The sequence below is a fragment of the Cibotium barometz genome, chromosome 62, assembly GCF_041138505.1.
Source record: "Cibotium barometz isolate CiBa-2024 chromosome 62, ASM4113850v1, whole genome shotgun sequence".
Lineage (NCBI taxonomy): Eukaryota > Viridiplantae > Streptophyta > Polypodiopsida > Cyatheales > Cibotiaceae > Cibotium > Cibotium barometz.
In genome coordinates, this window is record NC_141107.1 from 26,892,805 (window position 1) to 26,964,893 (window position 72,089).

General features: G+C 44.4%; 1 protein-coding gene across 4 annotated transcripts; it reads left to right on the plus strand.

Moving 5' to 3' along the window:
• Window positions 1-8,416: 8,416 nt before the first annotated feature.
• LOC147604306 (U11/U12 small nuclear ribonucleoprotein) lies at window positions 8,417-52,033 on the plus strand. 4 transcript variants are annotated; one of them, XM_086795247.1, is made up of 9 exons: window positions 8,417-8,557; window positions 8,952-9,333; window positions 9,880-9,963; window positions 10,172-10,237; window positions 10,340-10,412; window positions 10,549-10,937; window positions 51,349-51,389; window positions 51,490-51,671; window positions 51,794-52,033. In XM_086795247.1, exons 1-8 carry the CDS (start codon window positions 8,445-8,447, stop codon window positions 51,575-51,577), a joined length of 1,236 nt encoding a protein of 411 aa, XP_086651373.1. In that variant the 5' UTR covers window positions 8,417-8,444; the 3' UTR covers window positions 51,578-51,671; window positions 51,794-52,033. The 4 variants fall into 4 exon arrangements, with proteins under 4 accessions (XP_086651373.1, XP_086651374.1, XP_086651375.1 ...); XM_086795248.1 differs by having other exon boundaries at window positions 51,490-51,687; window positions 51,794-51,878; XM_086795249.1 differs by having other exon boundaries at window positions 8,433-8,557; window positions 8,990-9,333.
• The last annotated feature ends 20,056 nt before the right edge of the window (window positions 52,034-72,089 follow it).

Here is a 72,089-nt window from a genome sequence, read left to right on the forward strand (position 1 = left end):
TGCACTTTGGATCCTTCAGGTAAAGCTACCTTGTAAGCTACACTTCTAATCTTTTTAAGTATTGTATAAGGACCACAATACCTTGGACTTAACTTTGGAGCTTTTTCACTTTTTAACGTTTTTTACTTTTTAGAAACTTTTACATAGACTAAATCACCTTCCTCAAAATTAATTGTCTTCTTTTACCTTTCTCATAACTAATAAAACGATCTTGTGCTCTTTTAACATTGCTTCTTGCAACGTTTAACATGTCTTGCATGTCTTTGAGAAAGTCTTTGACACTGTAATTTTTCTTTTTGTAACCCAACAGTTATGGGTGCTCTAGGTTAAAATCCATACATTAGCATGAATGGACTAAAACCCGGTAGTAGCAGAATGTTTAGCACTATTATAAGCAAATTCTCATAATGGAAGATACTCATCCCAATTATTTTGCTTATGATTAACATATGCTCGAAGCATATCTTCTAGGAATTGATTAACCCTTCTGTCTATCCATCGCTTTGTGGATGTTCAGACATACTCATACTAAGTTTGGTGTCTAACTTTATAAACACTTCTTTGGAAAAATGGCTTGTAAACTTTGTATCTCAGTCGCTTACTATACCTACTGACAATCCATACAATCTATATAGATAATGGATAAACATTCTAGCTAATTCTAGTGTTTTTACTTCTTTTTCAGTTTGTATAAATTGTACCAACTTGGTTAACCTATCCATTACTACCCACACTGAATTATGCTCTCTACTTGTTCGAGGTAATCCTACTATGAAATCCATAGAAATACTTTCCCACGTACCCTCAAGTATTTGTAGTGGTTGTAATAATCCACCTACTTTTAGGCGCTCAGCTTTATTAACTTGGAACTTAGGGCATTAACATAATTTTAGATGTCCTTCTTTAAACCTGCCCATTAAAACCATCTTTTAACAAGTGCATAGGACTTGGAAATTCTCGGGTGCCTCGTACTTGGATTGTCATGACATTCTAGTAAAATATTCTCACGAATGTTTTCTTCTTTGGGTACACAAATGCGACCTTTATATAACAAGTACCCATTATCGATGGAAGAAATATTCTAGTAAAATATTCTCACGAATGTTTTCTTCTTTGGGTACACAAATGCGACCTTTATATAACAAGTACCCATTATCGATGGAAGAAATTTCTAATGATATTTTTCACTTTATTATTGACCCTTCTTTAAGTGATTCGTTTGAACCACTATCTTTTTTAAGTGACACTCTTTTATCACTAGCACCTGCATTTTCTTTACTCTCTATTTGAGAGTTACCTTTTTTAATCAAGTAATTCCAAACTACTTCATAGCTAGGGTCATGCACATTTCCCTTTTAAGTGAGTGAGCAACTCACTTTCTAGTTAAGTAAAACTCAACTCATTTATCATGGTTGCTCGACCTAGAGCACCTACCACGACATTAAATTTTCCTTTTCTATATCTGATTTGAAAATCAAACTCTTCAGGATTTTAACCCATCTAGCCTTTAGTGGGAGCATTAGTTAGACCAAAAGGCATAACTAAAAACTCATAGTGCCCAAAAGATGTCCTAAATGCTGTTTTTGGCACATCTTCAATTCTAATTCTTACTTGATGATATCTAGATCTTAAATCTATCTTACTAAAATATTTAACACCTTTGAGTCGATAAAATAACTCATCTATCTTAGAAATAGGAAATTTATTTTGTATTGTGATTACATTCAATCCACGATAATATATGCACAAGCGCATAGATCCATCTTTTTTCTTCACCAATAATATTGGTGAAGCCCAAGGAGACTTACTTGGCTTAATAAAGCCTTGATTTAAATATTCAACCAACTGCTTTTCAACTTCTTTTCTTTCAATTAAACTTACTATATAAGGTGGCTTACTAATTGGCTTTGAATCCTTTAAAACTTCTATGGAATGATCTATCCCTCTATCTGGAGGTAAACTTTTTGGCAATGTTTTCAAAAAAACATCTTTAAATTCTTCTAATAAATTGTTCAAACAAGAATTAACTACTTCATAAATACTTGAATCAAACTTTTCACAATGGTTTTTAAACTGAGGTATTGCATAACAGAAAAACATTTGTTCTATTCCATTCTCTTGATGAATCTTTTGGAGGTCAATATTACATATTAAAGGAAAAGATGGTACATTGTGCTCTCCTTGTTATGTAATAAAATTTCCTTTATGCTCAAATGTTAGTGTATTATACAAATTGCTTCTCGAAAGTGTTTCCCCCAATGAAAATAACCATTCTCTCCTAAGAATTACATCTGTGGTCAACATACGCATCACTTGAAAATCCAAAAGTGCTTCATACTCTTGAATCTTTATTCCAACTTGGTTTACCATAGTATCCCACACATTTATCTTAGCCATTGGCTAATGATGCTATATACTTATGAGAGCTTGGGACTTAAGGCAACTTATGAGAGCTTAGGACTTGAGGCAACTTAAGTTTCTTAACCAAGTTGTAATGTAAAAAGTTGTGTGTGGCCGTATAATCTATGAGGATTCTAACTTTTTTATCTTTATTATTTCCATGCACTCGATCCAAATCATGTGGTCCAAATGATGGTTCCCACATAGATTTTGCCACCATACAACAATGCTTTTCATCAGAATGACAAACCTCGACCGATTTATATTTAGGAGAATCCTTAAGTGGTAACACTTGAATAGTGTGCACTGATTTTTCTTTAGGTTTATCATTACCATTTCCAGTAAGTTCTTGTCCCTGGGAATTAGGACAATGCTTTTTATCATGTGCCGACTCAAGCAAAGAGAAACAAAGTTTTTCTTTAACCGCTATCTCAAAATCTTGCTTTTTTAGAAACATACTAGGATTGGATTTTTGCTTTTTTGAAGGTTCATCTTTTTTAATGAAAAAACCCTTTCTTTTTTGAGAGCCAAAATTTTCTCCATGAGGCTTATATTAAAAATTCTTATCTTTTTCTTTACGATTACCATTACCCATGGTATTGTCAAAAAAATTTACAAATCTTATAACCTCACCTAAGTTTTTTGGCTCTTTGGAGGAGTGAACTTCCTTCTTGTACTCCCTTTTTAAGCCTCTAATGAATCCTCTTACTTTTTGAAAATTATCTATGCCCCTAAGTTTTAAGATAATTTCTCTATAGCAAGCTATATATTGAGTTAGATTTAAATTCTTTTGTTCCATAGAACAATTATCCCACTCCTCCCAATTTCGGTCTTCTTCATTTTCAGGAAGATATTCCTTTAAGAACAATTCCTTGAGTGAATCCCAAGAATTGGGTTCTTGCCTAGCTTCCTAAACTCATCCACCACCACGTATAAGATTTCCCTTGCTAGGATAGGCTAACGTCAATGGGGAGGTTATGATCAGGCACATTTCTTAAAAGATGCAAATCTTGTCACTTTTGTAGAAAAATATGGACCGCATCTGTATTTCTCTCCTTCTCTTCTCCACTAAAAGTGGATGCCTATAAATCTTTGAATACCAAACCCTGGTCTCTAGTTTTGTGACCCTCTTCAACTATGGTTTCATTCAATCCTTTTTCTATAATTTTTTTCCTTCCCTCATCAATGTTATTTTTAGATATTTCTTTTACTCCCAATCCTTCTCCTCCCATCAAGGAGCTAAGAAGATCCATCATTGTCTCAAGTTTATTCTCTATATCATAGATTTTTTTTTCATTTCCTTCATTTCTATATCCTCATACTCATTAAGATCTAAATCTTGCATATCTATTTCATTTGGTTTTGTAATATCCTCTTCCATGTGGAAAGAGGACATTGCATTTTCCCCCTTCTCCCCATTTTCATCCTTCCCACCTTGAGAAGCCATTTACTCTAACAATAAGCAAAATGGAAAGTTTCTTACAAAGCAAAAAAGATGCAACACAAGGACCTTACTTGGTTGGGTAATTATGAACTGTCTCAAATGATGTGAAGAATAATTTCGTTGATTCCTCCTTGTTGATATTTGCTTCAATGATTCTTCAAGGTTGTCATGTACTCCACTTGCTTCATGTAGAATCTCCAAAGCATGCCCAATTTATTAGGCAACAGGTATGCTCAATCAATTAGGCAAGAGGTATGCCCAATCTATTCAACAAATAAGCATTTGTATGGAGAAGATTTGAGAAATATGAGGATTATGGAAATGAATAGAGAAGAGATTAAGGATTAGCTTATGGAAATGAATAGAGAAGAGATTAAGGAGTAGAGATTAGAGTTAGAAAATGAGTAGCTCAATGGAAACATGAAAGAGATAGAACTTAGCTCTGATACCAATGTAATACTCCTTGCATCAATATCTTGAGGACTTATAAGACCAGAACTTTGATTCTCCACCCAACCATATCCCAAATGGACCCTAAACACATGGTTATATAGGCCTAGGTGATGTATGACCTTCCAACTTCAGCCCCTTAACCTTTCAATAGCTAGGCATATCCCTTTCACTATCCAATGCCTTATCAACTCCCTCTAAAAGGGTGTGCCTACTTCTGTGGCCTTTGGGCTTCCCTTATACACCATCTACATCCCTTTTAAATTTGTTTTAGGTATTTCCAATTTGAAATCCCTTGAAGATTATTTATATGCAAACCTTTTACATATAAATAATCTTTTCTAGTCTTACCTTATAATGTTTCCTATTAGTCTCATAACATAGACTCCACAAAGATATGGATAGACCAAAGGGATACATTTGTGCTACTAAAGCATTGATCAGGTCAATTGTCTTCAAGGCAAACCCAAGAGTCATAGATAGTTGTTTGTGATCCAAATTGATCTACATAGTAAACAAATATTTGAAGATATGGAAATATCAGTTGAAGTAGAGGTTGAGGAACCCACTCAAGAACAAGCACAAGAAAAAGATATTGATCTAGTTGAACAACTAGAAGAAGAGTCAAATGAAGGTATAGTAATTGAACAACTAAAACTTAAACCAAAAGTAAACACAACATTTAATCCAAAATTCAAAAAAGAAATAGAAGAAAGAGTTTCAAAACAACCACCTCCAATGCCAAAAATAGAAGAGGATGATGTGGATGAACTACTTTCTACTCCTACAACAAATGAGGCTTGAAGATGTAGATGGAGAGGTCTTTCTAGAAATAGATGTATTTGGGGCCATAGGTCTAGCTGAGGATGAGAGAGTCGATAATGAGCTATAACCTCATATTTCTTTTCTATTTCACAAACAATATATGTTTTTGTCACAATTTTCTTGTTTTCTTAAACTGTGGCTGGGCAAGTGCCCAAAGCTTCTATTTAGCCTATTGCTTTTGTACATTGCTTCATCTCATAAACATTGAAGCATTACAACACTAGGGAGCACATCCTAGCTCACTACCACACACTCTTGGAGTAAAAAACACTATTAGTTATCTATCAGACCTTCATGGATGCCCATCCAAGTTTAAGATTTGGACACCATTGCTTCATATCTTGTTTGTACATGACTTTGGCTTGTCCATCCTTAACGTGTGTCCATCCTTCACAAATGATGTAGATTACTTATGCTTTAGCATATAATTAGGTGTGGCAAACCTTGTTAACCCTAAAATGGTTAACAAGGTTTACCACACCCGATTCCTGATGTCGATCGCATTCTCGTGACTGGATTTAAGACTTTGTCAAGAGGTAGGTGTATGCTTAGTGTTTGATATAGAAATGTTGTATGTCTTTGTTCTTCTAGAGGGATGAAGAAGCTAGTTAGTAAATGAAAAAGTTAATAGCAAATGGGTTCCTAATTGGGGTGGGGGGCGAGTGGTTATAATATTTATTGTGGTTAGCAATGGGGATTCTATGGCAATTAACAATGGAAGAAGAGAGGTAGAGGCTCGGAGGAGCATTGACAAGCAATCAATATGAGCATTGATATCCTCAGTAAGCTTGCCCATTTGTCTTTTCTTTTGTAGAGCTTCTAGCTGCTCACTCCAGCTTTTCCTCCTGTTTTCTCTCATAGGCTCTGAGTTTCCCCACCCTTCTAATAATACCCTACATATCATTGTCAAAGGACCCCCAAGCTCCTTCATTGTTGCCTCTCCTTCTCAGTCTACCTAATGGAATCTTTAGAATACATGATAAAGAGCACATCTTTGAGCAGGGAGTTGTTAACCCTCAATTTCCTAGTGGGAAATTGGTTCATTTCTTCTCCTCCCAATCCTTCAGATGCCATTTCCACTTCAGGGGCATGTGATCAGAGAGAGGGCATAGGAATTATCAATTTCCAGCTTTAAGGTGTGGGGAACCCAAGTTGCTTGTTGGCTAAGAAAGACCCCATCTAATCTGGAAGAGGAGCCAAAGTACTGTAAGATTAAGTAGGTATGGCCAAGGTCAACTCCCCAATCCCCCAAGCTCCACCCATCTACAAGGCCCATTTTGCCTCTCAACTTTTCCCACTTTTTTTTTCCTAGCCCATCAAGATAGTGCTCCCTCCACTTATATCAAAGAGTTTTTCAACCATGTTAAAATCACCCATCAGAATGCAAGGTCCTTGAATGTTCAGAGCAGATAACTAGTCCCACAGACTCCCCTCTATTTATAATTATGAGCTCCATAAATATTCACAACCTAGACTCTCTCTCCCCCAAACAGGATCTCCACAACCAGGGCCCTACCATTAGGGTGGTTGGCAACTATACAAGGTTTCAAGGATTTCTTCATAATGGACATCACCCCACCCCCATATAACACTACCCAGTCTTTGAAACTATCTCTCCTAAGGTAGCTACCTTCAACCTAAACATGTTATGTTCTTGGATAGCTGGAAAGCCCCCATTCTTTTACAAGACCCCAAAAGGTTGCATTTTTCTTCCTATCTTTGATACCTTTCACATTCCAAGTGCAACCCCTAAACTCCACCTTGTTATTCATGCAAGGGTAGTTTTTGGGACCATCTCTACCTCCTCAGTGCCTCCTTCATCAGAGGCTGATTTTTGGGTGTCTTTCCAGGCTGATTTGTGTCTTTCCAGGCTGTTTTTGGGTGTCTTTCCAGGCTGATTTTTGGGTGTCTTTCCAGGCTGTTTCAACCTACCAATTAAATATGTCAATAGAAGATGTCTCACTATCAGCTCTTCCAAGAGGGCTGAAAGGGTTAGAGTAAATCAAAGGGCTAAGATCACTAGGAGATTTGTTGGCACCCTTCTCTTTAATTAAAGGTCTATTCCGAGCCCTCCTAGCTTCCTTCTTAGCTAATCTAAGACTAGATTTACTCTTTGTCTTCTCAATGACTTTGGTCCACCCTCCTTCAACTTGTTCACTTCCTTGAGGATCCAATAAATCTTTACCTTTTTCTTCTTTCCTCAGGTTTTCAACACTCTCCACTTTATCCATTTTCATATCCCCCCCTGAATCAACTACCTCTCTACTAGCTTTAACATAAGGCCCGCTTCCACAAAATCTAGCTATGTGGCCGAAGCCCCCACACTTAAGCACGCCATTGGAAAGGGGCCAAATTTCAGAGCAAAGTCTATCTTACCCAGTTCCCCAAAGTCCACTTCCATGGATTTCGGGGTCTCAATCCCAGTGTTCCAGGTAAAGCAAACACTATTCGCCTGGCAACTGGAGTCTTCCTCTTTCGGGATGTACAGAGTCGGGCCTTGAGAATTGGCTAAATCACCAAGTGCCGGGGCTGGAGAGCCAAGGAGGGAGGCCAACTAGCTCAACCCACATAGGGCAAGCTTCTTTTAAGCTTTTGTTAACATCAAAAAGAGGGTCAAAAAGTACTGCATGCACTAGCTTTTGGCCCATAAACAGAGGAGCCCTTGCAAAGAGATCAGAGACAACATGTCCCCTGATGAACATAACATTAAAAAACACCTTTCCAAGATAAAAAATATGCGACACGACCTTTTCATGAAAAATTTCCTCTTGTGGCCATCTTTCCAGTTCTACTTTGGATGGCGGTCTACCCGGATAGAAGATAATCACGCTGCACAATGAGAACAAGGTTATCTGCCTTCTTACCAGATTGGCAGAGGAACCCTTGCACATACCTTAGCTTTAGCAGACTGTTCTGATGGAAGTCTAGGGCTCAATCTAGCAGCGACCCAATCCGGATGCTTTCTCTTCGCATCCATGGCGTCTTCTTCGCTCGTGGGATCGCTTCATGGCCTCTCAAGCTCGTCCTGGTCCCAATTTCCCAAGCGTGTATCTCCTCATGCACCCCAACATTGCTCCCCCCACACCTCTTCCATGACTAAGGCCCAACATCCTGCATGGGCGATGTACACCAGCCACGCGCCCCACTAACCTGACCATGCAAATAGGCACGAGTGAAGTTACTCACCGTGTTCCCACTTTTCGGTTTCTCTAAACTAGCACCAATACAATCCCAAACTGGTGGTTAATACTAATGGATGCACAAAATTTTCATTTATTATGGGGGCTGCAACCTTCAAATTTGTGCTCATTAACATTAATTAACGATGGCACTTCGCGACAGTGCTCCCCCTCGATGTCCGCCTCCCTGGCAGAGCCCTCATCAGCTACGCCATCATCTTGCTCGCCTTCTCGACGACGTCGAACTCCTCACAGCAGTGTAAGTGCAGTCTCTAACATCCCTTCCACCATGATTGCCGCTGTCATCTTCATCATACAGGTACAGTGTCTACCATCACCATCACCATCACCATCACCGTAATCATCACCACCACTATTGCCATTGCCATCCTCGTCCCCACCATTGCCATCCGTGCGTCATGGCCTTCCACACCACCATTCCCTTCTCCACCATCTAGCGCAATTGCTCTGATTTCCACTATTAGCATCAATATCATCACCGCCACCACTATTGCCATTGCCCCATCCCCATCCCCACAATTGCCATCCGTGAGCCATCGCCATTCCCACCATCTAGCTCAATCTGCTCTGACTTTCTAGCTGCTGGCTGCAGTTTTTGTATTCTCTTCTAACCCTCATTCACATTATGCCAGAACTGATGAACTGGAGACCGTGATTTCCGTGAAATCAGCAGCAGCTTCTACTTCCAAGGACAAGGGGGAAGCCCCTCCAAATGGGGCCTCCATGGATGGTGCTCTGTCAGGCTCCTCTTGCTCCTCTGCATTGCGTGAGGCCCTGGAAGGAAAGAGCTTCGATGAACTTGAAAGCGTGGAGGCACTGGCTCTGGAATCTGCAACCACCTTGCAGCGGTCTATATTCAGTCAACTTGCGCCTCTGCTTGCTGTCTTGCAAGGGCACTCCACATGGGAGGAGGCTGCAGCGCTTGCTAGAATGTCTACCCAGCGATCCAAGATGCTCAGCAATCGCAAGCGCAGGAAAAAGCGACGGCAGCTCGCTGCAGAAGCCCTTCGTAAGGTGAGTTCATAATCACATCAGTTTCACATAGATGAATTTTAACTAATTGAGGGAGAAGTCTCAGAGTCAGGTCACTTGGATTGATACTATCAGTGACGGAAGATCAGACTAAGGCTACATTGACAATATTTCATATAGAGCTTGGGTCACAGGATCAAACCAGGGCTACAGGGATCCAATTCTAAGTGTAGAGGATGGGTTAGAGGTATAACATTAGGGTTGCACTGATTAATTTCTAGAAGAAAGATCTTTTACTAGGGTTACTTCGATCAAGGCTAACAGTTGTAAAGGTCAGACTAGGGTTACATAGCTCGAGTTAAATGTAGAGGATGGACCAGAGAGATCAAGTTTGGGTTACATAGATTAAGCTTTAAGTGCTGAGAAGAAGCTTCAGGGTAGAGTTTTTTAGATCAAGGCTGACAGTGCTAGAAGGTTAAACTAGGGTAATTTTGGAAGGTTGAATGGTTGGTTAACCCACCCGTGACCCCAAGCTAGATTAGGTTACATGGATTAACATTATCAGCTGACATCCTATTTTCTGTACAGGAAAGGGAAGGGTATGAACGAGCAGATTTAGAAGCCGATGAATGGAGAGCAAGAGAGATAGCCAAGGATATTGCCAGACGGAAGGTTAGTACTCGTGTCAAACTAAATGTTATTTTGATCCATTTCTGTATGGTGTGGGTGGAAATTTCCGACTCCACCATGGACACATTTGAACCCATCATTATGGCAAGCCAATGGACGGGGTGCATTTGTTTTGCAAGTGAAAAGCTGCAAACAGGGAACTTTGTGGATGGGGATGTGTGTGTAGTAAACTTGACTCCTGCCCTTGCAGATAGAGAAGATGAAGGAAGTAGCTAAACAGAAGGCAAAAGAAGAAAGACAAAAATTAGAAAGAGAAGTAAGCATCAGTTCCTATCTTAACAATTCATAGGTGTTGCTTGATGTTTTTACCTGCCGCTTTTGTTTAAACTCATATAAGTATTTTTCTCTCCTGTTGCAGCTTGAACTCGTTCTTATTGTTGAGAAACTCCAAGAATTACGTGCAATTAGAATTCAGAGGCTGAAGAAGCAAGGTTTTGGCCATGTACTTACCCTGCTGGGATGTGTGTGTGTACACGTGTGTGTTGTGCATCTTTTCATGCCTTGTACACAATCTGTGGTTTGCAAGGTGACTTTTCTCCCAAGTCTTTTACTTTTGTTATTTTTCAGGAAGCTTTTTCCCTGAAGAGGACAACAGGTTTATGGAACGGGTTAGAGCTGCTGTGGAAGAAGAGGAGCGGCAAGCTGCAGCCGCAGCCGACACAAGTGCCACTGCAGCAGCCATTGCGAATGCTGAGGAAGCTGGAAAAGCTGCAGTACCTACATGCATGCATTTAGAAATGCAAAAGCTAGACGCCCAAATCGACCAGGTTGGAGAGTCAACATCAACTAAGGAACATGTAGAACTAACACCTGTCAGCCTACAAGGTTCTAAAGACAGTGACAAGGCATTTTCTAACGTTGGAATCTCGAATTTTTCACCACAAGATAGAGCCCTGCCAGCAGAGTTCTACCATTATTACTACGGAAGTAGTGCAGATATGGGTACACTTATAGAGGTAAGCTATTTGCTTTCAAATAAAAAGATTATATAAATGTGCTGTGGTCTGCAGTCATACTTGGAGTTGGAAAAATCAAACCTGGTGACTATCTGCAGGGCCATCCGAGATCATAATTATGAAATGGCCCAAAATGGGGGTTTACAGACAAAATACTTGTTTGGGTTGCTTGTGTTTTGGAGGTTTCAGCTTCCATTTTTGAAAGCCATTTTGACAGTTTTCCTACTTTGCAACCCTAATTCCAGGTTCCGTTTAGGTCAATAACATGTTTCCAGTTCTTTTTTCTTTCCCATCTTCTTTCCTCTCTGTCACATGCATCCTGCATTTGGATGCCACGTGGACATGACTGTACACACAAGGCTGGACACCAAGCATTTTGTGAGCCCTTGTCTAGGGACAAGTCAGAGGTGTACTGCCAAGGGTAGTTAGTTGCATCATCTGTGTCTCGTACCACATTGCCGTGCCCATCTTGCATGGTCTCTGTAACCCACCAGCAGCATGATATGTTGTCCAGGTGACCAGGACGCTTATTAGACTTGTGTTGGGAATTCAGGGCAACCTTGGTTAAATGTGTCGTCGGTCAAATGTCGTGTAGACATCATCGTCCACCAAGTGCAAACCCTATGTCCCAAGAACTTGCATTGACTAAGGTTAATGGATGGAAATAGGACTTGGACATCTTAGAAAAGGTGGAGATGGAAGAAAGTGAGCTGGAGCAGCCCCCCACAACCCCCCCCCCCCCCCCCCCCCCCCCGCCAGGTCGGTCGTGTACCTGTACCCTCTCCCCCTATCCACCTTTGTGCTGCCCCGGCCTCTCCCCTCTATGCCCTCCCACCTGCATGCGCCCTCTTCCTCCCTTCCCCTTCTCTTGCGCGCTGCCCCCCCCCGGGTGTTTTCTTCATTTTCGCTTGAGGTAGAGACTTCATGAAGAGGTCCGCCACATTGTCCTCCATCGAACAATAAACAAGCAAGATGTCACCAGGTAAAATCTTCTCATGAACAAAGTGATATTGTATCTCTATGTGCTTGGTCCGGGCATGGAAGACTAGGTTCCGAGCAATAGCTATATAGCTTTGGTTATCGCACTGGATGATTGTGGGTTCTTTCTATGGAAACCCAATCTCGCCAAGTAACCTCCGCAACCACACAACCTTGCAAGCAGCAGCCCGGTACTCTGCCTCTGCAAAAGACAAGGCAATAGTTGGCTGTCACGACCCTGTGAATTTGTACAACGTATTCGAACATTGGGCATGGTGGTCAATTTGCAGGACACAAGTGTGCAGGACATTTATTAAATGTGCGCACTTGTGGTCTAGAGGACTCTAGGTAGTATTATTAAGTTTCCCTTTTATAACCCCATGTGGGGGGAGACAAAGGTTTTAAAAACCTTAGGAGGGGACAATGTCAGAATGCGCAGCGGAAGACTAACGCACGTAGGAGACGCATCACCATCGAGCTCCACGAACACCCCCAACGACCACACGCCCGGGCCGCCCAGGACCACACACGCCCGGGCTCTGATACCATGTCAGAATGCGGAGCGGAAGACTAACTCACGTAGGAGACGCATCACCATCGAGCTCCACGAACACCCCCAACGGGCACTGCAGCATCCCTCCACCGGGCTCCCATCTCTTGGTGAGCTGCCTCCCAAAACACCAGCCGGAGGAGATGACTATGACAAGGTGCCACTCTAGTCTATATATGGCTCTTCAACTTCCCATGCTTCCACCTATGGGATAATCCAAGGCACCTTCTAGCCATAGATCACACGCTCGAAATCGCCAACCTTCCAACAGACAAAGGTTTTAAACCAAAGGAATACTTTTTGGGGAGAATTGTGGCCTTTGGGGAGTCATGCTATTATTGGCAAAAGGGCTGCTTTTGGAGGAATTGGGCAGCAGCCAGGGGGACGCTTTTTGCTCTCACACTTTTCTCTCTCACTTGGAAAAGAAGCTGGCGGGTAGTTTTGCAGGTGGCACACAGGGGCTGAACAACAGGCCCTCTACCTCTTTGCAACAGGCCGGCTGCAGCTACATGGCACATGAGTTTTCTCTCTTCGGAAGGCAGCCGGCTGGCTTCAGAGAACAGTAGGCTGAACACTGAACAGGTAGCGCTGGTCCAGTTGGACAGCAGCGGGCAGGTCTGTAGAGAGGGCTGGTCGGGCAGATGCAGCTAGGAGGATACTTCTTTTTCTCTCTTCCCCTCTTTGCAATAGGAAGCGTAGGCTCTCTTCTCTCCCTCTCTCGTGGAAGGTAGACCGTAGGAGAAGCAAGAGGAAGGCGGCGGACTGCTGCTGTGCAGGGATAGCTGGTTACTGTTTTCTCTCTCTCTCTAGATATAGGCTGGTGGGCGGTGTCAGACGCACACAGGTTAAATTTCCTCTTCCTTCCGGCTCGTGGTGTGACCGCTCCCTACAGGAGGCCTACAGATTGGAAGACAATATACACATATTTAGAACACTTAATTTAACTGATATTAAACAATGGAAACACCATCAGCAACATAAATACTGGAAATACTAAAAATACAAATGACACCAGCACTGGGGCCGGAAAGCCCCCCCCCCCCCCCCCCCCTCAATACTTTTTGTATTTCTTGGAGTATTTATATTTGTACAAGTGTCACATGTCTGATAGCTCAGATTTCTCCACCATGGAGTGAAAACAACCAGACAAACTGGTTCAAGTCGATGAAGGTGTGTTGGTCGGAGTAGCCTCAAGTCACAGGCTCATTGCCACCTTCACTGGGTGCATGCCTGCCTTTCACTGGTCTTCCAGGACCGTGCACAACAGGCACACGTCCGTACTAACGCCAGGCACAGTGGTACACCGTGGAGGGAATGTTTCCCGGTTCTCCCAGGTAAGCTTTGTACCCGTTTTTTCCCCTAGGTTTTTGGCTAACCTTCATTGGCCCTCTGATCCTGAGGGCGCGGTTAGCACGCACACATAGGGGAGAAATTCCCTGTTCTTGCACTACACAAACTTGTAGAACTTGAAATTTCAATTAAAAAAATTAAATTTTACATAAATTTAAACATAGCACCTAGAGTAGCTTGTTGCAGATAAAACAATGGAAGAGTCCTTCCTCTATTTTGGAGCCTCGTACTTTGGTTTCATTAGCAGCAGTTTGTACAGCTAGAAGGCTGTAGATAAGTCCATTTGCATCACCATATGCAAGTAGATCAACATCACCAGGTGTACACAAGCTAGGAGCAGCAGGACTAAAATTGAATTTGTATGGGCAGCAGGTACAGTTGATGTTAGGCTGTAGGTGCTGCACAGTCAGCAAGTACAATGGGTAATGCTGGTACAGCCAGTACAGCAGGTACAGATGCAGGCACAACTGGTACAGGTCTCTGTGCAGCCCTGCAGGCAGGTACAGCAGGTGGGTATTGCCTTGCAGGCAGGTACAGCAGGTGGGTATTGCCTTGCAGACAAGTACAGCTGCAGGTACAATAGAGGCAGCAGGTTCAGTTGGCAGGTACAATAGGGCAGCCAATTCAGTTTGCAGGTACAAGAGGGCAGCCACTTCAGTTTGCAGGTACAAGAGGGCAGCTAGTACAGTTTGCAAGTGCCCTAGCTACCATAGGGGCAGCCGGCGTGTACCAAGGAGGAGGAAGAGAACCAGGCGATGAAGGCAGGAGGGCAGCCAGCAGGCGATGGAGAGAAGAGAACCCACCAACCCACACACACGTGGGAAATTACTAAAGAGGTTCCATGCAAAGCCTTTTTTTTAAAAGGTTATAAAACCTTAAAATCAATTTAATACTTTGGGCACCCTCAAAAGCAAATGTCCAGCCCCTTTTAAAAATGGGTGTGAACACATTACCTTATAAATATTAAGGTTTACCATAGTTTATGGATTTTACCTTTTAAAAGGGCCAAAATGAAAATACTTAACCACCTGTTTACACGCCACACCACCGAGTCAGCAAACAGCACTCCACAGTACACTGGGGGCGTCCCCGTTCAGTGTATTGGCACGGCATAACAGGCAGACACACGCAAACAAGTCATGCAAAAACAAATTTATGCATGTAGGCATAAATGCATGTGCACATATAATGGACGAAATCTCCCTTTCATGAAACTTGTACAAGAAGTTCCTGTCGGACACAAAATTGGCACGATAGAAATATAAAGATATGTCTTGGTCTTCCTATGGAGTGACAGTCCCATAGGTAAGATGCCATCTTGGCCATACACAGGCGGCACCAACAGGCTCCCATCCATACAGCACGAAGCAGGTCACACGGGTGGCACGAAACTGGTTCTCGTCCGTGTGACGCAGCACTGATCACACACGGGTGGCACTAATCTGGCTCCCATCCATGTGACACCAAAAGACTGGTCCTTTCACATGGGACACTGGCCTGGCCCCATGTGAACATGGCACAAATCTGGCCGCTCTATGGAGTGACAGTCCCATAGAAGTGGCTCCAGAAATGGAGATGGACCAAATGGTGACACGTGGGCTGTTCGGGAGTGCTATTCTTGATCCCTTGTGAGAGGAGGGATTTGCAGCCTAAGAGGGTAGAGGCAGGAGCAATTCTAGCATGTTTTTGGAAGGGTTCTTGGGCTGTTTTATAGCAACGTGCATGGGCCAATTGACTGCGTTTTCAAGGCCTCATGGATGTACCTTCTTGGCAGATTAGAGGTGAAGTACAATGTGGTGTTTTGAGCATAGGGCTGTGTGAAACCTCTATGTTAAGAGGACCAAAGGACTGGCAATCTGGACATGCATATGTATAAGCCATGTTTGGTCATGTTGTACAAAGTTAACTCTCCCTTGAATGTGAATAAAGAAATACCGAAAGGGGCGCCAAGCTTTGGGGCCAATTGGTGTCGTGGTTTTTGTGTAGGAGCACTGTAGCTCCCTTTTATCTTTTTACTTTGCTGATTTACAGCTGTGTTTGGGCAACTGTTAGTCTACCGCACTTTGGTTTCTACTAAAGGCCGGTTTCAAGGTCCCGTTTTTGGGACTATCACCAACTTTTCCAAGGGGGTGAGCTCGTGGTTGTCTCGAGGAAAGTCGTCGTCGTAAATTTGAGCAAGATGTTTGATTAAGAAGACTATGACTATGACGACGAGGAAGAGGAGTCCACTCCTGAGAGGACTGAATTTGAGGATACACATGCAAAGAACAGGCTACAACAGATGCACGTTATGAGGATGTAACGCAGCCAGAAGAGATGCCAAGTAAAGAGGAAGAGGATGCCCAATTCAAAGCCCGATTGGTAGGGGCAGTGGATGTGCTCATGCAGCTCACGCAAAGTGAGAAGTTTACTGAATTTATGAGGGCTCTTTTTGAGCCTAAGAAGAAGAAAAAGGTGCGTTCTAGGAACCCACCTCAGGTCAACAGTGGTGCTATCCCATAGGATCTTGCTTATGGATAGTTTTCCAACATGCAGAACACTTATGGTGCTAACCCACATAATTCCTTTTTCGGGTAGCCACCTATCCCGCAGCAATCTTTGCATCCATGCTATTTTGGTGGAGGTTCCGTGTTCCAAACTATGATTGGGGGTTATCCTCAAGGAGGCATAGGAATGCAAGGGAATTTTGGTGCTAGTTTTCAGCCTGGAATGCAAGGAAATATGTATGGGGGCATGCAGCCTGGAATGCATGGTGGTATGCAGCCCGAATGCAAGGAAATATGTATGGGGGCATGCAGCCGGGAATGCATAGTGGCATGTTTGGAAACATGGGAGGGTCAGCAGGATTGCATGGTATGTAGGGTGTGGAAACTGGCAATGTTGACCCTAGTATAGGTATGAATGCAGGGGGTAGCAACCTTGTGAAGCCACTTCCTTACGATAATCTAACGCCTTTGGGTAAGGCAAAGGATTATAAGGAAGGGGGAGCTGCAGTGAAATTTGACACATTCAGTGGAGCAAAAGACAAGCTTAAGGCTCTTACCTTTTTACAACAGTTTGATGCTGCTTTTTCTGGTGGCAATTACACTGAGTCCTCGAAAGTGAGAAAAGCTGCGACTTTTCTCAAGGGCAATGCATTGCAGTGGCTTAGCACCAACTACTTGGGTACACTTTAAGCAGGTATTCTCTTCTGTGTACATTTAAGGTGGATGTAATGACAGCGTGGCATAAGTTGGATGCATTGAAGTGTGAGAATATGGAGGATTATAACAAGTTTTGGGAAGCTTTACTCCCAGTTACTTCTTATCGTGTAGTGCCACTATCTGAGTAGGTTGAGAAGTATTGTTGTGGGTTGTCCAAGGAAGTGCGTGACTATTGCATTAAGACGGAGTAACAAATATGTCGCAAATGATAGAGAATGCTATGACAGCAAATGCGTTACTCATTGGGGTTTCAACAGGATTTAAGGGTAGCAAAAGCACTAGCAAGAAAACTGAGAAGTCAGGGCATGCACCTCGGGATGCAATAGTGGCTGCAGAGACGCAGCGTAAAATGTTACCAATGCCTAAGAGAACTCCTGAGGGGAAGCAAGCTTTATTGGATGCCAAGAGATGCTTTTTCTGTACCGAAGAGGGACATATGTCTTTCAATTGTCCCAAGCGTAAGTCTAACAAAGACTCTGACACTAAAGGGGAGTCCAAGTCTAAGAAACCGAAGCCTTCTGCAGGGTTAGTTCTTGATCTTGTTGGGGAACAGCCAGGTGGTGCTGAGGAGACAGAGTTGTGCAGAGCATGGGGCAAGGTCAGAGATCAGACTGCTTTAATTTTCTTTGACATAGGTGCTGGAGCCAACTTTATCTCACTAGATTTGACTGGCAGATTGGAGATCGGTGTAGAGGAGATGGGGCCTATGTATGAGGCAAATATGGCTTGTCGTGGGTATGTAGAACACGTTACCCCTATCATTGGGAAGCTCAGGCCTCATGTGCAGGGTTATGTTGACAGTGAGGAGTTTTATATCATGCCACTTGATGGGTGTGATGTTTTGTTGGGTATGCCATGGTGCCATAGGGTACATGCGGTGGTGGATACGTACAACAGGAAGATTACTTTGACTCATAGAGGGAAAGAGCACATTTTGGATGTAAAACTTAAAGGGAATCTGTTCCTATTGTATCGACTTCTTCCATTTCATCAGTAATGAAAAAGCATCTTTCCGTATACTTGGTTTTTGTTAAGAATGCAAAAGATGACGAACCTCAATCTAATTTGTCTATGTTAGATAAAGACAGGACCGATTTCCTACGTGAGTATCAAGATTACTTTTTCGAGTCATTGCTAGGAGAGCTTCCTCCGGAAAGGCCAGAAGATCATGCTATTGATCTTAGTCCAGGGAGTACTTCACCAAATAAACCGCCACACCGAGTTAGTGCAGCCCAACAAGAAGAAATCATGAGCGAGGTACATGAGTTGTTGAAAAAGAGGCTAATGCAGCCAAGCTGCTCGCTTTTTTGCTCACTTGTGCTCTTGGTGCAAAACAAAGATGGTTCTTGGTGCTTGTGCACAGATTACAGGGTGCTAAACAAGAATACCATCAAGAATCGATTCCCTATTCCGAGGATCGACATTTTGGACCGCTTACAGGGCTCTACAATCTTTAGTTGGATAGACTTGAAAAGCGGGTATCACCAGATCCGCATTAGACCTGAGGATGTGCATAAGACAACATTTCGGACTACCTTTGGGCTATATGAGTTCTTAGTCATGTCTTTTGGCTTGACAAATGCTCCCGCCACCTTTAATAGGATGATGGATAGGATTTTTCGGCCTCATCGAGCGTTTGTGGACACATTCTTTGATGATATGATTGTGCATTTACGCTCAGAGGAGGAGCATAGGGAACATTTGGCCACAGTATTTGAGGAACTCCGGAAGCATAGGTTGGTCATAAACGGCAAGAATTCTTCTTGGGGCGCATCGTATCAAAAGATGGAGTTTGTATGGATCCTTTGAAGGTAGAAGCAATTCTTAATTGGCCAGATTTGAGGACTATGCATGATGTACGTAGCTTTTTGGGATTATGTTCCTACTATAGGCAGTATATACGATATTTTGCTGAGATTGCTTTGCCCCTTCATGCTTTAACAAAGAAGGGAACTGTGTTTCGATGGGTTGATCGGGAAATTGCAGCCTTTAAGAAGCTTAAGGAAAAGCTTACTTTGGATCCCGTATTGGTATTACCAGATATCCGAAAGGCTTTTGTTGTCCACTGTGATGCATGTGGGAACAGCATTGGGGCAGTTCTCATGCAGGAAGGACATGTGATAGCCTATGAGAGTCGCATATTGCAGGGTGCTGAGAAGCATTTACAGGTCTATGAGAAAGAGATGCTGGTTGTAATTCATGCTCTTTCTACATGGAAACACTGTTTGCTTGGGGCTGATTTCACTGTGCGGACAGATCATCAGACCTTGCGTTATTTCCTCATGCAGACTACGTTTTCTGAGAAGCATAGGAGATGGGCCAACTTTTTGTCTATGTTCCACTTTCAGATTGTGCATGTGGAAGGCAAAAAGAATGTTGTGGCAGATGCTTTGTCACGCAAGCCACAGGTCTCAGCAGTTTCACTTGCTTACCATCATGAGCTTTATGAGATGAAAGAGCAGTATGCGCAGGATGAAGATTTTGGCAGGGTCTATGATCAAGTGTTTGAGGATCAGCACCACGATCATTATACTGTCAGGGATGGCTTTTTGTTGATGCATGGTAGAGTGTGTTACCAAGCAATTATGGCTCAAGGTTATGATTGAAAGTCATGCTCCACCGTATGTAGGTCATAGGGGCATTGAGGCCACGGCAAAGGCTATTGAGGCTTTCTTTTATTGGCCGACCTTGAAATGCGATGTTGATGCTTTTGTTAGGCAATGCATCATATGCCAGAAGGTGAAGTATCACGTGCACACCCATCAGGTGTACAAGTGGCATGGCATCATCAGGCATTTATTCAGGATATTCATCCAGGCATATATCAGTACGAGCATCATATGGGGGTGTTTCATCACCAACATCAGCATCCTAGTCATCATGAGCATATAAGGTATTAAGGTGCATCAAGTCAGGGATGTTAGCATCAACCGACAGCATATCTACATCAGTCGACCAGCATTTTATACCATTTTATGGCATTTATGGTATTTTATGGCAGTCGTGGGCTTCTTGCATCTGGCCGACCAGCACCAGTCCCTCATGCATCAGCATTCAGTCCATCATAGCATCTGCCATCAGCGTTTTCAGCCCATCAACGCATCCAGTTCAGCATAGCGCATCTCATCCAATTCAGTCCAGCAGATTCAGCCAACGCATCTATCTCCTCAGCGTTTCCTTCTCAGGCAACAGGAGAGCATCTGCGCTTTCAGCATCACATCAGCATTGCATCAGTCCCAAAGCCATCCCTTCAGCGTTTCCTTCCCAGGAGACAAGGGAAAGACAGTGGACTGTGGGACAGCAGTTCATTCAGCATATCAGTATATTCAGCATATAGGCAGCATATTCAGCATCATAGATCTATTCAGATCTCATTGTAACCCATTCATCTAATATAGCTACATTGCATTGCATTGACACATATTTGTCTCTCTTAAACATCATTAAGTGCAGTTTAGTTAGACTAAGGTTGTGTTTACGACGGTCAAAGACCTCACATGTCACATTGGTATCAGAGCGTTAGAGGGTAACCAGCCTTAGATCATGTTCATTCCATCAGTCATTCAGTTAGACATCAGGTTAATCGCTTCCGCACAGATAAACCCAGTTCTCAAAATCTTGCAGGCCACCCTTAGGGATTTTCCCTTAGGTATGCATTAGTAACCCATCCATCTGCATTCTTGCACAGCATATAGGGTTGCACATGGCTTGCATAACAGTCATCTTAGCAGTCAGTCTTGCATCTGCAAGGCATACATGTTTGCCCATGAATTCTCTGGGGAAGAATGACATCCATCATCAAAGGAGGACATAAGTTTTGGGCTTCAACTGGCAGCAGCAGGGGGTTTCTCTTCCACAGAAGACGGAAGTTTGCTCCAACATCGCCTCGGGAGGTTCAGAGCTTCAGGAACGACGGAGATGGTAGGTGAAAGGTTTCCACAGACAGGTCAGGCGTGACTCAGGTATTTCCAAGCAGTCTTAGCAGCATTTGCCATTCAGCTCCCGCAGTAGATAGAGTCTTTGGCTCAAAGGATTTCACTCCTACAGACGACCTCAGTCCCAGCAGCAGAAGACAGAAGGGGCAGTGGTTCGGAGGAGAAGGATCACCAAAAGAGTCGAAAGGTTGCCAGGTATACCACCGAGCAACAGTTTAACGGAGGGGAATGTCACGTGCACACCCATCAGGTGTACAAGTGGCATGGCATCATTAGGCATTTAATCAGGATATTCATCCAGGCATATATCAGTATGAGCATCATATGGGGGGTGTTTCATCACCAACATCAGCATCCTAGTCATCATGAGCATATAAGGTATTAAGGTGCATCAAGTCAGGGATGTTAGCATCAGCCGACAGCATGTTTACATCAGCCGACCAGCATTCTATACCATTTTATGGCATTTATGGTATTTTATGGCAGTCGTGGGCTTCTTGCATCTGGCCGACTGCAGCGCATCTGGCCGACTGCAGCAAAGTTGGCCGACCAGCACCAGTCCCTCATATAAATAGAGGCGCATCAGCATTCAGTCCATCATAGCATCTGCCATCAGCGTTTTCAGCCCATCAACGCATCCAGTTTAGCATAGCGCATCTCATCCAGTTCAGTCCAGCAGATTCAGCCAACGCATCTATCTCCTCAGTGTTTCCTTCTTAGGCAACAGGAGAGCATCTGCGTTTTCAGCATCACATCAGCATTGCATCAGTCCCAAAGCCATCCCTTCAGCGTTTCCTTCCCAGGAGACAAGGGAAAGACAGTGGGACAGCAGTTCATTCAGCATATCAGTATATTCAACATATAGGCAGCATATTCAGCATCATAGATCTATTCAGATCTCATTGTAACCCATTCATCTAACATAGTTGCATTGCATTGACACATATTTGTCTATCTCTTAAACATCATTAAGTGCAGTTTAGTTAGACTAAGGTTGTGTTTACGACGGTCAAAGACCTCACATGTCACATGAAGTTTGACCGTCAAAGGACACCAGGGTTACTTCAGCCTTTACCTATTCCAGATAGACCATGGGAGAGCATTGCCATGGATTTTATATTTGATCTTCCGAGGACGTAAACGGGGAATTGGCATTTGGACTATCATATGCAGGTTTAGTAAACAGGCACATTTTATTCCCGTGCGTAAGAAGATCAAAGTAGATCACATGGTGAAGTTGTTCATGGCGAACATCTTCAAGTATCATGGCATGCCTTCGTCTATCATCAATGACCGTGATCCACGGATGACAAGTTTATTTTGGAGAGGGTTGTTTGACAACATGGGTACAACTCTCAAGTTTTCATCATCGTTTCATCCACAGATAGATGGGCAGTCGGAAGAGGCTAATTCCACAGTGTTAGATCTTCTGAAGTGCTATGTGTCAGAGCACAAGCAACAATGGGAAAAGTATTTCCTTTGGTGGAGTTCGCTTATAACAACACCATCCATACCTCAATGGGCAAGGCGCCGTTTGAGATCGTGGAAGGAGAGAAGAAGGTAACACCCATTTCGCACACAAAGGATAAGATCTTTCAAGTTGACTAGTATGTGGAGAGTATGGATGAAGCTTACAAGAGAGTTAAGTTAGCACTCCAAAGAACTCAAACAAAAGCAAAAGAAAGTAGCAGACCGTCACAGCCGTGCATTAGAGTTTGCAGTGTGTGACTGGGTTCTTTTGCGTTTTTAGAAAGCCAGGCTCAAGAAGATGAAGGGTAAAGAGCGCTTATTCCCTAAGTTGAGCATGCGCTACTATGGACCTTCTCAGATATTGGAAAAGATCGGTGAAATAGTCTATCGTTTGAAGCTACCAGATCACTGGAGGATTCACAATGGGGATGTGCCTGAGGATGAGGCTCAGTTGGAAGTGGATGAACTTGATGTTAGAAGTCATCTCCTGTCTAGTTTTATACACCAGGGCCTTTGTTGTGGGTGTGCCCGCCCTTATGAGGTGTTTTATCATTTTTTCTCACTCCCCGTATTTTTTCCCTATTTTTTTCCATTTTTCTGAGGCTTGGGAGGGTTGCCAGAGGATGCCAGGAGCACTCCAGTGCTGGCCGACTGTATGTTCATCAGTCGTGGGCTACTGGGCTGCTGGCCGACTGGATTTCATCAATCGTGGGCACCTGTTTGCTGGCCGACTGCATTTATGCAGTCGTGGGACCTATTCAGCAGTCGTGGGCACTTTATCTGCTGGCCGACTGCCCTCCCAGGGATGTATATATAGGACCCCAACCCCCATACCTTATTTGTATCATATTCGGGATCTTCTTGTGTATATAGAGCAGAGTTACACGCCTACATCTGTCTCTCTCTTGTGCTGTTTTCTCTTGTGTTCCCAGTTTTGGTCATCATCTCCGCTGCATATTTTGACATGGTATCAGAGCCCTAGGCTCTAGATAGGTCTTGGGATTTGTGTGAGCAAGAGGGGCTGATTGGTGGACTGTTTTGGGCTGATCGGGAAGAGAAGGTGCAAGAGGAAGGCGGGCTGATTTGCTGGACAGCCACTTTGCAGGTTTTAGTTCTTCTTTATTCCCACCCACCCACCCTTTTCAGAGTACATCCCCGCAATGGCAGATCTGTTTGAGATGGCCGAGAGACATGTGAAGATCCCGACACTCCCCACGTTCCCGGTGGACCGTCAGTTGAGTGCTCCTTCTGCTCCCTTGCGGATAGCTCGTTTGGCCTGGAGATGTGAAATCAATGGGATGCCAAGAATGCTTCTATCCCCCCGAATCATGACAGACTCAGGAAAACCTTTACAAATAGTAAAAGTGTCCTGCCCCCAATTGGGAATAGGCTCATACTGATGGAACCACTGAATTCCTAAGATCATGTCACACCCTAACAGAGGGGAGACGATGAAATCTCGTTGAAATGAGGCCTTCTGAACTTCAAAGGCAAATTGCTGTGCCTTCTGGGAAATGTGGGTGCGAAGACCAGGTGTAAACCCGTCCACATCCAGATGATATGGGACTAAAGTGCAGTTCAATTTATTAGCCAACTGGGGAGAGATGGCGTCTTCAGAACTGCCCATATCGAAAAGAACTACAAACTGTCGGCCCTGGGCAGAGCCATAAGCTCGGATAAGGCTCTTCTAAGCAGCATCGCTCTCACCCTCTTGCTTAGCATCAAATACCACGGATGGCATAGGATGCATGGAAGGTAAAAGTTGAACTGCATTGGAGGTAGTAGGCGGGGCTGGAGGAGCTGGGGAGGCTGTGGCAACTGTGGCAGAAGGAGCTTTGGCAGCTTGCGCCGCTTGCTATTTGTGGCAATCCTTCTTACCATGCCCTATAATATGACAGAAAAAACATCTATTTTCTGACTGGTACTTCCTTTGCTCCTCTGGAGGAAGATAACCTCCAGTAATGCCTGCTTTAGCCTTTTTATCAGGGGTTTTCTTGGGTTCTTTACCCTTCTTACCCCCTGAACTGGAGCTATTACTGCTGTCCTTCTTAGCATCTTTAGAAGATGCGTTACCTTTCCCTGTCTGTGCAGCTGATTGCTGCTGCTGGGGTTTGGTACTAGACTGAGATGCCTGCTTGGGCTTGCCCCCGTTGAGCTTCATTTCTTCATTCTGAGCGAGAGTCAAAGCCCGGTCATATGTACTTGGTTCAAAGTTACGAACTGTGAACCGAATGTTGGAGTCCAATCCACGAATGAATTGCTCCATCTTGGCCTGCTCAAATAACCCTAACTGCTGTGCTAAAGTAATAACCTTACTGGAAAACTGAAGCATTGGGGATCCGTTCTGTCTGAGTCCATAGAACTCGTCTTTCAGACGGGACATGTACTGGGGCGGGAGAAATCTGGTCTTCAGGTCATGGACAAAGATGTCCCAGTCAAAGACTATGACACCTGTGGCCTGGTCAGTATGAATACTAGACCAATTCTGCCACCAAGTGACTGCCTCACCAGTGAGATGGGGAGCCGCTAAGTGGACTTTGTCTTGAGGGTCTCTGATCCTAGCTAATGGAAAATGAGCATTAAATTGATGAACAAATTGATTAACTGAAGAATGATCACACTTACCATCATACTTACTGAAATTTGGTTGACTGCGAATGATGGTGGCTGATGCTGCTCCGGGCTGCTGGCTGGTGATACCTATGACTGGGGAGACTGAGGAGAGCTGCTAATACCTCAAGTGTATGGCCTCCTTTTCTCGTTGGTGTTCGAGTAACATACGTTCTCGATCAAGCTCACGTTGGTGTTCCCGAGCGGCGAGTTCAGCCTGACGCCGGTCTTCGTCGATCCTGCGTTGGGCTTCCTCATAGTCCCGTCTTTCTTCTTTTTCTCTTCTCCTTCGGGCCTCGTCCTCTCTCCTTTGTTGTTCCATCTGAAAGAAGCGAGAGATGTAGTCGGGTGCTGCTGGAGGTGTAGAAGGACGTGCTGCTGCTGCCTCCAAGAGTTGGAGACGCTCCATGAGTAGCTGGTTCTGAGCTCTAAGAAGAGCTATGGTGTCTGCTGTAGGCGGAAGAACGAGGTCTCCTTCGGGGGAGACGTCTTCCGGCTGATGAGTACTCTCTCTTGTAGACATGATGTTGAAGTCGGTGGTCGTGCCGGAATGCAATCTAACCATCCAAGGATGCCCCCACGCTAGGATACGGTGTGTGTGGACTATCTGAATCTGATACCAATGTGATATGCAGCGGAAGTCTTTGTATTGGAAGATCCTGTCACACAATATGCTCACACCGTCTTCTGTATCCTGAGTTTCGTGAGTTTAGCAATCCATTTCAATTTTTCAAACTTTAAAGAGATGAGAGAGAGAGAGATATGAGAACTGTACACCAAATTGGGTCCCGAATTACCCACTGAAGGGCCCCCTATCCCGATAACGAGATAGTATTTGCTTTATTTCTTTAGAGAGAATGACTGTGGACTGTAGATAAGCCAAACGCAAGATCTCGGAGGATCGGAGAGTGGCTGATCTGTACACTGCTGTAGAAACACCTCGATGACTTGATCTCGAGCCTATGCACTCTTCCCAAGGGCATGAGGAAGGGCTGCACACTTGAGGCTGAGAGAAGAAGAAGGTGGACTGTTCTACACTATGATAGAATGCTGAAAACACTTATGAATGCTGTGTTACCTTCACGAGATGACTTCTGCATGCGTGGATGATGCATAGAAGGCTGGACACTGATGCAAACAACATATTCAGGGCTGTTAACTGCTGTAGACTGAACCTTCAAGGCTGGAAACTGCTGTGGACAGAAACGCTGAAGTGTAGGGATGCTGAGGAACTGAAACGCAGACCTGTAGGGCTGCTGTGGACTGAAACGCATGAGCAAACAGAGGCTTGTTGCAGGCTGCTGCTGTACGGCTGGAATAGAAACGCAGACTGCTGTACGGCTGTGCAAAAACGCAGGGAAGCTGCTGATTGCTGGCGTGGAACTGTGCTGAACTGTGGGCTGAATCTGGGCCTGAACTGTGTGCTGAATTCAGGGCTGAATGATGCTGAAGGCAGGCGCCTAGGGCTGACTGAAGCTATGGTTTCTCAAGGGGCTGGAGAAGCAAGCTTATGGGCTCTAGGGCTGGATTAGTCTAGGGCTGAAAGCAAGGGGTGCTCCTAGGGCTGAGGAGGAGAGCTCTTAGCACAATGAAGACTGAATGAGAAAAGAGGCTCTAGGCAAGCCTATTTATACTAAGTGGAGGTTGGTCATTTAATAAAGTTAATATTTATAAATGCCCAATAATGCAAATAATGCTAAATAAATACTAATAAATATGGGAAAAATACCAAATAAATCCCAGTAAATTCCCTAAGGCTTCGGGGATGTTCTAAATGATGCACAGACATATGAATGCATATTATGCAGGATGCAGAGTGCTTTCTGATGCAAACCCTAAGGCTTCTACTGACTCTACATGCATGAATGATTCTCTCCAAGTGGGTTAAGGGACTTGACTGACTGACTGACCCACTAAGGCTGAGGAATGACCTACGTAGCTCGTGCCTGACTTATCCTGGACTGAGGATGTACAATGGGGTCACGACGTACGACAAATATCATCCTATTGGGTTCTAAAACTGTACAGCTGTGCTGCACTTCTGATGATGAGCCATCTTGTCACCATGCACTGAGTGCAAAGTGCATGTGACATTCCCTCCTGATTAGCTTGGCGGCAGGTTCATGGCTTCCAAGTAGTCCGCCAATAACTGGGGGTACTCCTCGTCGAGCCATACGGCTTCGTGGGTGCCTCGATCTCGGAATTTCGTATAGAACTGACGAATCCGTCGACCGGAACCATGCTTCCATCGATGAAGAAGGATCTGCTCAGGCTCAATAACTTCTGCCTCGTCTACCACGTCTGGCTGCTGTTCATCTGAAACATCAAACACTTCTGGACCAACATATGGTTTTAACCAAGAAACATGGAAAACATCATGCATTGTCCAACTGGCAGGCAACTTTAACTTCATTGAGACATCACTTATCTTCTTAACTATTGGAAAAGGGCCAAAACTACGGAATGAAAGCTTGGGACAACGTTTGCCCACTTGTTTCAATCTCTGCTTCATGATACGCAAATAGACCCAATCCCCTTCCTTGAAGTGGACATCTCGTCTAGATTTATTTGCCTGTCTGCTATATGCTTCCTGAGCTTTGGTCAAGCGGTCCTTGACTGACTCAATGATCTCGGAAAATGCTTCCGTGGTTTTATTAGCCTCTAAAGATGGAGACACCATTCTCGTCAAAAGAGAAGAAAAACGGCGACCAAAGGCTGCTTCATATGGAGTCCGTCCGACACTGGATGAATGCGTGTCGTTCAAGATAGCTTGGACCAACGGAAGATAGTGCTCCCATTTGGACTGCTGGTCATGACAATATGACTTGAGGACATCAAAGGCCAACTGATTATAAATTTCAGTCTGGCCATCTGTCTGGGGATGGAATGCACTAGACAACTGCAACTTAGTTCCAAAGTTTTCAAATAATGCCCTCCAGAAATGCGAGGTAAACTTGGAATCTCTATCTGATGTTATGGTGCTAGGCAAACCACAAATTGGATACCAATGCTTGAGAAACAGACGGGCTACGTCCTCGGCTGTGGCCGTATGCTTGCATGGGATGAGCATGCAGAACTTACTAAAGCGATCCACAATGGTGAAACACTGAGTGTTACGGGATCCAGTGGATGCTGGTAGAGGCCCTACAAAGTCCATAGATATGTCGATGAAAGGTCCGTCGGGGATAGGCAAAGGTTGAAGTAAACCTGCCTTCTTTGTATGGGGAACCTTGACTTTTTGACAAATCTTACAGGCTTGTACATGTGCATAGACATCACGCCTCATCTTTGGCCAATAAAAGGACCGTTCTAATTTCTCGAGGGTACTGTTGATACCCCTATGTCCTCCAACTAAGGAGTCATGGGCATCGTGGAGAAGAGCGGAACGCTTTTCCCGAGTAACACAGAGACGGTTCTTGTAGAACAACCAACCGTTCTGTACTGAATAGTGGCCAGGCTCAAAAGTGAGGGCCAAACTATACTGAGTACCAAACTCAGGGGAGTCGACATATTGGTCTTTCATACTATCCAAGTCCTTCCCCGTGATTTCGAGAATGGTAGCTTCGTGGACTGCCTGGATGCTGGACTTTCGTCTCAGAGCATCTGCTACTGGGTTATGCTTACCAGGGATGTATTCAATCATACCTCCAAACTGTTGGAAGATTTGACTCCACCTGGCCTGTCGATCACTCCACTGGGCACTTGGCATAGTCTGAAGCCACTTAAGTGCTTGGTGGTCTGTTTTCACTGTGAAAGCCTGTCCATAAAGAAAAGGCTTCCAATGTTTGAGCGCTGTGATCACACCCAAAAGCTCTTTGTCATATACCGAATAATTCTTTTCGGAGACATCCAACTTTCTGCTGTAATATGCCACGGGTCTATTGTCCTGCTGGAGGACTGCACCTATGGCTACATTGTTGGCATCGGTGATGACCTCAAAAGGTTCGTCCCATGATGCTAACTTTAATACAGGTGCTTCTGAGGCAGCTTTCTGGAGTGCACGGAATGCATCAAGTGCCTTACCTGTAACCGAGACTTTCTGCTTGCGAGTCTTCACCCCCTTGAGCAAGTCGGTAAGAGGTGCTGCAAGGTTGGAAAACTGATGGACATGGGTACTATAGGCCTGACAAAGACCTACGAATGAACGGATTTCTTGGGCGGTCTTAGGAATGTCCCAATCTAAGATCTCCTGAACCTTTGATGGGTCCAGTCTAATCCCATCGGAACCGATGATATAGCCCAAGTACTGAACTTCCTTAACACCAAAGATAGACTTTTTGGCGTTTATGTAGAGCTGATTATCTCGCAAAAGTTGCAAGACTTTCTCCACATCTTTCTCATCTTGCTCCGCAGTGGCTGAGAAGACTAGTATGTCATCAAGAAATATGAAAACACACTTCCCAATGTGGACTGCGAAAATCCTAGACATCATCTTATTGAACGTTGCGGGTGCATTTGTAAGCCCAAAAGGCATGACTACGAACTCGTAGTGACCACGCTCTGTCCTGAAAGCTGTTTTTGGAATGTCAGCTTCAAAAATGCGGCCCTGATGGTAACCACTCTTGAGGTCGATCTTAGTGAAAAACTTAGCACCGTCTAAACGCTCCAAAATGTACTCTATCTTGGGCATAGGAAACTGATTCTTGATAGTGAGTTTGTTTAATGCCCTGTAGTCTACACAAAGACGTGCAGACTTGTCCTTGTTTTGGACAAATAGGATAGGTGCAGCAAATGGGGAGGAAGAAGGCCGAATGAATCCGGCTCGGAGAAGCTCAGATAACTGCTTTTGCAACTCGCCCTCTAAAGTCTTGGAAAGACGATAGGGAAACTTGCTAGGAGGGTCTGATCCAGGGACCAAATCAATGTGATGGTCCTCAAGGCGAGAGGGTGGGAGACTGGGCGGGAGATCGTCCCTAAGCATAATGTCCTGGTGTCTGGATAGGAGGTCCGCTAACTGAGGGACTGAAGATGGAAGGGATGCTACTAATGAGGGAGAGGCTATTTGAGCACGAACATAAAGGAGTGCTCCTTCTGCTCCCTTGCGGATAGCTCGTCTGGCCTGGAGATGTGAAATCAATGGGATGCCAAGAATGCTTCTATCCCCCCGAATCATGACAGGCTCAGGAAAACCTTTACAAATAGTAAAAGTATCCTGTCCCCAATTGGGAATAGGCTCATACTGACGGAACCACTGAATTCCTAAGATCATGTCACACCCTAACAGAGGGGAGACGATGAAATCTCGTTGAAATGAGGCCTTCTGAACTTCAAAGGCAAATTGCTGTGCCTTCTGGGAAATGTGGGTGCGAAGACCAGGTGCAAACCCGTCCACATCCAGATGATATGGGACTAAAGTGCAGTTCAATTTATTAGCCAACTGGGGAGAGATGGCGTCTTCAGAACTGCCCATATCGAAAAGGACTACAAACTGTCGGCCTTGGGCAGAGCCATAAGCTCGGATAAGGCTCTTCTGAGCAGCATCGCTCTCACCCTCCTGCATAGCATCAAATACCACGGATGGCATAGGATGCATGGAAGGTAAAAGTTGAACTGCATTGGAGGTAGTAGGCGGGGCTGGAGGAGCTGGGGAGGCTGTGGCAACTGTGGCAGAAGGAGCTTTGGCAGCTTGCGCCGCTTGCCATTTGTGGCAATCCTTCTTACCATGCCCTATAATATGACAGAAAAAACATCTATTTTTTGACTGGTACTTCCTTTGCTCCTCTGGAGGAAGATAACCTCCAGTAATGCCTGCTTTAGCCTTTTCATCGGGGGTATTATTAGGTTCTTTATCCTTCTTACTCCCTGAACTGGAGCTATTACTGCTGTCCTTCTTAGCATCTTTAGAAGATGCGTTACCTTTCCCTGTCTCTGCAGCTGATTGCTGCTGCTGGGGTTTGGTACTGGACTGAGATGCCTGCTTGGGCTTGTCCTCGTTGAGCTTCATTTCTTCATTCTGAGCGAGAGTCAAAGCCCGGTCATATGTACTTGGTTCAAAGTTACGAACTGTGAACCGAATGTTGGAGTCCAATCCACGAATGAATTGCTCCATCTTGGCCTGCTCAGATAACCCTAACTGCTGTGCTAAAGTAATAACCTTACCGGAAAACTGAAGCACTGGGGATCCGTTCTGTCTGAGTCCATAGAACTCGTCTTTCAGACCGGTCATGTACTGGGGCGGGAGAAATCTGGTCTTCAGGTCATGGACAAAGATGTCCCAGTCAAAGGCTGTGACACCTGTGGCCTGGTCAGTATGAATACTAGACCAATGCTGCCACCAAGTGACTGCCTCACCAGTGAGATGGGGAGCCGCTAAGTGGACTTTGTCTTGAGGGTCTGTGATCCTAGCTAATGGAAAATGAGCATTAAATTGATGAACAAATTGATTAACTGAAGAATGATCACACTTACCATCATACTTACTGAAATTTGGTTGACTGCGAATGATGGTGGTTGATGCTGCTGCGGGCTGCTGGCTGGTGACACCTATGACTGGGGAGACTGAGGAGAGCTGCTGATACCTCAAGTGTATGGCCTCCTTTTCCCGTTGGTGTTCGAGTAACATACGTTCTCGATCAAGCTCACGTTGGTGTTCCCGAGCGGCGAGTTCAGCCTGACGCCGGTCTTCGTCGATCCTGCGTTGGGCTTCCTCATAGTCCCGTCTTTCTTCTTTTTCTCTTCTCCTTCGGCCCTCGTCCTCTCTCCTTTGTTGTTCCATCTGAAAGAAGAGGGAGATGTAGTCGGGTGCTGCTGGAGGTGTAGAAGGACGTGCTGCTGCTGCCTCCAAGAGTTGGAGACGCTCCATGAGTAGCTGGTTCTGAGCTCTAAGAAGAGCTATGGTGTCTGCTGTGGGCGGAAGAACGAGGTCTCCTTCGGGGGAGACGTCTTCCGGCTGATGAGCACTCTCTCCTGTAGACATGATGCTGAAGTCAGTGCTCGTGCCGGAACGCAATCTAACCATCCAAGGATGCCCCCACGCTAGGATACGGTGTGTGTGGACTATCTGAATTTGATACCAATGTGATATGCAGCGGAAGTCTTTGTATTGGAAGATCCTGTCACACAATATGCTCACACCGTCTTCTGTATCCTGAGTTTCGTGAGTTTAGCAATCCATTTCAATACTTCAAACTTTAAAGAGATGAGAGAGAGAGAGAGATATGAGAACTGTACACCAGATTGGGTCCCGAATTACCCACTGAAGGGCCCCCTATCCCGATAACAAGATAGTATTTGCTTTATTTCTTTAGAGAGAATGACTGTGGACTGTAGATAAGCCAAACGCAAGATCTCGGAGGATCGGAGAGTGGCTGATCTGTACACTGCTGTAGAAACACCTCGATGACTTGATCTCGAGCCTATGCACTCTTCCCAAGGGCATGAGGAAGGGCTGCACACCTGAGGCTGAGAGAAGAAGAAGGTGGACTGTTCTACACTATGATAGAATGCTGAAAACACTTATGAATGCTGTGTTACCTTCACGAGATGACTGCTGCATGTGTGGATGATGCATAGAAGGCTGGACACTGAAGCAAACAACAGATTCAGGGCTGGAAACTGCTGTAGACTGAACCTTCAGGGCTGGAAACTGCTGTGGACAGAAACGCTGAAGTGTAGGGATGCTGAGGAACTGAAACGCAGACCTGTAGGGCTGCTGTGGACTGAAACGCATGAGCAAACAGAGGCTTGCAGGCTGCTGCTGTACGGCTGGAACAGAAACGCAGACTGCTGTACGGCTGTGCAAAAACGCAGGGAAGCTGCTGATTGCTGGCGTGGAACTGTGCTGAACTGTGGGCTGAATCTGGGCCTGAACTGTGTGCTGAATTCAGGGCTGAATGATGCTGAAGGCAGGCGCCTAGGGCTGACTGAAGCTATGGTTTCTCAAGGGGCTGGAGAAGCAAGCTTATGGGCTCTAGGGCTGGATTAGTCTAGGGCTGAAAGCAAGGGGTGCTCCTAGGGCTGAGGAGGAGAGCTCTTAGCACAATGAAGACTGAATGAGAAAAGAGGCTCTAGGCAAGCCTATTTATACTAAGTGGAGGTTGGTCATTTAATAAAGTTAATATTTATAAATGCCCAATAATGCAAATAATGCTAAATAAATACTAATAAATATGGGAAAAATACAAGATAAATCCCAGTAAATTCCCTAAGGCTTCGGGGATGTTCTAAATGATGCACAGACATATGAATGCATATTATGCAGGATGCAGAGTGCTTTCTGATGCAAACCCTAAGGCTTCTACTGACTCTACATGCATGAATGATTCTCTCCAAGTGGGTTAAGGGACTTGACTGACTGACTGACCCACTAAGGCTGAGGAATGACCTACGTAGCTCGTGCCTGACTTATCCTGGACTGAGGATGTACAATGGGGTCACGACGTACGACAAATATCATCCTATTGGGTTCTAAAACTGTACAGCTGTGCTGCACTTCTGATGATGAGCCATCTTGTCACCATGCACTGAGTGCAAAGTGCATGTGACATTCCCTCCTGATTAGCTTGGCGGCAGGTTCATGGCTTCCAAGTAGTCCGCCAATAACTGGGGGTACTCCTGGAAGAACTCCTCGTCGAGCCATACGGCTTCGTGGGTGCCTCGATCTCGGAATTTCGTATAGAACTGACGAATCCGTCGACCGGAACCATGCTTCCATCGATGAAGAAGGATCTGCTCAGGCTCAATAACTTCTGCCTCGTCTACCACGTCTGGCTGCTGTTCATCTGAAACATCAAACACTTCTGGACCAACATATGGTTTTAACCAAGAAACATGGAAAACATCATGCATTGTCCAACTGGCAGGCAACTTTAACTTCATTGAGACATCACTTATCTTCTTAACTATTGGAAAAGGGCCAAAACTACGGAATGAAAGCTTGGGACAACGTTTGCCCACTTGTTTCAATCTCTGCTTCATGATACGCAAATAGACCCAATCCCCTTCCTTGAAGTGGACATCTCGTCTAGATTTATTTGCCTGTCTGCTATATGCTTCCTGAGCTTTGGTCAAGCGGTCCTTGACTGACTCAATGATCTCGGAAAATGCTTCCGTGGTTTTATTAGCCTCTAAAGATGGAGACACCATTCTCGTTAAAAGAGAAGAAAAACGGCGACCAAAGGCTGCTTCATATGGAGTCCGTCCGACACTGGATGAATGCGTGTCGTTCAAGATAGCTTGGACCAACGGAAGATAGTGCTCCCATTTGGACTGCTGGTCATGACAATATGACTTGAGGACATCAAAGGCCAACTGATTATAAATTTCAGTCTGGCCATCTGTCTGGGGATGGAATGCACTAGACAACTGCAACTTAGTTCCAAAGTTTTCAAATAATGCCCTCCAGAAATGCGAGGTAAACTTGGAATCTCTATCTGATGTTATGGTGCTAGGCAAACCACAAATTGGATACCAATGCTTGAGAAACAGACGGGCTACGTCCTCGGCTGTGGCCGTATGCTTGCATGGGATGAGCATGCAGAACTTACTAAAGCGATCCACAATGGTGAAACACTGAGTGTTACGGGATCCAGTGGATGTTGGTAGAGGCCCTACAAAGTCCATAGATATGTCGATGAAAGGTCCGTCGGGGATAGGCAAAGGTTGAAGTAAACCTGCCTTCTTTGTATGGGGAACCTTGACTTTTTGACAAATCTTACAGGCTTGTACATGTGCATAGACATCACGCCTCATCTTTGGCCAATAAAAGGACCGTTCTAATTTCTCGAGGGTACTGTTGATACCCCTATGTCCTCCAACTAAGGAGTCATGGGCATCGTGGAGAAGAGCGGAACGCTTTTCCCGAGTAACACAGAGACGGTTCTTGTAGAACAACCAACCGTTCTGTACTGAATAGTGGCCAGGCTCAGAAGTGAGGGCCAAACTATACTAAGTACCAAACTCAGGGAAGTCGACATATTGGTCTTTCATACTATCCAAGTCCTTCCCCGTGATTTCGAGAATGGTAGCTTCGTGGACTACCTGGATGCTGGACTTTCGACTGAGAGCATCTGCTACTGGGTTATGCTTACCAGGGATGTATTCAATCATACCTCCAAACTGCTGGAAGATTTGACTCCACCTGGCCTGTCGATCACTCCACTGGGCACTTGGCATACTCTGAAGCCACTTAAGTGCTTGGTGGTCTGTTTTCACTGTGAAAGCCTGTCCATAAAGAAAAGGCTTCCAATGTTTGAGCGCTGTGATCACACCCAAAAGCTCTTTGTCATATACCGAATAATTCTTTTCGGCGACATCCAACTTTCTGCTGTAATATGCCACGGGTCTATTGTCCTGCTGGAGGGGACTGCACCTATGGCTACATTGCTGGCATCGGTGATGACCTCAAAAGGTTCGTCCCATGATGCTAACTTTAATACAGGTGCTTCTGAGGCGGCTTTCTGGAGTGCACGGAATGCATCAAGTGCCTTACCTGTAACCGAGACTTTCTGCTTGCGAGTCTTCACTCCCTTGAGCAAGTCGGTAAGAGGTGCTGCAAGGTTGGAAAACTGATGGACATGGGTACCATAGGCCTGACAAAGACCTACGAATGAACGGATTTCTTGGGCGGTCTTAGGAATGTCCCAATCTAAGATCTCCTGAACCTTTGATGGGTCCAGTCTAATCCCATCGGAACCGATGATATAGCCCAAATACTGAACTTCCTTAACACCAAAGATAGACTTTTTGGCGTTTATGTAGAGCTGATTATCTCGCAAAAGTTGCAAGACTTTCTCCACATCTTTCTCATGCTGCTCCGCAGTGGCTGAGAAGACTAGTATGTCATCAAGGAATATGAAAACACACTTCCCAATGTGGACTGTGAAAATCCTAGACATCATCTTATTAACGTTGCGGGTGCATTTGTAAGCCCAAAAGGCATGACTACGAACTTGTAGTGACCACGCTCTGTCCTGAAAGCTGTTTTTGGAATGTCAGCTTCAAAAATGCGGACCTGATGGTAACCACTCTTGAGGTCGATCTTAGTGAAAAACTTAGCACCGTCTAAACGCTCAAAATGTACTCTATCCTGGGCATAGGAAACTTATTCTTGATAGTGAGTTTGTTTAATGCCCTGTAGTCTACACAAAGGCGTGTAGACTTGTCCTTCTTTTGGACAAATAGGATAGGTGCAGCAAATGGGGAGGAAGAAGGCCGAATGAATCCGGCTCGGAGAAGCTCAGATAACTGCTTTTCCAACTCGCCCTCTAAAGTCTTGGAAAGACGATAGGGAAACCGGCTAGGAGGGTCTGATCCAGGGACCAAATCAATGTGATGGTCCTCAAGGCGAGAGGGTGGGAGACTGGGCGGGAGATCGTCCCTAAGCATAATGTCCTAGTGTCTAGATAGGAGGTCTGCTAACTGAGGGACTGAAGATGTAAGGGATGCTACTAATGAGGGAGAGGCTGTTTGAGCACGAACATAAAGGAGTGCTCCTTCTGCTCCCTTGCAGATAGCTCATCTGGCCAAGAGATGTGAAATCAATGGGATGCCAAGAATGCTTCTATCCCCCCGAATCATGACAGGCTCAGGAAAACCTTTACAAATAGTAAAAGTGTCCTGCCCCCAATTGGGAATAGGCTCATACTGACGGAACCACTGAATTCCTAAGATCATGTCACACCCTAACAGAGGGGAGACGGTGAAATCTCGTTGAAATGAGGCCTTCTGAACTTCAAAGGCAAATTGCTGTGCCTTCTGGGAAATGTGGGTGCGAAGACTAGGTGTAAACCCGTCCACATCCAGATGATATGGGACTAAAGTGCAGTTCAATTTATTAGCCAATTGGGGAGAGATGGCGTCTTCAGAACTGCCCATATCGAAAAGAACTACAAACTGTCGGCCCTGGGCAGAGCCATAAGCTCGGATAAGGCTCTTCTAAGCAGCATCGCTCTCACCCTCTTGCTTAGCATCAAATACCACGGATGGCATAGGATGCATGGAAGGTAAAAGTTGAACTGCATTGGAGGTAGTAGGCGGGGCTGGAGGAGCTGGGGAGGCTGTGGCAACTGTGGCAGAAGGAGCTTTGGCAGCCTTGCGCCGCTTGCTATTTGTGGCAATCCTTCTTACCATGCCCTATAATATGATAGAAAAAACATCTATTTTCTGACTGGTACTTCCTTTGCTCCTCTGGAGGAAGATAACCTCCAGTAATGCCTGCTTTAGCCTTTTTATCATGGGTTTTCTTGGGTTCTTTATCCTTCTTACCCCCTGAACTGGAGCTATTACTGCTGTCCTTCTTAGCATCTTTAGAAGATGCGTTACCTTTCCCTGTCTGTGCAGCTGATTGCTGTTGCTGGGGTTTGGTACTAGACTGAGATGCCTGCTTGGGCTTGCCCCCGTTGAGCTTCATTTCTTCATTCTGAGCGAGAGTCAAAGCCCGGTCATATGCACTTGGTTCAAAGTTACGAACTGTGAACCGAATGTTGGAGTCCAATCCACGAATGAATTGCTCCATCTTGGCCTGCTCAGATAACCCTAACTGCTGTGCTAAAGTAATAACCTTACCGGAAAACTGAAGCACTGGGGATCCGTTCTGTCTGAGTCCATAGAACTCGTCTTTCAGACCGGTCATGTACCGGGGCGGGAGAAATCTGGTCTTCAGGTCATGGACAAAGATGTCCCAGTCAAAGGCTATGACACCTGTGGCCTGGTCAGTATGAATACTAGACCAATTCTGCCACCAAGTGACTGCCTCACCAGTGAGATGGGAGCCACTAAGTGGACTTTGTCTTGAGGGTCTGTGATCCTAGCTAATGGAAAATGAGCATTAAATTGATGAACAAATTGATTAACTGAAGAATGATCACACTTACCATCATACTTACTGAAATTTGGTTGACTGCGAATGATGGTGGTTGATGCTGCTGCGGGCTGCTGGCTGGTGATACCTATGACTGGGGAGACTGAGGAGAGCTGCTAATACCTCAAGTGTATGGCCTCCTTTTCCCGTTGGTGTTCGAGTAACATACGTTCTCGATCAAGCTCACGTTGGTGTTCTCGAGCGGCGAGTTCAGCCTGACGCCGGTCTTCGTCGATCCTGCGTTGGGCTTCTCATAGTCCCGTCTTTCTTCTTTTTCTCTTCTACTTCGGGCCTCGTCCTCTCTCCTTTGTTGTTCCATCTGAAAGAAGCGGGAGATGTAGTCGGGTGCTGCTGGAGGTGTAGAAGGACGTGCTGCTGCTGCCTCCAAGAGTTGGAGACGCTCTATGAGTAGCTGGTTCTGAGCTCTAAGAAGAGCTATGGTGTCTGCTGTAGGCGGAAGAACGAGGTCTCCTTCGGGGGAGACGTCTTCCGGCTGATGAGTACTCTCTCCTGTAGACATGATGTTGAAGTCGGTGGTCGTGCCGGAACGCAATCTAACCATCCAAGGATGCCCCCACGCTAGGATACGTTGTGTGTGGACTATCTGAATCTGATACCAATGTGATATGCAGCGGAAGTCTTTGTATTGGAAGATCCTGTCACACAATATGCTCACACCGTCTTCTGTATCCTGAGTTTCGTGAGTTTAGCAATCCATTTCAATACTTCAAACTTTAAAGAGATGAGAGAGAGAGAGAGATATGAGAACTGTACACCAGATTGGGTCCCGAATTACCCACTGAAGGGCCCCCTATCCCGATAACAAGATAGTATTTGCTTTATTTCTTTAGAGAGAATGACTGTGGACTGTAGATAAGCCAAACGCAAGATCTCGGAGGATCGGAGAGTGGCTGATCTGTACACTGCTGTAGAAACACCTCGATGACTTGATCTCGAGCCTATGCACTCTTCCCAAGGGCATGAGGAAGGGCTGCACACCTGAGGCTGAGAGAAGAAGAAGGTGGACTGTTCTACACTATGATAGAATGCTGAAAACACTTATGAATGCTGTGTTACCTTCACGAGATGACTGCTGCATGTGTGGATGATGCATAGAAGGCTGGACACTGAAGCAAACAACAGATTCAGGGCTGGAAACTGCTGTAGACTGAACCTTCAGGGCTGGAAACTGCTGTGGACAGAAACGCTGAAGTGTAGGGATGCTGAGGAACTGAAACGCAGACCTGTAGGGCTGCTGTGGACTGAAACGCATGAGCAAACAGAGGCTTGCAGGCTGCTGCTGTACGGCTGGAACAGAAACGCAGACTGCTGTACGGCTGTGCAAAAACGCAGGGAAGCTGCTGATTGCTGGCGTGGAACTGTGCTGAACTGTGGGCTGAATCTGGGCCTGAACTGTGTGCTGAATTCAGGGCTGAATGATGCTGAAGGCAGGCGCCTAGGGCTGACTGAAGCTATGGTTTCTCAAGGGGCTGGAGAAGCAAGCTTATGGGCTCTAGGGCTGGATTAGTCTAGGGCTGAAAGCAAGGGGTGCTCCTAGGGCTGAGGAGGAGAGCTCTTAGCACAATGAAGACTGAATGAGAAAAGAGGCTCTAGGCAAGCCTATTTATACTAAGTGGAGGTTGGTCATTTAATAAAGTTAATATTTATAAATGCCCAATAATGCAAATAATGCTAAATAAATACTAATAAATATGGGAAAAATACAAGATAAATCCCAGTAAATTCCCTAAGGCTTCGGGGATGTTCTAAATGATGCACAGACATATGAATGCATATTATGCAGGATGCAGAGTGCTTTCTGATGCAAACCCTAAGGCTTCTACTGACTCTACATGCATGAATGATTCTCTCCAAGTGGGTTAAGGGACTTGACTGACTGACTGACCCACTAAGGCTGAGGAATGACCTACGTAGCTCGTGCCTGACTTATCCTGGACTGAGGATGTACAATGGGGTCACGACGTACGACAAATATCATCCTATTGGGTTCTAAAACTGTACAGCTGTGCTGCACTTCTGATGATGAGCCATCTTGTCACCATGCACTGAGTGTAGAGTGCATGTGAGTGTCCCAAGCAGAAGACTGAGAAGGGTGAAGATTCCTCAGTAGCAATCATGAAGACTCCGGCTTTTGTGTACCTGGAGGTGATGGACAGCGATGCTTCATTTTCTTCAGGCAGGGAGGAGATTGGAGGACTCTCCGCAACGGATACTCGGGAGTGGATTCTCGATAGTGGTGTTTCCAGGCACATGACTCCTTCCCGTTCCGGTTTACAGGATCTTTGCAGGCTTTCTGGTCATATTCTTTACTGGGGATACGTCCACTATCCCAGTTCACAGTGAGGGCAGGCTGGAGATAGTTCCCGATGGCAAAGGGGGGAAGCATTCCTCCCAGGTGTTGTATGTTCCGGCACTTGGTTTTCATCTGTTGTCAGTGCATCAGGTTTGCAAGACTGGCGTACGGGTGGAGTTTGATGAGCATTTTGTTGCTCTCCGGGATAAAGCAACAGGCTAAGTGGTTTGGGAAGGTGGAGTGGAGAATGGAGTTTACAGGCTTTCAGCACTCTCTCTCCCAGGTCCTCAGGTTTGTGATGAGTGGCAGTCTGGTAATGGCCACTCAAGTGTGGATACGCTGCAGGTACAGGCTTTCCGGGACCAGATGGTGGATAGCTTACCAGTAGATGGCAGCAGTTGGCAGGAACTTTCCAGTACTGATGTTGGTAGTTCTTGTGTTCGTGAGTCAGAGGAAGCTGAACAGGTCACTTATGCTTTGATGTCTCATCGTGTTCGGGACATAGAACCTTCAGTAGATGAGGATGTTCGTTCCACGGGGACCTTTCGGAAAGCCAGGCAGGTGGCAGGTGCTTACTTGCAGAAGGAGGTGGTTTCTCCAGGCTTTGTGGTTCCGGATTCAGAGGGGGTGGTTGACAGGTTTCAGAAGGCCTTGCGTGGTCTTCAGAAGGTTTCCAGGACTTGTTTGTGCACCGTAACAGGTGTTGATCCTTGTGAGCAGTGGGATGTCTCTGTGACTCAGAAGCTGTATGGTTCATTGATCTGGTTGATGGACACCAGATTGGACGGGAGCTTCCTGATGAGGCGGTTGAGCTCATGGTTGCAGATGTCTCTTTGGGAGGCAGGATTGCGTTTCCTGTGGTTTCTGCGGCATGCGAAGGATCATAGACTCTTGTACACAGGAGGGGGATTGTTGGATGGAGTCCGACCCCACGGTTGGAGTGACTCGGTTTGGGGAGGAGATCCGGACACGAGGAGATCTACTTATTGCCCAAGAGCAGTTTTACGGAGCAGCAGGAGGTTACATTGCAGGTTTGGGCTTCCACTGGAGGAACCCATGGTCATCCAGAGGCACTTTGTTCGTGAACAGATCGTTGTTGATGACATCTTGCTAGAGTTCTGTTCGACGGAGGACAGTACGGTGGACCTCTTCACAAAGTCGCTCTCTCAGGACTTGCTCAGGCGGCACCCCAGCTCCCAGTGGTTGGTTACACAGCTAGGAGCTGAGAGGGGGTGTTAGAAGTCATCTCCTGTCTAGTTTTATACACCAGGGCCTTTGTTGTGGGTGTGCCCGCCCTTATGAGGTGTTTTATCATTTTTCCTCACTCCCCGTATTTTTCCCATTTTTCTGAGGCTTGGGAGGGTTGCCAGAGGATGCCAGGAGCACTCCAGTGCTGGCCGACTGTATGTTCATCAGTCGTGGGCTACTGGGTTGCTAGCCAACTGGATTTCATCAGTCGTGGGCACCTGTTTGCTGGCCGACTGCATTTATGCAGTCGTGGGACCTATTCAGCAGTCGTGGGCACTTTATCTGCTGGCCGACTGCCCTCCCAGGGATGTATATATAGGACCCCAGCCCCCATACCTTATTTGTATCATATTCGGGATCTTCTTGTGTATATAGAGCAGAGTTACACGCCTACATCTGTCTCTCTCTTGTGCTGTTTTTCTGCCTACGTTTTTGCTCTCGTGTTCCCAGTTTTGGTCATCATCTCCGCTGCATATTTTGACACTTGATGAGATTTTTATTCCCGAGCAGATATTGGCACACAAGGAAAGAAAGGTACGAGGTAAGGTTTCCCGTTGCTACCTCCTGAAATATAAGAACTATTCACCGATGGATGCGAAGTGGATGGAGGAGGGTGACTTAGCAAATTCACCTCAGGTATTGCAGCTTTATCTTTATGCCTTTGAGTTGGAGCAGACTCTTGCTACGGCTCATTCAGGTTCAGCAGAAGCATAGGTCTGGGGCATTTCTTGATGCTCAAGAGGGGGGTAGCACGTCCGCTCCCTTGTTACAGACAGGCTCGGATATCATCTAGAGGTTGCTTGGTGAAGCTTTTGTCTCACCTGAAGGTACTGACAGCTGACAGTACATCTGCTTATTGGACTAGTCACATTGGATGTTGTGGTTATGTATGGTTGACAGTGGTATACAACTTGACTATTACTACATCATTGGTTTGCAGTGAATGTTGCTACATATGTATGGCTCAGAGAGAGTGGGACGCTGATCTTACCATATTGTACTTTTCACTTTCAGTTGGATCACATGGCTGATATTTTGCTGTATAGGCAGCTTTCGTTATCAATGTGGTTCCGCTTGGATGTCTTGCTTGCTGTATTACCAGGATGCAATCGAGGACACTTGCCATTTTTCAAGAGGGGGGTATGTCACGACCCAATGAATTTGTACAGCGTATCCGAACATTGGGCATAGTGGTCAGTTTGCAGGACACAAGTCTGCAGGACATTTATTAAATGTGCACACTTGTGGTCTAGAGGACTCTAGGTATTATTATGAAGTTTCCCTTTTATAGCCCCATGTGGGGGGGACAAATGTTAGGAGGGGACAAAGGTTTTCAAAACCTTAGGAGAGGACAAAGGTTTTAAACCAAAAGAATACTTCTTGGGCAGAATTGTGGCCTTTGGGGAGTCATGCTATTATTGGCAAAAGGGCTTCTTTTGGAGGAGTCGGCCAGCAGCCAGGGGGACACTTTTTGCTCTCACGCTTTTCTCTCTTGCTTGGAAAAGAAGCTGGCGGGCAGTTTTGCAGGTGGCACCATAGCAGCTATAAAACGCGTTTTTTATAAAAAATACTCGACGGGACGTTTTTTTGGATTAAAAACGTCCTTTTGAAAAAAAACGTGAGGTTTTTTTTTTAATTAAAAAATTTGCCAGGCTTACGTTTAACGTTATGCCTGGGCTTTTTTGGGATCCGCGTGCACTCTGGTGCGCTCTGTTGCTTCCCGAACCTGCACGCCCAAGTTCCAACCTCACACGGTACGGTACTCTCTCTCTCTCTCTCTCTCTCTCTCTCTCTCTCATCTCTGCTCGTTCGCCTCTTCTCGCCGCTCCCCCTCTCCCCCTTCATTCGCTTCCTCGCTGTGCTGGTCGCTCTCGTCTCCCCACCCACCCTTGCTCAGGCCCCCAAGGCAGCAACATAACTCTCTCTCTCTCTCTCTCTCTCTCTCTCTCTCTCTCTCGATTGAAGATTCTCTCTGTCTTGAGTCTTGACTCTTACATTCTCTCTCTCTCTCTCTCTCTCTCTCTCTCTCTCTCTCTCGTCTCAATACATATTACATACTATCTACACACTTCAAGTTCATAAGTTCATAAGTTATAACTCTAGTCTTGAGTCTTAAAGTTCAACACTTCAAGTTTCAACTTTAAACATGTATGTGACATGTCTCGACCAAATGTAATTAAACTAGTGTTTTTTATTTTAAAAAAAACGGCGTTTTTTATTTTGGCCCCACGAAAAAGACGTATAATACGCGTATTATACTTTGCCGTATTATACGTCCCGTCCCGTACCTGGCTGCTATGGGTGGCACACAGGGGCTGAACAGCAGGCCCTTTACCTCTTTGCAACAGGCCGGCTGCAGCTACACGGCACAGGAGTTTTCTCTCTTGGGAAGGCAGGCGGCTGGCTGCAGAGAACAATAGGCTGAATAGGTAGCACTGGGTCCAGTTGGACAGCAGCGGGCAGGTCTGCAGAGAGGGCTGGTCGGGCAGATGCAACCAGGAGGATACTTCTTTTTCTCTCCCCCCCTCTTTGCAGAGCAGGAAGTGCAGGCTGTCTTCTCTCCCTCTCTCGTGGAAGGTAGACCGTAGGAGAAGCAAGAGGAAGGCGGTGGACTGCTGCTGTGCAGGGATAGCCGGTTACTGTTCTCTCTCTCTCTCTCTCTCTCTCTCTCTCTCTCTCTCTCTCTAGATATAGGCTGGTGGGCGGTGTCAGACGCACACAAGTTAAAGTTCCTCTTTCTTCCGGCTCGTGGGCTGTTCGGGAGTGCTATTCTTGGTCCCTTGTGAGAGGAGGGATTTGCAGCCTAAGAGGGCAGAAACAGGAGCAATTCTGGCATGTTTTTGGAAGGGTTCTTGGGCTGTTTTATAGTAATGTGCATGGGCCAATTGACTGCGTTTTCAGGGCCTCATGGATGTACCTTCCTGGGAGATTACAGGTGAAGTATAGTGTGGTGTTTTGAGCATAGGGCTGTGTGAAACCTCTATGTTAAGAGGACCAGAGGATTGGCAGTCTGGACATGCATATGCATAAGCCATGTTTGGCCATGTTGTACACAGTTGAACTCTCCCTTGAATGTGAATAAAGAAATACTGAAAGGGGCGCCAAGCTTTGGGGCCAACAGGTGTCATGGTTTTTGTGTAGGAGCACTGTAGCTCCCTTTTATCTTTTTACTTTGCTGATTTACAGCTGTGTTTGGGCAACTGTTAGTCTATCGCACTTTGGTTTCAACTTTCTACTAAAGGCCGGCCCTCTTGCTGCTCCAAGAAATAGCTCATGAGCCAAGGGTAAATCCGTAGCCTGATGTAGATCTCCTCGTGTTTGGATCTCCTCCCCAATCTGAGTCACTCCAACCTTGGAGTCTGACTCCATGAGTCGTTCCCTCTTAGTGTCACATAAGAGTTCAAGATCCTTCGTATCCTGCAGATACGGCAAGATCCGCAATCCTGCATCCCAATGAGTCTGCAAAGGTGTTTGCATGAATGAGCTCAACAGTCTCATTGGAAAGCTCAAGTCCAAACTGGTGTTCAGCAACCAAATCAATGAACCAACAAGCTTCCGATACAAGGAGGCATCAACCTTCTCACAAGGATCATTAATTGTAACTTTGTTATGCCAAGTCTTGGGAGCTTGTTGAAGACCATACAAGGCCTTCCGTAACCTATATACCATTCCCTTTGATCTCGGAACCTCAAAGCTTGGAGGTTGCTTAACATACACCTCCTCCTGCAAGTCACTATTTACCACTTGCATGGCTTTCCTCCAAGTCTTGGAAAAGAGCTTCCTCAATTGAAGTAGGCTCTTTGTCCTGAATGATACAAGACATCAAAGCATAGTTCACCTGTAAAGGCTTCTCTAACTGACGAACGCAAGAACTGGTATGTCCCTGCTTGCTGCCAACAACTGGCAAGTCATCCACCATTTGGTCCCGGAAAGCCCGCCGCAGCGTATCCACATTCAAGTGGCCATGACGAAACTGCCACAAATCACCTAACTGAGAACCTATAAGAGAGTGCTAAGAGTCTGTAAATCCCATTCTCCACTCCCCCTTCCCAAACAACGTGGCCAGCTGCTTTGTCCCAGAGAGCAACAAAATGCCACCCGTATGCCAGTCTTGCAAACCTCATGCACTGACAAAAGATGAAAACCAAGAGATGGGACATAAAGAACCTGGGAGGAATGCTTCCTCCCTCTGCCATCGGCAATGATCTCCAACCTGCCCTCACTGTGAATAGGGATAGGGGACTTGTCACCAATAAGGATGTGACCCGTTTGCCTGTGAAGATCCTGTAATAACTCTCGGGAAGGAGTCATGTGCCTAGAAGCACCACTGTCTAGAATCCACTCCCGAGTATCCCTAGTGGTGAGTCCAACCGCGTCTCTGCTCGAAGAAGATGAAACTCCAGTGTCCATAATCTCCAAGTGCACAAAAGCTGGAGTCTTCACGGTTACTGCTGAGTAATCTGCACCCTTCTCGGTGCTCCGCTGAGGACATTTCCTCCAATAGTGGCCTTTCTCGCCACAATGGTTACAAGTCCGCTCTACCTTCAAGGTGTCACGATCCGAGTTGAGCTCTTGCTCAGAAGACTTCGCCTGTGAAGACTTCCCTTTTCCCTTGTTGCGGGCTGGCCAATCAAGGCCTCAGAATCTCTGCCCTGTGGAGGGTTCGTAAACCGCTCTTCCTGGTCCAAGACCATAGGCACAAGCTTCTCCCACGTGATGGTGCTGAGCCTCCCACTGGTGATCAAAGAGGAATAGAAAGTTGAATACTGTGAGGTCAGATGCGACAGCAAAGTGATGGCCATATCCTCTGAAGATATCTCCTTCCCAGTCTGAAGAACCTCTTGCTGAGACGAGCCTGGAGTTTGTTGATGTGCTCCCGCATTGTTGAAGACTTTGTAGGATTCATCACTTGTATCTGCACTTCCAAGGAAATCTGCGTCATGGGTGATACCCTGTTATATAGAGAAGTCAAGTGCTGCCAAATCCCTCTGGCCAACGTCATGTGTTTGATATGATTAATCACCTGGGGTGTGCAATTAAGGAAGATGAAAGAACGCACACGGGCATTGACACGATCCCATAACTGTGCGTGAGCCTCCCGTTCTTTCCTAGTAGAGGGTAAAAGCTCCCCGTCCTCCAACTCTGGCCTTGAAACACCAACCACAATGAAATCAGCCAAGTCATAGGACTCCAAGACAGACTCCATCATTACCTTCCAGATGCCATAGTTGGTCCCGTCCAACTGTCGATCCACCGGGAATGTAGGGAGAGTGGGGATCTTCACATGCTTCTGAGCCATCTCAAGCAAATCTGCCATCTCAAGGGTTCACAAGGTCTTGTGAAGGGAGGGAGGGTGGTTGGGAAGGAAGAGGCCGCAAACACTATGCAAGGTGGCTGTCCAATGGTGATGACCACCTTCTACCCATTCTCCAAGTCCCGAATAGCCCAAGAAATCTCCAATCAGCACCAAAAAACAGCGAACACTCAAGCTCTCACTGTCTCCAAGCTTCAAGCCACCTGTCTCCAAGCTCTCACTGTCTCCAAGCTTCAAGCCACCTGGGGCTTTGATACCATGTTGGAATGCACAGCGGAAAATGAGACAACTGCTGTGAGAAAGAAAACGCAAAGTGTAAAGAGAGAAGCTGTATAAACTCTGCTATATACACAAAGATCCGGTACAAAATGGAGTATGGGGACAAGGGTGGTATTTGTGCCACCCTATGCTGCTGGTCGGCCAGCCCAAAAACAGCCGATAGGCTGCCTACATGTCCACGATTGGGATAAAGCCAGTTGGCCAGCACATATACAGTCGGCCAGGACAAAAAACACAGTCGGCTAGAACTAGACAGCCCCCACAACCAAAAACAAGGAAAAAATGGAGAGAACTCCTGGGCGGGCACACGCACAACAGAGGCCCTCACTGAGTAATATGGTACAAACAGGAGATGACTGCTAACAGTGCCATGTATTCAGCATATTCCTTGGTTTAGGACAGCATCTTAGAGTAGTCCAGGGGCATTAGCAAGGCTATTACATGGTCTTGTGAGCAGTCGGTAGCATGAACAGCATCAAGGGCCACACGTATGAACAAGCGACAACATTTAATACTGATTTTTCCATCAATCGTGGACATATAAACAGACCAACAGCCTTTCATCTGACCGACCAACTCTCCCGAGGCCTATATAAGCATTAGACATCATTTGTAGAAAGCATCTCTTCCCTCCTTTGGGATTAGGTCATCAAGTAGTCAGTAGAAGTGCATCAGCCACCTTTTGGGCAAGCCAAAGGCCTCATAAAGTTGTAAAGACAACATCTTTTTGTACCATAGTAATATACTGAATACCAACAGCCATCTCTCTCTCTCTCTCCTCTGTCTAATCATTTCATTAAGCATCTATAGGTGTTCCATAATCAGGCTTAGGGCTGGATCACAGAAGAAGGCTTCCGCGCATGCAACACGGCAAACCGTTAGTACCCCAATGTCGTGCTGGTGAAGGCGAATGGGAAGTATTCAGGGAGTCCGGTGGAGAGGGACTCCGAGAAGGAGACCATCGGGGATGTGAATGGTGTCTCTTGTTGACTACAAGCAGGTGTAGAATGACAATTGCTGAACCCAAAGCCAAGCTCATCCGAAGGAGTGAAAGACCCTCCTCCAGGAAGTTTCACACCTTGTTGAGAAGCACGAGCCTCGGTCGATGCCAGATACGGAACAATAGGTGCTCAAGGTGCCATCTCATGTTGAGATGGTTAGAGATGACCTCTATACTTGCTTTTAGACCCTAGACAAGTTGTTCGGAATCCATAACAAGTAGCCTGGAGCAAGTGAGAAGAGAACCCAAATAGTGACTTTTCCCAACTGCGACTGGTGCGCTGTTGGAAGGTAACCTATCCAAATAGCGACACACAATGGTGCTCGAGGCTTGGATACCAACTGTAGAGCTCTTGTGCCTATGTGCTAGGGTTTGAGAGTAGAGAGAGAAGAGAGAGCAGTGGAATCAAACACAACACACACAAAAAGCCCTAAAACTACTGATTTGTATGATGTACAAGAAAGACGTGTTATAACTGAATTTCAAGTACAAAAACGTTGACCACGATTCAGCATGTAGCCTTGTTGAAATATTTCCTTGATCAGCCCTTGTGCTAGAGAATCACTCTATGGGCTTCCATTGCTGAGAAATGCCGATGAATTTCCCATGCTCGTATATATATGCACTACAAGTGCTGGTCGGCCAGTTAAAAGGCTATGACTAGCATTAAATACTGTATTTTCTTACGTGTGGGCTGCCCGACGTGCCAGGCCCTGCCCGACTCTTTTTGAGCACAAGCAGCCGGACTGTTATCTCTGCTGGTCGTCTGCCCCAGCGAATGGCCATCTGCCACATGGCACTTGTGCTGGCCCATGTGTTGCCCGCATGCCTGCATATGCTGCCTACATACAGGTGAGGTGCCCCCCCCAAAACAGAAAAAAACTTTATCTCCTTCTTGGTTGATATCTAGTTCATTTAGACTAATGGTGGAAGGCTTGTTTTCGGGTTCTTAACTTGTTTGTGTGTGTGTGTGTGTGTGTGTGTGTGAGAGAGAGAGAGAGAGAAAGAAAGAAAGAAAGAAAGAAAGATTTTATTAACGTCTTCCAAAAGACTGAACTCGGCCTATGAGACAAATCGGAGTACATGTATGGGGTATCCTCTGTCATCCCAACAAAATGAAAAAGTACTGAATAAAAAAGCTGAATCTGGATGTGTAGGGGATGGAGCTCTATTACTAGGAGAATGCAAAGCTATATGCATGGAGTATACAATCATGATATGCAACCTAGCTAGCTCCATCCTGTACCATACTGGGGGTATAAAATGGTATACATCAGTGAAGGGGGTGTCCACAGCTCCCTGAAGAACATGCCTGGGTGTGCTCTGAAGCGAGCCAGTCGCTCCTCACCCTCTCTGTGAAACTGAGCTCTGATCTCTGTCATCTCTCTCTGGTATAGGCGTGGTGTCCGAAAGCCAGGTGTCCTCTGTCTCCTGCGGGCTCTAAGTGTCTCTGCTCTCTGGAGAGTAATTCCCTGCCGTGTAGGGGCTGGGAGGGGTATGGATCTCTGAAAAAATGTAGTAATCTGTGTCTGTCGCCCCCCCTCTGGAGCTGTCTGAGCCTGTAATAATGTCTCTCTGTGGCGCTGTATGTCTAGAATGTATCTCCCCAGTATGCGCTGGTCAGCTGCCTCAAAGGTCTGGCGTAGGGAATGTGGCTCTCTGAATAAAATGGGATATCTCTCTCTGATGGCTGTATATGCTCTGCATCTGCATACATAATGCTCCTCACTCTCCACCTCCTCTCTGCACAATCTGCATACCCTCTCCTCTCGGGGGATCCGTGCTGCTCTGCCAGTCTCAATCTCCAATCGGTGTGATGAAACTCTGAGCTGACCAATAGCCACTCGGGAGCCGTGTGGTAAAAAGCCCTCCCATGTATCTAGGCCTCTCTATAAATCCATCATCAGTGATACTCATGAAGTGATCTCTGTAGTATAGCATCTTCGGTGGAAGAGGCTGTGTAGGCGATATCCATGTCTCTCGTGTATAGAGCTGCCATAGATCCTGTCTCAATACTCTGTTCCTCTCACTATGAGAGAGACGGATATGTGGTGCATCCCTGTCATACTGGAATGGTGGTAGATGATCCATGTCTGGGCCATGCTGTGAGAACCAATGTGTGACCTGTGCATACCATGATCCTCTGTCTCCTGCCTCAGCCAACTGTCTAGATGCCTGAAAAGCTCTGTATGATAATCTGTCCTGTGGCATCTCTCTGAATCTGTCTAGCAGGCATATAGTCTGAAATATGGCCTCTACCATCATAGGAGGCGCAACAAACTCTGCTCGGATAATGTCATGAGGTACTGACGGTTTGCTGCGTATCATGCGTGCCATCATGAGTGCCTGTGGTCTCTCTATCTGTGTCCACCAATGGGTAGCAAGGCCTGGCGCCCATACTGCTGCTCCATACATCAATGCCGGTGTGACTAATGTGTCAAATAGCCACCCCTTCGTCCGGGGCTCCTGAAAATGCGCCTGGTGGCACTGTCTCTCTAGCATAGCCAATGCTGCATATCCCCGTGTCAATCTAGCTCTGGCTGCGGAACCCATGGTAAAGCGTGTGGCTGCTGCAGAGAAGGTAACCCCTAGGTACACGTATGATGTCACCACCTCCACCTGGCATCCTGCGAGAGTGAATGTCAGCTGACTCCTGCCCTGTCTCGATGTATGAAAGACCATAACCTTGGTTTTCCCAAGGTTCACAGTAAGACCCCTCTGTGTGCAGAAATCATGGAGTGCATGTAGATGCTGTTGTAGACCACCGGGGGACTCAGACACTAATACAATATCATCAGCATAGAGCATAATATGTACTGAGGTACCTGCTAAATCAACTCCATCTCCGCCTCCCCGTGTAATGAAGTCAGCCACCTCATCAATGTATAACCCAAATAGCGTGGGGGAAAGTGGGCATCCTTGCTTCACACCAATGGTGCTAGCAATAGTCTCGGACATACCTCCTGGACATCTGACTCGCCCAAAAACCTGCTCATATAATGCATAGATGCCCCATGTCATATCTGCTGGTATGCCAAGAGACTGCAAGCGCTGAAAGAGCCTCTCTCGTGGTACTGTGTCAAATGCCTTGCGGAAATCCACAAAGCAGCAATAGAGCTTTCTCTTCCTCACTCTGGCCTGATCAATCATACATCTCAAAGTGAATACATGGTCAGTGGTAGAGAAAGCTCTCCTGAAGCCTGCCTGCCCTGATGAGCGTAAACCTGCTCGCTCAGCATATAAGCTAAGCTCCTGCTCCAGCACTGCATGTTTTTTTGGGCTTGTAAAGCCTTTTTACAGTATTTATGAGAAAATTTGATTAGGAATGGACATGATGGCAATGGTTTCATGTTTTTAACAGGTTCGAAGACTCTGGGACACTTTTATCCTACCTGGTGGCAGGTGAGTTTGTGGTGTGGAATCAACAGTGGCTGAGCTTTTGTTGTCTAGAAGGTGAAAACACGAAGCTGTTTATTTGATCTGTTTTGATTCTATTTTACAGCCGCATACCTGGTCATTGGGTCCAGCCCCCTACACCAGCAGACTCTGTATGGGCATCTTGTCTAGTGACTAATGATGAACAAGAGTGAATGAAAAGCAGAAAAACACATGATGCTTGGACCATTCAAAGATGCCATAATGGCTCAGCTCAAAAAATGAGGATGGCTGCATTATTTACAGAAGGTGACTTTGTTAGTAGGTAGATGATTTCATTTTATGTTACAAGTTATATATGCTCATATGCTTGTAGGCTTAGTGCTGGATTTTGTGCATCTCACTTATATACTGCTCTCCATTGGTGGCAGGGTAAAAAAATGAAGTGCTTCAAGAACTGACACAAGTGGAAGTCATGATAATGATGGGTTATGGTAATGGACAATGCATGAGAAAGATTTGAATTGCTTGCAGTTGCTCAGCTGAAACCTACACTACACTCTTTTGATCATAGATTCTTGCATAAACCTGATTATTAGATTGCTTGTGCTATCTAGAATGTTGTTGACTTGTTTTGTATTTATCCTTGTGTAAGTGTGTGATCTTTCTTTTGTGTGTGTGTGTGTGTGTGTGTGAGAGAGAGAGAGAGAGAGAGAGAGAGAGATTGATTTAAGACGATACTTGAAGTAACATTCGGTCACCTGCCTTGTGACATTACACCATACATACCACCCACATGTAACGTATAATACATTATACATGATATTGGCATATTATATAGCACAACATTGTGCAAGGACAATTATGTACTAGTATATTAGTAATTATTACCCACTCTTTCCTAGCATATGAGTTTGGTAATGGAACAATTTCAAATTTTAATAGCTAGATGAGGGATTTGTAGATCATGGGTTTCATTTTTTTGAGTAAATTGGCATCAAATAATTAAACACAATGCTCAAGGTATCTACTACAAGGTTGATGAAGGTGTCAAATATAAGGGCCCAATGATAGAAGATGGGAGCTACAACGCTCAAATGATGGTATGATAATGCGTGACGAAAAATCATTATGATTTGGGTTACTAGCGTAATTATTAGCTTGTAATACTAGGCGCTTGTGATTGCACTTGATGTGTCTACTATCATTAGTTGCTTTGGTTTGAATAAAAGGAAGATAAACTATGGTCAAGAGATTATTAAGTGAAAGACTAAGATACTCTACGCTTATCGTCTCTCTTTTGTAGATAAGGCACTTGGTTGAGTTTGCTTCAAGGTATTAGCTATATTATTCTCTTTAAAGCTCCATGCTATGTGAACCTACTCTCATCTACACTTTACTATAGTAGTAATCCACTTTTCATGAACCTTCTTCAAAGTACTATTAACTCTCCACCCTCACTTCTCCTCTGTTTGCCTACATTGTTCTCTTCTTCTCTAGAAAAACTTTTCTACCCATTGTTCTCTATATGATATTGTTAATGAAGTATAAAATAACCTAGTTTTCCTACTCATAGTTAGAACATTTTCCTCTTTCTTAAATGTTCATAACAAGTTATACATTGAATCTTATTTTGAGCTTTTTGTACTTAAATACATTGAATCTATTCCCAAGAAGTTTCACTAAAGTCATACTACTCCCTTGGTCAGAATGTCTTAACCGGAAGAGAGACCTTCCCACTGTCTATTGATATAGGTCTCAGGTGGATCCATGGCTTATACATAGCAAAGCCAATGAAAGTCAATCTCTATGGAGAGAATATAACTTTTAGGTTTCCTATGTGGTTATGTTTTTCTTGATCAGGTACTTGTGTCGATAATGTGGAAGTTGTTTCTTCTACAGAGGAGTCATCACTAGATGAGTTACTAGCTACCCTTGGTTCAAAGTCACTGTCAGCTCCCAAAAGAGACATTGCAGTAAGCATTGTTGAGATGTCAAGCTCAACACGAGCTGACACTCATGATGTGCCTCACTAACCATTCGATCTTTACACCACTAGCACGATTGGTAGCTAACATTATGGATCTTTGCCAATGATTCTATAGATGTACTACACCTACCTAGTCCAACCGAGTTATGGCATATTTAACTTGCCAACTCACCTACTTAGCCTATTCACATTATGAACCGCATGTACATAGTACTCTAAGTACTTATGTTGGTTTTCATTGTAGACCTCTTTTGAGAGCAACAAGAAGAAGATTTTAGCCTTCCATCTTTGTGTGTGTCTTATCCATTGTTGTGTGAGTGTATGTGTACTTGCAAGAGCTCAAGCTTTCTCTCCTTCTCGAGTCTTTTCAAGCATGAACAAAGAAGTTATTATTGTCTCATCTAGTCTTGCAAACGTTGTTCTAAATTTCAATGGGAGAGTATCAGTGGTTTTCTAGGGCATGAATCTAGTTCTCAAAGTTGTCAGGCTCTAGGAGAGGTTCATACTCCAAGTTCTCATCTTCAATATATCTAAAAAAATTGTTGCAAAATTTTCAAACGTTATGACCGAAGCGGTTTAAACCATTGTATTGGATTCGCTCATGAGAATGCCCATTGGTCTTTGTTTTATCTTCAAGGTTAAATTGGACGTATAGCTGGAACACTATCAAATCAGAAAGATTTCATAACAAAACAAGGTTAGCGCTGCCATCATGAGCGTAGAAAAAAAACCCCGCAGCACTTCAAATGCCACCCTTGGGTGAAACTGAATTTGAGAGGAAGCAATGGAGGTTACCCGAGTATTTACATGCAAGTATGATCCTAGTTAGAAATCCCACAAAAACCTATCCTTGCCTTAAACCTAGAAAAAATTTACCATCCACACGTCATAACTAGATGAGTTGAGCTTATTGGATGACCTAAGCTTATTGGAAACAATTAATAAATCACAATTTACTCTACATTTACTGGCATGGGTTTGAATATGTATTAACCCTTATTGTCTTCTATCTAGCTCCTTACCTTGTGGTTAACTTTATTCCTCCATAGGAATTGCTTAATTGGGGATAACCGCTTAAGCCAGTGATGTTTTTAGAAATCCAATAGGACATAGAGACAAAGTGGAATGAAGCTAAGAGCACTAATTGATAATAGTCAACTTGGGGACAAAATGGGAGCAAGTCCCATCTACAAATCTTGATGTAGATTTTCTAATAACTCATTTAAGCAATTGTTTACGCTAGATACATCTACCCTTATATCTCCCAAGTGCATGAAAATATTGCCTTTGCTTACATTTGAAGGTCAAAAGATTCATATTCTCTTAGATTGATTATCCTTGATTTGATAATGTTATACCTAGACCCAAAGGCATCAACAAAGCATTGTATAATGATGAGGGATCTCCTCACCAACTCATTAGTTCCCTACGGGAGGTCCTCCCACCTTGTCTTGTGCTGATGATCCATTTTATCTAACATTCGCTTTGACACTTCCACTCTGATCAGTGGGTCGAGCCAAATCAATGGCGTTACATAATCCATAAAGTGCCTGAAATAGACTCATCCCTATGTTTCAATGATGAGATGCATTATAAGAAAAATCTACCAAATGTAAATAATTCATTCATCTTTAGGTTCCCGTCCATTGAATGCTAAAAGATTACCTGGTTTACCCTCTCTGTCTGGCCGTACCATTAGTTTCTAGATAATAGGGAATACTAAGATCTAAAGAGGTACTCATAGCTTTCGAGAATGCAACCCTAAAGCAGGGTGTGAATTTAGCATCTTGATCACTGTCTATCCTTCTAGACAATCCATAGAGTTTGAAATATTTCTTTCAGAAATACCTTAGCAAACATGCAGTATAAGTCTTTTTCACCGGAAAAACCTTCATCAAGCGATCTACCACGACTAAGAGGGAATCATATCCTACATTAACCGAAGGTAATCGAGTAATGAAATCCATACTTATGCACTCCCATTTCATCTATGGAATATCCAAAGGATACAATTTTCTTGGCATTTTTATCCTTTTGGCCTTGGTCTTCTCACATACTAAGCATTGATAAAACATGCTATAATACATCCTTTATAAGTCCTAGCCCAAAGAAACTCTTCTTTATAGCCATGAACATAGCTGAGATGACCTACTATAGGCCTGTTATGAGCTTCATTTAAAATTCTTCTCTTGAGATCTCTATTTTCAAGGACACACAATCAATTATTAAAGTACATACATCCATTCTCTAACATGAATCCTTGAACTTTATTTACTTCTTGGACCTTCTTACTTTTATGTTGGCTTGTGATGCTTTTTTGGGTTTTTCCCTAAGTAGCACACTGCCCTCTGGTAGCACACATCTGGGCCCAGTTCTGCTCAGAATCCTGATCTTGTAGTAGCACTGCATTCGCAGCCCTCTACTTCACACGGAGTGCTATCGTTGTCTCCGACGCCATCCTTCGTCATTGACCGAGCCTCTTGCTTTGACTTCGTCTTTGTTTCTTCTTCGGTCTACTACTCGGAGTCACCTCACATAAGAGGGCCTCTTGTACTAGATTACTTCACCATTCACCATTATACATACACTATTCATTCAGCCTTATATCCCATCTTGTGGTCGTGTGGAGTACCCTCATCAGACCTACACTTGTGCTGGGTATTAGTGGTTATTATGGAGTTCCACCTAACTCTCTACACTCCAAATATGGGTACCAGCCATCCTGGACCACCCCACCAGCTCCTTCCCTTCATGTTTCTATGTCTAGAAATGCTTTCACAAAAAAAGCTCGTTTCAATGGGTCTAATTACATGGGCTAACCTTATGGAATAAGTTTTTACTTCCCAAGGTTCTTGGAACCTAGTGAAGGGACTTGAATCGAAACCCCACCCCTCACTAGCACCTCTTGAAGTCATCCGCTATTGGAAAGCTAGGAATGCCACTGCCATAGTGGAGCTCATGCAAGGCCTTCTGCCGGAGTTTCATTCACAACTCCAGTAGCTCCCCTATGTCTCTAATAGATGGGCATACCTTTCACAGAGATATGTAGCACATGATAGCACACATTGCAGAAGAAGAGGGAGATGACCTGAAAGTCAAGGTTGCTGAATACCAGCGCCGCCTTAACGCAGAGAGCACGCCACCACTTGCTTTGCCAAGTCTCAAGAAGACCAGGTCATCACATTACTAAACAAGTTGCCACCTAGTTTCTTTACTTTTGTCACCTAGACCATTAGCTTAGAACCTATGGCTAACCTATATGAGTGTGAGTGCCACCTCTTGTGCTTCGCTCGGTTACATGACCAATTTCATCCCAAGAAGCCATCTTCTTCCTCCTTTACCCACGAGGGGGCCCTTGTTTCCAATACAACCTCTATCCACAAGGGGCAGAAAGGGAAGGGGAACAACAACCCAGGTAATCAAGGCAAACCCCAAGGCAACAACATTGATCCCAAAAACCTACTTCGAGACCCCCTCGTTGAACGGGTCACTCTACTACATGCTGATTGTAGATGATTATTCGAGTTACATGTGGGTGTATTTCCTGAAGCATAAACCAGATGCCTTCCAATACTTACCATGTGGGTTCGGTTAGTTACTAACCAAATGGGCATCTCGATTGGGATTGCTCGCAGTGAAAATGGTGGTGAGTTTATCTCCCATCAATTTGTCGAGTTCTTGCAAAAGTAGGGCATTCAATGCCAACTCACCTCCGCCAACTCACCCTCACAAAATGGAGTAGTCGATTGCAAGAACCATACCGTTATAGATATTGCATGCTCCATGTTGTTTGCCACAGCTGAGCTACCTGAATGCCTTTGGTTAGAATCAGTCAGCACTATAGTGTACCTTATGAACGTTGCCCCACGGTCGTTGTCCCTCACAAGACCCCGTTTGAAGCATTTTATGGCGAGAAATCAACTCTTTCCCATATCCATGACTTTGGGTGTCGTGCTTACACATACACACTCTGAATGACACGAGGAAGCTTGAGCTAAGGAATGAGTTGGTCATTTTTGTGGACTACTCTTTTGAATCAAAGGCTTCCAAAATAGTATCATCAGTAAAAGCTTCAATATTGTCTTGGGGGAGAGTATGCCGTACCTCTTGAGTTTGCCATGGGGGAGATGGGTCACGTGCTGGTACCTCCTCGGGGGGGCGAGAGGGTTAGTGGGAAATTCTATATGTTGAGAAGGGAGAGTAGAAAAAATGTAGCCGGCTTGAGACTTGTTAGTAAGCAGTGCATTAGGATACAGATTAAGTAGTTTACTAGCTACATTAAAATACACTGGGTAACTAGGGTTGGATGATGAAGTTGGTGTCTCTTCCTGACCATGGCCTGGGCTAGGGGGTGGGTGGCTAGGCTTGTGGAGTTTCATAAAATCTTGGAGCTCAGTGATGTCCTCAGAACTTATTTTAGGATATTCGATATGTGATTTATCAAAAGTGTAGAGGACATTGGTTAACATGGATTCTAAATGTTTGTAGATATTATGGTATAGTTTTAGAATACCAAAAGGGTGATATAAAAAAGACTCGCATAAGTTCAAGTGCTGGTGAGTATTGTAGACCTCTAGCCACCCCATGGCTTATAATCCATTGATAACTTTGTGCTACCACCTCGTAGTTGGCCAGTGTTTCGGGAATATCATCTAGAACAAACAGGTCTAATTTTTCAACACTGTTATATAAGATTTCATAGTTTTGGAGTACCCGACACCAACTACGAAGCTTTAGCACAATAGGGTGCAATAGATAAAAGTAAATAGCTTGTGGATTAGTTAATACTACATCCTCCCACACGAAATTCCCATAATGATCGTGGAAATAGTATCACGCTCAGTATTTTGCTTAATGAGGGTTAGTCCTAGGCTTAGGTCCTCAGACAGATTTATATCATATTGAAGCAATGAGAGGGTTAGTGTAGACAAAAAAAGAGTAAGAGTTTGAGGAGGGGCCCGAGGAGTTACTAGCAACAGCTGACCTATCTTTGAGGAGTTACTAGCAACAGCTGACCTATCTTTGAGGCTCGCTCAAGGAGTAGGCGAATTTCATCTATAGGCTCTTGTCTTTGACTTCGGTCCTGTATGGCCAGTTGTCGTTCCAATTCTTGTATACAGGAGTCATTGGTGATGAGGAGGTTTGATATGGTTGTTTCTCGGACCATCCGTGTAGCATCCAACTCCTTGAAGCGCCTTGTTGCTTCCTCTTGTGCATGTCTGGCAGTAGCCTCCCTTTCCTGAGCTTTTGTGATTGTTAGAAGTCTTTTGACAGCCAATCTTTGACTGTCTTGTAACTGTTGGGTGACTTGCACCATTGCCTCTTGGTGTGCAATCACCATTCTCTACATCTCAACTTGATTGGTGCTAATGGTATCATTAAGGGATCTCACCTTCTTTGCATGTGCCTTGTTTGTGTATTCTCTTTCTTGTTGCAAGTGGGTAGCTCTGCTTTTTGCTTCCTTTAGACTTAAGGATAGCGTCTAGATCTGGCTTTGTAGCTCCTCTTCTTTGGCTAGGGACGTATGCTAGAGCTCATGTACCTGCTGGGCCTGAATGGCTGCTAGCTCGTGGTTATGGGTAACTTATTTCTGAAGTTTCTCTTTAGCCTGCTCCAGCTGTGCTTTCACATCCGTATTCTCTTTAATTATTTGGACAATAGTTTGGTTGAGAACCAAATTATTATTTTCCAGTGCTTGGTACCTAGCCTCTTGCTCCTCTATTGCCTTCAAACTCTTCACTCATAATCACATCTCTATGTGTAGCCTCCGTCGCTATTAGGTGTTCTTGTAGGGTCTGCACTTAGATGTTGGACTCTTGAACTTGCTTCCAGAGTGTGGCATTACGATCATGAAGCATATGTGTTGTGAGGAGATGGCACCGCCATACTCATTGCTCCTTCTCCCACAGTGATGCACTTGTGCCCGCTGCCCCTTCCAGTCTTGCATATGCGACAGATTCAGTAGCTCATCCAAGCCTTCCACAATTTCCTGTAAGAATTTTTCATAGTCTAGATTCTGTAGGAATGACAGCTCTAGTATCCTTTCTTCATCCTCTAGACGCCTTCTTTTGCTCGGACTGGGTGTATCTTCATCTCTTGGTCTTTTACCTATATCTAATGGCACTACTGGAACTTGCACCAAGAGCGAGGTTGCTTCTTCAAGCTCTTGGGGTTCTTCAGCTTCTGGCACTGCTTCTGCTCCAGTCACTGGCTCCATTACCACAGGTGTATCTTTCATAGTAGAATTCTTAAGTGGAGATAGGTTTTTGAATATTAGCTGAGCTGGGCTGGGCTTTGAGGACAAGTCATCTGCTATGCTTCTTCTTGTGTGCTTCCTGGTACGATTTGATCTCTTGTGCGAGCTCAGCCTCAATCCTTTGTGTTTCCTCAGCCACATTTGGAATGACGCCTCTCATCTTCCTTTCCGTCTTCTTTTTTCTCCCTCTCTTGATTTCCTTCATGATTGCCTTTGTTTCCATGAGGAAAGATTTCCCTTCTTGGTCCTCTACGACACATGGTTCAGGACCTGTGTCATGAGGTATGGGTTGCATATCTTTGATTGATGGGCTTTGAGGTAGTTTTCCATCTCCTAGTGTATATAGTATGCCCAATCCTCCTCCTTTTCTTCATGGACCTTTGCGATTCTGTTCAATGGTACCCTATTGTAATCAGTCCACTGGCTTCACTTGCATGATTAAGGACATCACCCTGCAGGCCTTCTTTGTAGCTTCATCCCTGATGTTCTCATATTCTGCTCCATTAGAGTTGTAGGAGCTCTTCTTTAAAATAGCATCCAGAGGCATTTTGTCAAAGGCATGTGCGTGTATCTTGACTAGTGGTGGGAGTTGCAGAGCTTCACGAATTAGATCTTCAGTGATTCAGGACTTGTTTTGTGGTGCCATCAGCTTTTGTCACTGTACCCTGCTTGGTGGCTTTGTTATATGTCTTTATGTATTCGGCACAAAGCTCCATGTCGATATTCCTGGGGAGAACCTATGCCATCCTGTCGAGCCCCACCTTCTCCAGTTTGTCCTTTACTTCTACCTCTTCCAGAATCTGGAGGCACTCCGGGCTATGATACTGCAGCGCCACCTTTCCATGTGCCGTGTGGATCTCCTTTGCTGATGATGGCACCATGGAAGGCCTGGGCGTACAGACCCAGGTAGTTCATCTTTGGGCCCCGTGTTGGCCTTTTCTTCTGGCTCACCAGGGAACGCGTAGCACTAGCCTGTGTTACCAGCTTTTGGGTTTGAGGTCGGCATCTGTACATGTAAAAAAATCAGTCTATAGACTGGTGGGGCATGTACCACTCCTTGTTGTTGTTGTTTTTTGGGCAAGAAGGTTAATTGTGATGAGAAGGGTGTTGGTGGTATGAGAGCAATAAATGAGGTGTGTTAGTTGCGATATTGAAAAGGAAGGAAATTCGTGACGTTTAGTTTCGTGAGTGTTAGTTGCGTGAGACGGAAATCCGTGAGATGGATTTCTATGAGACGGAAATCCATGAGGTTTAGTTTAGTGAGAGTGCAGGTTTTCGGCCATTTCCGTGAGATTGCAGGTTTTTACCATTTCCGTGAAACTATAGGTTTGGCCATGAAGTTTTTATGTTTTGTTTTGCTTGTAGGTTTGATTACCCCATGATTGGATTAGACCGCCTAGTGGAGTTTAGTGGAAGGATGATCGATCCACAGAGCAACGAATAATAATAAATCCTTTGTTGAAAATAGACGACGTTTGTTCAACATGCAAGGGTTTTGTTTAACCAAGACATTTAATTGATTATGATCAAAGTTTGAAAAGATGAAAAGAAAAGAAAAAACAAAGAAGGGCCCAAGCTCCCACCTCAATATGTAAGTGTCGATTTGAATTCGAAGAAGCGAGGAGGGACACATTGCAAGAAAGCACGATTACGTTTGAGCACACGATGGAAGACAATTGCAAAATGATAGAAAAAGGAAAGAATTTCAAATTTATGGTGCAGCCGTCGGCGGACTAGGCGGCTGCCTTAATGAAGAATGCCATGTGTCATCCTATAATTGGTCCAAAAAAAGTAACCGTTTCACGGTGTGAAGCACTTTGGACCAGTTCACGACGTGAACTATTTTGGATTAGTTCACAGCGTGAACCTTTTAAGATAGTTCACGTTGTGAACCTTTTTGTACCAGTTCACGGCATAAACTTTTTTGGATCATGTGTGTGCAAGATTGATACCTTCTATTTTTCTTCATGCTCAAACATTCAAACATGCAAAGGAGTGAATGATACCCATTTTACCTTGTATCCATTTTGTGACTAATCAATACCTTTATCTTTTTATTGCCATGGGAACCAAGGCTTCAAGGCTTTGGCTTTTGGCCATTTGGTGAAATAGTCCGTGGCCATTATTACATATTGGGCTTGTGATGGATGTGCCGCTAGACTAATACGTCAAACAAAATCTGTCCCCCATTTCTCCAAGGATTGTCTTACGATGATAATAGGAGTGAGCGGCACCTTGTCCCTTTGTTATGGAATAGCAAATTGCTTACATTCTTTGCACCTTTTGACAAATTCTATGGCATCCCCGAACAATGTAGGCCACCATAGTCTTGCTTGAAGTCCCTTGCGAGCCGTAATCTCTCCAGCAAAATTCCCTCCAGCAGCTATCCCTGAATGAGCTTCATCCAATATCGTGAGACGAACTCATCTTCTCTCACACATCTTCTTAGGACATTATCCTTGCCTAGCTTATATAGTTCTCCCATAATTAATTGATAAGTTGCATCATTTTATCTTTGTTCAAGGGTGTTTCTTGGAGGAAAACCATAAGTTAGATAATCTGATACTCCTCACTTCATTCGGGCACCATGTCCAGTTTGAACAAACAAGCATCAGGGAGGTCATTCATCAACACCAGTTGTTGATGGTTCCCCATTTAGAATTCTTGCCATATGATCGGCTAACACATGATGTGTCCCCTATCTTACCGTAAACTGTAAAGTTGAATTCCAAGAGTAATATCAACCAGCGTGTGATAATTCCCATGTTGCAAGGCTTGTTCACCAAATATAATAAGGCCTGATGGTCCATGAAGAATACAAATTTGTTGGCCAATAGGTAATGTCGATACTTCTTGACTGTATAAACCATGGCCAACCCCTCGCTCTGTGTGGTGGTGTAATTCACTTATGCATCATTCAATTGATCATTAGTGAAGCAAACTGGATAGTCCATCCCTTCTCGCTCTGTGGTGGTGTAATTCACTTCTGCATCATTTAATTGACGGCTAGCGAAGCAGACTGGATAGTCCAATTTGAACTCGCCGGGCTATGCTAGTATGCATCCAATAGCAAAGTTTAATGCATCGATATGCACATGAAATATGAGGTCCCAATTGGGGGGTCTTAGAATTAGCACGCTAGCCAATGCTTGCTTCAATCGATCATATGCTTCCTGGCATTCCTCAGTTCATTTAAAGACAATGAGTAGCTTTTACAATGGCCTGGCGATTTCAGCATAGAAGATTATGAAGCAGCGGTAATACCCAACGTGGTCCATAAATCTTTGCACACCTTTGTAATTAGTGGGTGGTGGCAGTTCTAAGATCAACTTGATCTTGCTGTCATCCATGGATATACCGTTCTTTGAGACAATGTGTCCCAATATCACACTATGTTTGACCCAAAATTGGCACTTTAAAGGGTTTAGGGATATACGATATAATCGACATCGCTCAAGCACCTTCCTTAAGAAAGCCAGATGGTCTACCCACCATCGAGAGTGTGCACATAGATCATCAATGAATACCTCCAACCACTTCTGCAAGTAGTCTCTGAAGGCTCTGCAACTCAATCGTTAAAATGTTGCAGGGGCATTGGTGAGACCGAAAGGCATGACTTTATATGCAAACGTCCCCCACATTGTATTGAAAGCTATCTTATGCTGGTCTTCTGGTGCTATAGACACCTGATTGTAGCCAAAAAATCCTTCCAAGAAGCTATAAGATTCTTCACCAGCCACTCTCTCTAAAAATCCGTCCAAGAAGCTATAAGATTCTTCACCAGCCACTCTTTCTAAAACATGTTCCATATAGGGCAATGGATAATGGTCTTTCCTAGTAGCTGTGTTGACCTTTTTAAGATCGACACATACCCTAAGTTTCCTATTCTTTTTTGGCACTATTACAATTTGTGACAACCAATCCGTATGTTCTATCTCATAGATGACATCCGCAACAATGAGTTTATCGATTCCTCCTTTACAATTGTCGCATATTTAGGATTCATCTGGTATGGTTTTTGCTTGGTTGGTCTTGATCCTTCCATGATTGGGATTGTATGTTGCACTACCTCAAGTGATACACCCTTCATCTCCTTGTAGTTCCATAAAAAATAAACCTTAAATTCCTTAAGGAGAGTAACGAGCTCATTTTCTTCCAGCTGAAGTCAAGTCCTTAGCAATATAAACAGGTTTGGCTTCCTCCCTTGGTCCTGCAATATCAACTTCCTTGACTTCAGTAGGGCCATCGTATGATGTGGACATCCCATCTTCCTGAACCCTTTTTGTCATCAGTCAAACAACTTTTCGTTCATCAAAACAGTGTAGATTTTGAAGTGGTCTGGTACTGAAAGTAAGCCTGGTTTATCCTCATTCTCACTTTTTGTTTTAGCCATGACTTTCCTGGCCTCTCGCTCGGCTTCTGCCAAAGCTTTTTTCCGTTTTCGACGCCCAGCTTTCGTAAGCTTAGGCGTTTTTGATTCTTGAGGGATGACTTTCTCCTTATGTTTTTGTTCAAGTAATATCTTACTCAATTCCTCACCCCAATCCTTAGAAAACTCATCGTGTACCTTAGTGGCTTCGAGGTATCTCAGCCAATGGGCATCCATGGGTTTTCTTCGTAATAGGGCATTTCGTCGAGCAATATATCATTTCTACTTTCTCCATCTTATGAGGCGTTGGGCGCTAGTACGGCCTTGAGATCCAATCCCTTCTAAGCTAGAGGCCTCCTCTTCTGATTCGTCTCATCAATGGTTTGCCAATTGACCATACAGATAGAGGTAGTGGGAACAGTTCCAAATTCCACATATTGGGTCCCTATATTGGTTGCATCACATCTATGGTAGCTAGCACATGCATCCAGTTTTCACTGAGAAATCCGAAGGAGGAAGTGATACATACGTTTTCGTTTCCTCTTCCTCTTTGGAATTTTCCACCGTTGGCTATCATATTTGTACGGATGTGGTCCACTCAGTACAGAATCATTATCGAACAGTTGCCCTTCCATGGGGTGTCCTCTCCACATTCTCAAATCTATCTTTAAAATTTACAAATCCCTACGCACATACACATGATCTAATGCCCAATCGTGCACCAAATTGGATTCCCTCTCATGAAGGGTCTCCCCAATATTATGTCATATGAGTCTGGTTGGCGCAAAAAGTCCATTACTACAAATGTATGGTGGTAGCAAAACGTAAAGAGTTTGAGTTTCACATTCTCCAAAAGCCCAATGGGTCTTGAAGATATTTCATCTGCCATTTTAACGATTAGATCTGGTCTTTTTAGATCGGGTTTTCCCCAATTTTCCTACTAACAACGTTTTGTGATGATGTTAACCCCCACTCCACCATCTAGGATAGCTAGTTCCTGGTACCCGTTATGATGAATCAGGATTGTAGCATTAGTGTCGTCTCTTTTGTAATAACGTCCAAATTGATTAACTGGTATCTTGACGACTCTGGTTGTTCTTTCCCTTGTGTGTTTTAGGGTTCTTTCTGCCAGAGGTGACAGAACATCCTCTGTAGTGTCGGTTGGTCTTAGTTTGTTCTACCCATTCCTTTATGTCTTCCCATAATGTTGGTGAACAGTGTAACAGTTATCCCAACACAATGGCATTTGCACCACAGACATGGACAGTACAGCCGCGAGGCTTCCTATGTCTCTGGGTTCTCTGGCAATTGAGGGTTCCTTCCATGTGTGTGTCTTGTATACATCCCTAGGGAATGAATGAATGGACTCACCCTGTGCATCTTCCTCAAACATTCCTAACATTGTGTTCCCTTGAGATCCCTCTTCTGTCTCTTCTGGAATTAGAGTAGGTACGTCCAATTCTCTTTTCCTTGTTGGCTCGTTTCTTGGATACATTGTATCCCTGACCCGGTTAGCCCTTAGCTTGTAGCCCTTAGCTTGGCTTCATGAAGCCGTTGATACTCTTCTACTAAGGCCCTGGCATCTTTGAGCTTTCTCATCTCCACTTTGGTATTTGGATATTCCCCAACTCCTTTGGGGGTTACGGTCTTTCCCTTTGCACCTCTAGGTTAGGCTCTTTTTGGTTGATCGCTTGATCCCCTTCTTCTCTTGATTGGGTGGATCTGGTGTCGATCGTATCTTCTTTAGATCCATCTTGGATTGTGACCTTGGTGTCACCCTTACCCACTTTTTTCACTCTTCTTCTCGACCAGTTCTAGAAGTGGTCGCATCTGCTCGGTTCTTCCCCTTGTCCCCCAATTGAGCCTAGGCTCGTGTGTCAGGACATTGAGTGGCATGATATTTCCAAGCTGCACACTAATGGTCCAGATGGTGGCCTAGTTAGAAGTGGAAGTCAAACCACTTGCGCGGTATGGACAATCCTTGATCAAATAATCAATGCCAAATTTAGTACAAGTATTGGCATGTCATTGGGCAGAGCAGTCAATTGTTGGGGTTGGTGAACCACATTCTTGTGTGGACACTCAGTGATTCGATGTGGCCCACCACAGTCAAAACATTGTAGCGGTCCTCTCCTCATTTTAGAGTTTATGTCCTTACCCTTCCACTGTACCATGGTTTGAAACATGGGTACTGGCATGTTATTCTGTAGGACATAGAATTTTGGTGTGCGATCTTCGCAGCTTCCTCATAGTACTCTCCACTAAGTTCTACTTCATGCACCATAGCAATATCTTCTAATGGATCTTCAATCAATACTTGATTGATTTTAGCCTGTGGTGGTTGTGGTGGTAGAACATGTGGTGGAAGAGGTTAAATGTCATGTACCCGAAACATCCCCCTAGGTAAATAGGAAAAGTTGGGATGTCATGCAGCTGAGTGATTTGCACAGGTGGTGCTAGTAAGGCCAATGGAGCTCTAGGTGCCAGCAAACTGTGCAATTGTTTGGAATCTTGGATATTTGCACATTGAAGTGTCATGATTCCCTAATTTGACATAGTGTACACAATAGAGTAGTGGCCTTGCTCTTAACTGTGGGCATTCGGTCGTAGTGTGATTGAATCTGCACATAGAGTACGACACCAATTCTCGACGGGGGTAAATATGGGTATGGCCATGCCTAGATGTTTATCTTCCCTCCTTTACCTTCAATTTCTCTAGTATTGCATTACTGAGCTCTTCCACATTCATGTTTCCAACTTGCTTACTCCGAGTTCCAATCTCTTGGTGACTCAAAACACGCGAAGTCATTCTTGCCGAAGATATTCTGACATCTTCCAGTTGTGGCAATTCCAGCATATTATCTTCATATTCAATTGCCAGTTTACAACATGCATCTAGAGTAGCCGATCAGGCTAATACCAGATAATCATGCATCAACTCCTCTCCGGAAGCAAGGCAATTAACTGATTGTCTATTAGCCTTTCCCATAGTTTGCACCTTGAATTTAAGTGATTTAGTCAAGACACATAGTCTCTCATCGACTCCATTTCCTTTTGTTTGATATTGTGTAGCTGTGCCACACACAGGACTCCATCTGTCACCACTTGTGGCACAAAGCTAGGCACAAACATTCTTGAGTCATGTGAAGTTAACCTTATCCTTGGGTTTGAGGGTTTGGAACCACACTGATACGCTTTTCCTTCTAGGGTCAACGAGAAAGCATGAATCATTGTTACACCACTGACCAGCCCACAGGTTTCACATGTGGATTCAAAAATATCTACATGTTGAATAGGATCCCCATCCCTAGAGAATTTCTGAACAAGCTGTGTGGCTTCATTTGGAAGGGTCGAGATTCTAGAGCAGTGCCTAGTTCCCTGACCATTCCTCGGTCCATTTCTGCGGACATATTCAACAAATCCATCCTTATGGCTGCATTAAGATCAACAGTTGGATCCACCCTTGGTCTTTGAGGAATTTCTTTCCCCCTACCTAAATAAACCTCATCCTCTTCCTATGTTGGCTCTTCTAGGCATCCCCGGTCTATGGGATGGTCCTGCCACACTTTGGAATGGCTCATCATTAGCCACCTCGTACGCCTTTGCAGAATTAAGAGTTCCATGTCCTGTAGGAACGTAGGATGATTGATCATCTGCTCGATGTCCTTTTTGGTGTACAGGCAGTCTTCCACTTCGCCCATCGCTCTTGGTAGGTTATCCTCTTCTTCTAGGGTTACAAACCCTTCTCTAGGCTCTTTTAATGGGTTCTATGTTTAGAATTTCTCCCTCACTTCATCCCATGACTATTTCTGGCTCTTTACCCCATGATTGGGGTAATTTTACACGTCCCATTTCCTTTTGTTCGGCTCTCACCCTTCGAGCATTGAGCTCTTATTTCCTTAAGCTTAACTCTCTCATAGCTACCATTCTACCTTGATCCTTTTCAGATCTAGCTCTACTTCCTCTAAGGTTGGGAAGAATACTTGACCAGTTCTCACTGCACTTTTCATGTCTCTTCTCATTCGGGGGGGTGCCAGTGTTTGATAGCCTCGAATTTGACATTTCCTACCTTGGACCAAGTCCAGTGGCGTTGGTTGATGGACCCATGCCTGCAAATTGCGCTTCTTTGTCATTGTTGGTTTGGAGACCAAAAAATCCCCGAGCTATATCAATGATACCACTAGATCTTGTTGGGGAGGGTGGTTTCTCCTCTTCCCAAACCCAAAGTATTGCAGCCTTTCTTCCATGGATTCTTCACTACTCGTTCAACGGTTCTCAGATTCCTTAACACTTAATTGGAGTGGCTTGAACCCACAGTCTTTTGATAGGAAGATTGTGGGTGATTTGATGCACTATCATCAAGAGTGAGGTCATCTCCGATGAGCTTTCCAGACCTCAAGTGCATGTATATAGGATTTGATAAGGTATTTTGTTGCCCCAATTAAATTTTTGTTAGATTCTGTTGACTTATTTCTGAGGCCATGAGATTGTAGAGAACAATTTGCGGTATGAAGTGCCAGGAAACAATTCACATCATGAATGATTTTTTGCACTTTCACGTGTTTGAAATGTTTGCTTTTGGACTCAGAATTCCCTTGTTATGATTTTCAATGTTCTCAAGACTTCCTTAGACTTAATCTAACTATACCAAGTTCGTGAGTTTGATTTGATTAAGGCATGAAATTGCAGAAAAAGTTCACGCCATGTTGACTTATTTCTGAGGCCATGAGATTGTAGAGAACAATTTGCAGTATGAAGTGCCAGGAAACAATTCACATCATGAATGATTTTTTGCACTTTCACGTGTTTGAAATGTTTGCTTTTGGACTCAGAATTCCCTTGTTATGATTTTCAATGTTCTCAAGACTTCCTTAGACTTAATCTAACCATACCAAGTTCGTGAGTTTGATTTGATTAAGGCATAAAATTGCAGAAAAAGTTCACGCCATGAAGAGATATGGTTTCAAATCGTGAAAAGCAATTAGTTCACGTCATGAGAGAACTAAAAATGGTTCACGCTGTTAAGGATTCTAAAATGGTTTATGTCATTGAATGAAAATGTTTCACGCCGTGAAGTGCTCTGAAATAGTTCACGTCGTGAATGATTTTCTACACGTTCACGATTCTTAATTTTGTCAAACCTCGTGGTGTCAGAGGTATCAGGATAACGCTACCTATTTTTGGCAAGGTAATCTCATGAATTGCGGTGTTAATCACAGCGTTGATGTGAGGAACGGTTCACAACGTGAAGTAGAAAATGGTTCACAGACGTCGTCGAGAATGATTTTCCTGTAGTTTCACGTGTGGGAACTTTCCGCGTTGACTAATGTGATTCTGGGTGTAAAATACTTATCCAACTATTTCTAAAATGATTGTGCCATGCCTAAGGAGTGTAATACAAGTTCAAGGCACAGTCAATGGCTCCTTATTTTTTCGTTTTTTGTGAAAAGAGAGAAAAACAGAATACCAACCTGCTTGTTCACGTTGATGATTACAGTGATGCAAACATCAAAATTAACTAGAAAATATAGTGAAGCTCTCTTCTAAGACCACTCCACCACACAAATACATAACAAACACAACCAATTTCTCACAGAGGATCAAGCTAAAACTACCTGTGTTACAAGACACAGAGTTTACGCTTATAGAGTTATACCATTTGGCTTGACAAATGCACTAACCACATTCCAACGGCTTATGAACACTACCTTTTAAGATTTTCTAAGAAAGTTTCTTTAAGCTTTCTTGGATGATTTGTGCATTCATTTGTCTTAAAAATAGCACCTAGCATGCCTAAAAAGAGTGTTTGAAAGGTGTCGGTTTTACTGTATATCCCTAAACCTTTACAAATGCCAATTTTGGGTGAAGCAAGAAATTATTCTTAGGCATATAGAGTCTAAAAATGGGATTTCCATTGATGCGAGCAAAATCAAGGTAATCTTTGAATCACCCTTACCAATAAACTACAAGGGAGTCCAGAGATTCATGGGCCATGTCAGCTACTACCATCAGTTACCAGCTAATTGCTGGAACTCTTTATAGAAGAGGTAAGGAAGATATTCTTTTTTTTTTCGAGAAAAGATCCTTTCATTAGTTAAAAAAACGCCCGCTGGGCTACAAAAAACTCTCTTGCTCATAAGAAGGCAGAGCAGAGATCCAACAAGGCAGCTAGGGAGACTCTCCCTAGGTGCAAAAGGTACAAAGATCAGTACAAATAACTGAGAGCTACAAGTATGCCACAAGTAGCATATGAGCTAGGAGTACCTCGTGAGGATGAGGGATCTAGTGATGATGAGTCTAAGTTTGCATTCACATTGCATCTTTTCAATGATGACCTTTTATGATAAGGTTTGCTCTTCAGTTTTGTTATTTTCTTACGTGTGTCATCAAAGTGTGCAGTCAAGTTTACAAGTTTGCTAGGGTACGCATTTCAATGTAGCCTTCTGTTGGAATTATTCAAATTATTTGTTATTTATGGATTTATTTGATGGATATTTATTTTATGTGCAAGCGAGACTGATCACCTCTAACTTATCACATATTTTGAGTTAATATTGTGAATCTCAGTGCAGATCAGTGGTGGCAGGGTTAGTGTGTGGGATGTGCATGGATCCATTGGGCTTGCTTCGAACAAAAATTTATTGGTGCATGACGCGTGGCGATTATTTATTTGGCAATGGCAGTGATATTTTATGTGCACATTAGCGTGCACATAACAATTTGATATACATTAGTTCTATTTCATGAGTGAACCTTATAGTGTTCGCACTTTTGTATTTAGGCTTATGCAAGCCCAAAGTGGAGATCCATATTTTTGGCTACATGTATTCTTGGCTCTTACTTTTTGTACAAGAAAATATATTTAAATACACCATGGAAAGGATGTGAGCCACTCTCATGGTGGGGGAGATTTAACCCATTCTTGTGTCACGTTCATAAGCTTTTATCTATTTTTTGAGCTTGAGGATTTATTTCAAGTTGATTTTTATAGAGGGTGAACCGTGAGCTTCCAATACTTGTAGTATTAGAGCCAGAGCAAGGGATCACAGAGAATTGTGCCGTCGTACTTTTTTGTCAGAAATAAAAGTTGTATATTGGGTACTCAGACGGCCCGAGATTGATGTCCTTTGCATGAAGGTGAGGAACACTGGCACGAAACCCTAGAGTGACATCAGTTGTCAAAGTGCCGTCCGAGCAGACATGCATTACAGTGGACAGCGCACCGGCCACACCGGCAAGTAAACAACATCGATGGCTAGCAAGTACACCCAACACCGCCAACACACTGGCAACACCGGCGAGCATAAGGAGCTTATAATATAGATGGCGGATTGGCAACAACACCGACGACAATGGCAACAAGCGTCGATAGCAACACAGGCAACGGACAGAGCAGACCGGTGACCGACAAGCAATAGCATCGGCGCACCTCACCTCCCCCACAATCTCAAGCGTGGGTGTCTCTTGAGAGACAATGGTAAATAGAGGTCTTTTCTCCCCTTTATACTCGGTTTGTTTATTCTCTCCAACACTATGTTGGATTACAACGCACCTCACCTCCCCCACAATCTCAAACGTGGGTGTCTCTTGAGAGACAATGGTAAATAGAGGTCTTTTCTCCCCTTTATACTCGGTTTGTTTATTCTCTCCAACACTATGTTGGAGAGAATAAATAGAGGTCTTTATACTCAGTTTGTTTATTCTCTCCAACACTATGTTGGATTACAAGGTGCCTGCGTGGCAGCCCATGGTGAACCTGTGAGAAGAGAAGAAGGAGAGCGAAAGAGAAAAAGAAGAAAGAGAAGAGAAGAAGAAGAAGAGACAAGAAGAAAGAGAAGAGAAGAAGAAGGAGAGAGGGATAAGAGAAGAAGGAAAGAGAAGAAGAAGAAGTATTTAAAAAAAAAAAATATATATATATATATATATATCTTTTGAAGGGGTATATTTTTCCAATCCTTGTTTTGCTCTACATCCCCGATTTCTACCAAGCATCTACAGCCATGGATTTTGATGATGGCACTCAACCACTAACCATTTCAAATGTGTCACCTCTTCTCGCTCCTACTTTGGAGGAGCGCATTCTTCTACTTGAGATGCAAGTGGAAGAACAGC

Coding starts and splice junctions, on each gene's coding strand:
- LOC147604306 (XM_086795247.1), top strand. CDS start 8,445: ATGGCACTTCGCGACAGTGCTCCCCCTCGATGTCCGCCTCCCTGGCAG. Junction 8,558..8,951: donor GTCGAACTCCTCACAGCAGT/GTAAGTGCAGTC, acceptor ACATTATGCCAG/AACTGATGAACTGGAGACCG. Junction 10,938..51,348: donor ATATGGGTACACTTATAGAG/GTAAGCTATTTG, acceptor TGTTTTTAACAG/GTTCGAAGACTCTGGGACAC.